Source organism: Xiphophorus maculatus, chromosome 21 (assembly GCF_002775205.1).
Source record: "Xiphophorus maculatus strain JP 163 A chromosome 21, X_maculatus-5.0-male, whole genome shotgun sequence".
NCBI lineage: Eukaryota > Metazoa > Chordata > Actinopteri > Cyprinodontiformes > Poeciliidae > Xiphophorus > Xiphophorus maculatus.
This window is the reverse complement of record NC_036463.1, coordinates 17699022-17771110: the sequence shown is the minus strand read 5'-3', so window position 1 is coordinate 17771110 and position 72089 is coordinate 17699022. Positions and strand designations below refer to the sequence as shown.

At 39.1% G+C, this 72089-nt stretch overlaps 1 protein-coding gene across 1 annotated transcript; it reads right to left on the bottom strand.

Annotated features, from left to right (window-relative positions):
• Positions 1 to 21510: 21510 nt before the first annotated feature.
• Positions 21511 to 58170, bottom strand: olfm3 (olfactomedin 3). Its single transcript, XM_005811474.2, has 6 exons — positions 57856 to 58170; positions 30223 to 30366; positions 28823 to 28978; positions 25650 to 25869; positions 23810 to 23916; positions 21511 to 22790 (listed from the first exon to the last, which is right to left on the bottom strand). Exons 1-6 carry the CDS (start codon positions 57922 to 57924, stop codon positions 22113 to 22115), a joined length of 1374 nt encoding a protein of 457 aa, XP_005811531.2. The 5' UTR covers positions 57925 to 58170; the 3' UTR covers positions 21511 to 22112.
• Positions 58171 to 72089: the final 13919 nt, after the last annotated feature.

Here is a 72089-nt window from a genome sequence, read left to right as displayed (position 1 = left end):
CTGTTGGTCGTAGTTCGCTGGCTTGTAGCACAAAGATGAGATTATTCGAGACGTAAGTTTAAGGCTAAGCAGATTCAGTCTACTGCACTGATCAACCTCATCAACTAATTTGCTGAATCAGCTGGTTGTGGGCGACAGCTTTTCTTTTTAAAAGATAGCTGGTAGATGTGGCAGCACCACGTCTACCAGCGGGAACGATGTTTTCCAGGAGGGCTACAGAGTTACATTTCACACATAGCATTTTTTTTATTTACACCAATGAGCTCAATTTGAATCTCATCTATTAAGGTCAAATAGAACCTCATATGACCCTCCTCCCAATAAAATACATTAAAGGGGCAGTATTATGTAAAATAGATTTTTTGTGATGTTATTTCTTCATGGAAAACATACCTGGAGTGTTGCCTTGATTCTTTTGATGTATGTTTGAGAAATCCTTTAATCTCCCGTGGCAACCGTTCAGCTGTGCAAACAGCCTGGGTGGACCTAGCCCCGCCTTCCAGACGAAGCTCCTCCTCAGTGCTGCAGTTTTCAAGCGTCCAGGCTTCTGCTCCCCCAACTTCTCCACTCGGCTCCTTCAGACTAGCCATTAGCAACTAGCAAACACCTGATGGAACCGGGCATCAGCTGAGCTCATCATACGAGCTGCTTCTCAGTAAAAACGTTGCTAAAGGGCTAATAGGGGAGCGATGTTGTGATGACTTCCTGAAGGCGGAGTTTCAGAATGAGCAGGAGTGTTTAAAGCAACAGAGGTTCAATTTCAAGGCCTTAAATTACAAAGTAAAATTTCTTTTAAGTCATATTTGTTATATATAGCAATTTTCTAGCAACTTTTTTTTTAACAACATAGTTACTTGATTGTGCTATAAAATGGCACTGTGTGCCTGGAAAACACGCAACACTTCCCACTTTCAATTGGTTGATTTGTTACAGAAACGTAAAAAAGGATTCAGGTGACTGTAAATCTAGAATCAGAACCATTTGAGATTATTAACATATATCTCTAAAGGCCTGTGCAGCCTGTTAAAATAAGACAAAGACGGGGGAAAAAAAGGGCCATTCTTAAATGTTTTAAAGCTCCATCTCCCCGCCCCTCCCCTGTCTCTCTATATCGGCGCATCCCTTTTAATTAAGATAGAAATGAGTAAGGGTACGGCTTTCTCCATGCAAATGGGGTTCTATTTGCATTGCAGCAACCCAAATTTGCATTTATAGTGTTTCAGTGAGCTTGTTTGGTTGCATGTGTTTAATCATCAGGGGTTTTTCTTGGAAAGAAGAGGCTCATTAAAGTCTTGTAAAGCCTTATATTGCTGTCAGCGTTAGTCAGTGCAAACTAGAAGAGAAAAGCATCTCGAGGCCGAAAGTTTTTGACGAGGGGGAATGCGTGCGCACGTGCGAGCGCGCGGGCCTCCCAGCCCCCCTTGTTCCGAGTGAAGAGGCTCCAGAATGAGTGAGATTTATGACAATAATTTGGCTGATACAACAGTGGACACAGAGAATGTAAATAACAGCTGGAATGATTAATTTACCCCCAAAAAGTGACACGCTGCGCGGGACGCGGGCGGCATGTCAAGTGGGGGCGGCGAGTCTGCGCAGTCAGATTTCATTATCGGTGGAATTACTCTCCCCTCTGTTATTATGATAGTGATAAAGACCAGCGATAAGGTTGCTGAACTTCTACCGCTCCTCTGCACTGCTATGCTTTTCGGTTTAATGTCCAAACTGAATCAAATCCGGAGGGGGGAAAAAGTCAAAATCAAGATTTTGGGGGAATTTTTTTAGCTGAATCTCAAAATGGTCATCTTCAGTCCTCTAATGAATTCCGTCTTCTGTTTTTATTGATATGTTTTCCAGCTAATTAGGTGCTTCGCATGAAATAGCCAGTGTTAATTAATGGGATTTCGCTACCACTGCGGCGCTTTGTGGCTGTCGAGCGCGAGCTAAGTGACTAAACGTGTTTACATGGCGTCGTTTCTCAAAGTAGCGCGTTGTTTATTGTAAGCAGTCGACTGTGTTCAGCGTGAATTATTGCAGCTGCTCAGTCCCCACAGTGGACGTTCTCTCTAAATTCATAATTCTGCCCCGGCAGCTGAAGACACTTATCGGCCCAGCGTTCAGTCCGCTGCTCGTCTTTATTGTCCCCATCGAGCTGCAGCGGAGCCTCCCTCGTGTCTCGGCTATTTCAAATACACTTCAAGCTGTTGTTTGAATCAGCTGTGCTGTTTAGGCCTTGTTATTTGTTTTCTGTGTTATCAGCCCCGGCCTCTGACCGTTTCCCATACATGGTTCTCAAACTTTGTCACAAAAACGAAGAGCTGCACACGGCAGGATTGGTTTTCAGCCTGACTCACCGAGTCGATATTTCCCCCCAAAAAACCACCGAAATTTCATTTAAACTGCGGCTGCGAGTCTTTTGGTATGCAGGTACATCTCAAAAAGTGGGAATCTCACTTTTAAAAGTTCTGTCTTTTTTTTGTTACTTACTTAAGAATATGAAAGTCATATACTTCTGTAGATACATTACACATAAAGTAAAATATTTTAATCCTTTATTACTTGTAATATTGATGATTATGGATTGCAGACAATGAAAACGACTTAGAAAATTAGAATATTAAACAAGATCAATGAAAAAAAACAACTATATTTAGCCAGAAATGTCAATATTCTCTATATGTATATAGGATATTTAAATATCATTTTGATACCAAGTGAATACAGGAGAAGTATCGCCAATACCGATACTTATTATTTAAGTATGATATGTCTTAAAGTTTTTTTTAAACTTTTTGTCATTTTTAGGTGTTTCCCCCTTAGAATTATTCTGTTAAAATATGGGGCAGAATTTAGATAAAGAATATAGATGTCTATTTGAACTTGACAAACAGAAACAACAGAAAAACAAAACAAAGTGCAAAAATGATCATTTGACAGCAAATCAAAGCCAAAACTTTTTTTTTCTTTTCTTTTTTACAGTAGAGTTGAAAAAACTGCAATAATAATAAAAAAAAAAAATTTCAAGTGGTAATCAGAAACTAAAGTATCACGCTAGTATCGACCCGATGCTAATGACGGCTTGGTAGCAATAATATGGTTATTTTGGATCGATCCGCTCACCTCTGATGTTCATTTCTGCACTTATTTGACTGGGGCTCCCGAGTTTCTCGACTATCACAGGCAGGTGAGACGTTGCAGCAGGCATTTTTGAAGAAATCGACACTCATGTATCATTTTTTTATTGCTGAGAATGTATAGCAATTGGTCTAAAAACGTCTAAAAGCATGATGAAATTAGTTTTTTCTTCCAGAATTGCCCAATGTTGAGTGTTTAGCACCACCTATGTTTTATTCTTTTTGCTTTTAGCCTATTAGCACTAGCTAAGTAATGATCTAGAGCAGGGGTCTCAAACTTGCGGCCCGTGGGCCAACTGTGGCCCTCGGGACGATAGTTTGTGGCCCCCGCCTTAATATGAAAGTTTAATGTTAGTGCGGCCCGCGAGTTTGATATAATTAGCACTTTTCAGTGTTGTGTGTGGAGCTGAACGAACTTACCAATCACGGTGGAGTATATTGCTCTTGGGGACGGGACATCGGCTGGGCCTATTTGCATTTTCTATTTGTCATTATTTGCATGCGCTACATGCGCAATTTCCGCGGCCGCTCCCGTGCTTCAGCATCCAGTCTAGACCCGGAAGTTGCTGATCAGTGTAACGTAATTAAGGTTAGGCACTGTAACGCTTGGGTTGTGTTTAAGGGAGGAGAGGAGGCAGCAGATTCGTCAGGACGGTCAAAAACTCACAACCACACTGGTACTGGTACTGTTGTCCTTTAATAAATACGCTCTTCACCAACCTTACAAAGCCCTGCTATATTATCAGACATGAAAATTGAGCAGCGTCCAAACAACCCGTAACATTACTAAAAAGTTAGGGAGCTAACATGTCCGTCTAGCACGTTTCTCCCACGCTCTCTACAGAGAAGCTTCTGACATCATTAGCAATACTAGAGTATCTTAAAGAGACACTACACAATTACGGCTGTTACAGCGCCTGACTACGACCAAATATGGTAATAGGCAATCAGAAAGGTTCGGCTGAGGAGACCGTGTGTGTGTGAATGCGGCCCAGCCTCACCCAGACTCTACCTCCAGCGGCCCCCGGGTAAATTGAGTTTGAGACCCCTGGACTAGAGGCATTTTTCACATACAGATTCACAAAATCTAATTTTACACAGAACTACATAATCAATTCACAGCCAAATTTGAAATCAGTTGTATGCATTCCAATTCCACTGCAGCTAAAAATAATGCAGTTCACTATTGAAATGAGACAAACCCTTTTTCTATTTTAGGAAACCCAGCTATCAACGCCATGTTTCAGTGTTTTGAACTGCAGTTTGTTGGGGGTTTTATCTGGATGATGAGAGTTTTAAACCACACATCGCTTTAGACTTTTCCAAAACTTCATCCCCGACCTGTCTGCTGCGTCCCTGGTCTATTTACATTGAGACTGAATTACGCACAGGTTAATTCAATTTGCTAATTGGGCGAGACCAGCAGGAAATTGATAGGCCTAATTTCACTCTGGGTCATTGGACTAAAACGACCTGAATGCCTCATGCCATTCTTCAATTTCTTTCTAGTTTCTGAGAAAAGTTAAATAGTTTTTCTACTTTCTTCCACTTTACAACTACGCTCTGGTTTCAAGACACATTTTGTATCTCCACTGATATCTGCTAGTTTTGCAGTTCTGTTTCTTACTTCTTGACTTATTTCGAAAGACAAGAAAAATGTGTAAAAAATACTTAACAAATTTTCTTTTATTTTTAGAGCGTTTTTGCCATTTCTCCTTATTTGTGTTTTTGCAAAACTCTGACTCTTTGTTGACCAGTTTTCTCTTGCCCTGTTTCAGGCGTTTTCCTTTAGTTCCACCCGTGTCTCTCAATTTCTATGAGTCTCATCATTCCTTTTGACGTTTCTCGGAGACTGTTCATATGTCAAGCAGCTTTTTGTTTACTTCTCCTGGTGGTCTTCTGTGTAGGACCACTGCTGTGTCTTTGAGCTACCCAGATCTACTGTGGTTACCTCAGCAAGGATGTCACCAGTTTGGTAGTCGCCTCCAGGCTTTCAGGGATTAGCTTGCATGTTCCTCATGTGGATCTGTGTTGTGTTTTTTTTTTTCTTCAAGGGACGAAATAATAATAATAACAAAAATACTACTAACCCTGAAATTGGACATGGATATAATGAACGACTTTAGTTATATGAGTTTCATATTTATGTCAAAGTAGATTTGGACATTTTTTTGGAGACTGTGTTCATATTTCAAGCAGCTTTTTGTTTACTTCTCTCCTCATAGATTTACTATATAGATTTATTAATGTTGACTACGATCATCGTTTTTCTGTTATGTTTTGGTCTGCAGAATCATGGCAAGGATTGAAAACCTTGCCATGATTCTGTTTAGTCTGCTTAGTACCTAGCTTAGTCTATTATTAAAGAAGCTGGCTGTTTACGGAGAGCTGGATGCAAGCAGAAGAGTTAGTGGAAGGAAAAAAAATCAGAGATTACTGCGATCTGATACGAGGCACATTTAAGAATTTGGGGGAAGATGGGATTCATGAGGCGTGGACCACAGCAGGAGTCAGGGCTGCATTCGCTGCTTTCTCCTGTAAGTCTGGACCTTTTTCTAGCAAACGTTTTCCTTCTTCTCTACTTTCCGATTAAACTCTTGAATACTAGACTTTGTAAACAGACAAGCTCTTTTTTGTGGAGTGACTGCCAAATCAATTGCCACATACTGCCTTTGGCCAGACAAAAGACACTGCAATAATAATTAAGAAAAAGATTTCAGCTAATTTACGTGCTTGGATAGGGCACTTTTTTGTCCAGCGAAAAAAGGACACACTCTCTAGCACCTCCTAGTGTATATCTGTGCACAATACAACATGACCATATCACATTTTCTTATTAAACACAATTTACTTTATTTGGTCTTGTGTAACATTCTAATTTTCTACAAAATTGCATTTTTAGATTTTGTTTTAAAATGTAAGAACTAGCCATTATAGTTACTAGGAAATTAATGACTGAAATATATCACCATGTGTCTAATATATGCGCATATGAGGTCCTTCTCTTTACATTTTTGAGATGCACCTATGCCTGTCTAAAATGTAACAGAATAAAGTTAAGTAAAATGAAGCGATGGGTCATAAAAGAGACCCCCCCAAAAAATACTGCAGTACACTTAGAAATTGGCCATGCCATGGGAGCAATGGCAATCTGTCAGTGGAGGAGCATTGTAGCTTTTAATAGCAGCTGGGAGCTGATGAAGACGGGATGCAGTGCGTAACAATTCCACCTGAGGAAAAGGAGACTCTGGAGAACTTGAAAATGGCAGCAAAGGTCAGGAAGTGAAGTTTCTAATGAGCAAAAAATAATTAAAATGAGCATAATAGTAATGATTACAGAGCAAAACCGCTGATTTCAGTTGATCTCTAAGGAAACATGTTGCATTTCCAGCAAACACTGGTAGTAATCGGAATCCCAATTGCTCTCGTTTCTAAAGACTTTCTTGAAGGGAGTCCAACAACTTGAGCTGAGTCCACAGCAGCTCCACTGGGTTTTTGCTTCATTTGCATGAGCAATTTGGCCGTCAATCATACCGCAAAGTTTCCTAGTCCTCAAGGACGATCTTGTCTATCAAAATGAAGACGTGCTGACTTTGACCCTCCCGAGGAGTCAATGTCTAATTTATGTGCTCGGGTAGAATATCCAGATGTGCCGTTAGGGAGGAGAGAATGAAGTTGAAGCTGAGATCCTGCAGGAAAGTACGATGCTGCAGGATGTTATGATCGCTGACTTCATGAAGTATACTGACTGTGGAGCTTACTGAGAAACATATTTTCTGATTTACAGACCTGAGTATCACTAATATCTTACATTAATGCAGTGGTTCCCAAAGATTTTCTTTCCCCAATGGATTACAATAAAATCCCCCACCAAAAGAGAAACAAAAATCAACACATCGTTCAACCAGACAAAAACCTATACACATATTTTGTTTTCAAACTCCACTGAAGTTTATTTCACACTTCAGGTTGCAACAAGACAAACTACAAACCATCTTTACAGTGAAACACTCTTGTGTTTGTTTTTTTTCGTTCATCCATACCGTTTCCCGCGCCCCCCCTACAATACCATTGTAGGGGGGGCGCGCCCCACACTTTGGGAACCACTGCATTAGATACATGGTCTTGCAAAAGCGCTCATACTGGTTAAACTTTTTCACATTTTGAAACGTTTCAGTTCCAAACTTTGGTGTATTTTGCAAGCGGTTCATATGATTAATTAATTGAGCAACAACGTTTTGCACAATGGAAATATCGTACTCAGTTTGAGCTGTTTTGCAAAGAGCAATGGACAACGTCGGCTCTAGATGTGCAAAGGTCCTGCAGCTACAAGTACAGCGAAAGGTGGTATTTACCCCAAGTAGAAGACGCACAACTTCATGACATATTTGCATATTTTTTAGATTTTGAATGATAAAAAATATGAAAACCACGTGTCATTTACCTTACACTTCACAACTGTCCACTACTTTGTGTTGGTCTATCATATTATACCCAATAAAACTCTTTTTGTTGTTGCAAAGTGAGTCTAGGAAGATAAAAGGCAACTGTGACATGGGTAAAAAAAATAAAATAAAATAACCATAACACTCAGAATTGTTGTGCAAGTTCCAAGAAGAAACCAAACAGAGAGAAAAAAAATCAAGAAGCACATAGAAGAAAGGGGGGAAAGGAAGACTAGAGAGGACACAGGTCAACACCTTAGAAATCTGTTTCTAAACCTGCAAAAGAGAGAAAAAACAAATCAAAACTGGTATAAACCCCAACAACAAACAACACGTGGATATATAACACCAATTATAACATTACTGAAACAGAGTCTTGTCAACTTACAACTAATAACTATTTGTGCAACCTCAGTCGACGAGAAAAAAAAAAAAAGAGATGACCTTCTTTTCTGCTTAACAGTCCTGCAGCCCCGTTTGGATCTCAGTCTGCAGATGAAGCTTCATCTCTTTGACAAGCCAAGCTCCAGTAAGTGACAGTGACATTGACTGAAGTCTCATCCCTCCACAAAGCCGAAAGAAATGAGCACAACAAAAGCCCGAGCCGCAGCTGAGACAGCAAAGTGAGAAGGAAATCCATTGCGGATGTCTCTGTATGAAGAATATTGATGCAGTTTAGTTCATCTCTGGCAGCACAACCAGCTCTGGAGCTGACGCGTAGAAATCAAATGTTTGTAACGACGGCCGCTCTTTTTTTTTTTTTAATGAAATGAAATTGTTCGAAAAAGACCCCAAAAACAAACAACAGCAACAAAAATAAAATAAATTTAAAAAAAAACAAGGGAGTGTTGAATCCCCAGCTACATCTCATTAACCGCCGTCTTCCTCCACCTTAATGACTCAGCAAACCTCTCAGCTCTCCTGGTTCAACACTTTTAATCCCGCTTTGTCTCATTAAAAGATTTACTAATGTTTTATTCCGTATTTTTTTTACCCCTCCAGGGGGTCTTTTTGTGGGCTCTAGTGTACCTTATGTGATAGTAGACTGACAGGAAACGGGGAAGACATGCGGCAAATGTCGTCGGGTCCGGGAGTCGAACCCGCGACGGCCGCGTCGAGGACTGAAGGCCTCCAAATACGACCTACGCCACCACGGCACGCCCTTTGGTCCGTATTTTTAGAGGGAGTCCGATAAAACTTGTTAGTTTTGCTGCCGTTTCTCTAATAAGACATGTTTTATATCCGGGTATGTGGGGAAATAAATCTCTGCAGCGGCGAGACGGCGCGAAAACAGCTCGCGCGCGGTGATTTGTGCGCTCGCTCGCTTGTTTTTTTTTTTTTTTTTGTTAATTAATTTCCCTTCTTTTGGCTCCACGACGCGTCCCGTCAGCCGCTTTATATCTCTGCTGTGCCACTAACCCGACACGAAGGCCATTCATCACCCGGAGCAGCCTGGCCTCTCAACAGGTGAGGTCGCATCAGCTAATAAAGCGTCGAAGTGACGGGGAAAGGCGTTCGCGCGCACCGGGGGTTGGGGGGAAGCCGCGCCACGTGAGAGCAGATGAGTTATTGCTTCACTTTATCGCTTCGGACGGTTAGATTATGATATCTGTAAATCTGTATTCCAGCGAGAAACATCAGAGGAGATAGAGAGGAGATCTGGAAAGTGATGCAACCGGGGTGAAATATCTCAAGTTGCCCACAGACGTTTGAGTCAGGAGGGAATAGGGTTATTTTCGGAGAAAGAAAGAGAAACTGATTCCCGTCATTGATAAGTGAATGGCTCTTTTCCAACCTCTCTCGCTTTCACCCAAAAGTGTTTGTACTTCTTTAACTTTTTTAAGAACTTGTCATGTTTAAACCTGATTAGTTTTTGCCAAACATCTCAAAAGAAATGGCTCACAATCAGATTTTATAGAGCGTGTCTGTGACAGATTTTCAACAGTCATCGTGCCACTGGTTCCCAGGTTGATTTAGGTCTGGACTTTGACTGGATCTTTCATGACACTTCACTGTGGAAATGGTGTGTTGACAGTGAGGTACAGTAACTTTTTGCTGCCAAGGACATTTTGAAAGTGGACCAAAAAGTTTACCATCGGTCTCATCTGACCAAAGTGCTTGCTTCTAAATGTTTGTTAATGCTAGCATTGAACATTTTTTTCAGATTTGAAGGATGATTGTTTCTCCAGCTGAAACACCAGTTTGGGTGGAGATGTGTCTTAGCAGCTTTGTAGTTGTGCCACAATCCGTTTACTTTCAGATGATTGGCAGAGCTAAGCTCCGTCTCCTCCCGGCTCTGATTGGTTGTTTCTAGCTTGACTAGAAGGCAGAGGAACTCGATGTTTTCACAGATTACCTGTCTCATATCATACTGTGTCATGACATAATGACAGTTTCAACAAATATGTAAAAATCTTTTCTTACAAAAGTTACATTCTGCGGTTTTAGGGGGAGGTGGGGGTCGTACAAGTAGAGTTCTGTAAAAATGTAAAGGACAGTAAGTTTATTTGGAAAAGGTGATAGGATCCAGTTTTTGGTGGATAAAAGGAGAATCCACCAAAAACTTTTGTTTTAAAGCAGTATAAACCATGATTCAACTACACTATAATAAAGACATATATCAACACTACAGCTCGCCTGACTGAGATAGACAGAAAAAACTTTATTACACTTTAGCTTTATGCAGCTTAAAACAGGTATGGGGTCAGACCAACCACAGAGGTGACTTCTATCTGAGTGAAGGTACCACTAATGAGCTTTGAGGCAAACATGTCAGTGAAATCAGCAAGATCCTTTCCTGGATCATCTGCCAGGAAAGGAAATGATTTCGGAATCGTTGTTTCAGCAGCGCGGTGCTTAGCAGCCCAGACCTGTCAGCCGTTGTCAGTGTACAACACATCATGTGGAGGAGAAACAGGAAAAGAATGACAATGGGCTGGTACATGCGACAATTTGCATACATTTTTCTAATAAATCTTCAGCTTCTGAGAACGTGGAATGAAAAGAAAAGAGTGATGCAAAATGATAGAGAGTAGAGTGAGAGCATGTCAAACACGCTGCCTTCAACCTAAATTAGAAGTGGTATCAAAAATGTTCTTCTTTCTACTTCTTTCTCTCAGAACGTTGACGTTTGTTTGCTCTTTGTTTTACTGCACACATATTACCTGCTGGGTCTCAACTCACCAGAACCTCTTGTTTCCTGGGAGGAGGCTTCACCTTCCTGTCGGGTTAAAACAGACACGTTCCTCATCTGACAAGGCCGGGGTGCTGATCTTTAGTTCCTCTGTTGGTGCAAAGTGCTCCAAAGGACCGATAACTTATTTATATCCTATGTAATGAGCAGCAGTATTCACTTGGACAGCCGATTAAAGACAATCGTGACTTTGGGAAGGTAGTTAGACGTCAACGTTGGCGGTAAAAGAGGATGGAGCTTGTTTGCCTACTTGGATCTCTTCAAGGTCAAAGTTCAAGGTTTCTTGAACAAAAATGTACCTACTGAAATACTTCTCTGTGTGTGTGCGTATGAAGCATATAAATTAGGACACTTCCTCTGATACACTTTAGTGGAAAATAAGATACAAGTGAGTCTGTGGAAATTCATAACAACGCTAGTGATGAACATAGCATTGCGAGTACAGCAAATAGTAAAACATTTTGGCATCTCTGGATGGGATTCGACCATCAATCCTTCAGCTAAAGCCCATTTTTCAATTCAATAAATATGAAAAGAAAGCAAAAAACCCCCAAATAAAACAAAACAAACATACAAAAAAAAAAACCCACAGACGTGACAAATTAAAGTGGAAAGAAAGAAACCACAGAAAAAACTTTAAAATGACTTCAAACGGTTCTGGACATTGTCTTTATACATACAGTACCTTAAAGTATTCCTACCCCTTGGAAAACCACCAAAACTTCAGATTATCTTATTGGGATTTAAGCAACAGACTAACATAACCTATATGCAATAGGTTATGCATATAACCTATATATATATGTCTGTCTTTACTCTGATACTCCTAAATAAAAATCCGGCACAAGACTACTGACTTCAGAAGTCATCTGTTTCAATCCCAGTTTAAGAAAAGTTGTTCTGTTCTTTTAGAGGCAATTTAGAGACTATAAGGGTTCAAAAACAGGATCATGCATTGTTGGAAAAAAACAACAACAAAACATTAAAAGTTGAATTTGCAGTTTGCCTCAAGCCATGTAGAAGAGACAGCAAATATGCGGACAAAGGCGCTCTGGTTAGATGAGGCCAAAACTGGACATATGGCATGTTGGTGGAGGAGTCATGCTGTGGGGATGCTTTTCCTCTGAACAGTGCAGGGTCATCTTTTCGTGCGAGAACATTCAACACACAGCAAGCGGTACAATGAAACAATTTAGGTCAATGCATATTTGAGTGTGAGAATGGCCTAGTCAAAGTCCAGATTTCAATCTGTTTGATCATCCGTGTACTGTAACATGGACTCAAAGGGACTAGAAAAAAATGTCCGCCACGATTTGGATAAAACGTAAAAAAAAACAAAAAAACGGAATCATTTGTCTTCCGTGTCGGTAGCTTTAAATCAGAATTAGTTTCGTGCTTGAGTGACAAAGTTTAAGCAGTATAAACACATTTTCTAAGGTTACTGTACAGCTTTATTTTATTTTATTTTTTTGAGAACCTTTTCAAAATCAGTGTACAGCAGTAACCCAGCTTCCTTCCTTTGTGGTGGAGCCGTTTTGGTTAGTTTCAGAGGCAGGTCCAACACCCATGGCTTTCCTAACAAAACCTCAATCATGAGGCGTCACGCTACACTACGCCGAGACACCAGAAACAGTCCAAATGTGTGCATAGCTCCTCTGCGCCTCATGTGGAAATAAGCAGCGCCTGTATGTCGCAACATGGAATGAAAACGGAACCTCGGCGCTGATAGGAGGCTGCAATTACTTTTGTTTTGGTTTATCTTTTCCCCCCCCCCTTTCTTCCTTGTAGTCGTGAGAAGCAAACGATGAAAGATGGGGAACGCGTTCCACCTTGTTGCTTCGCTTCTTCTGCTGTGTTGCGGCGAAAATGGAGCCGGAACACAATGCCTTCAAATAGATGCCGTTCCTTTCATTCGTCCTTTAAATGTTTTCAAAGGAGTCTGTTTCATAGCAGAAGACAGAAAAGTGGGGGGAAAAAAAGTAAAAAGTTCTTTTTTTTTTATGTATACATTTATATTAAGTGAGCATTTTAAATGACAGTTGGCATCCAGAGACAAATGTGGATTGAAGATTAACGACTTTCAGCACAAACTGTTGTGGCTGCAGAACAAGCACCATCTGAAGGGAAGTACTGAACTGTCCAGCTGGACCTCGTGATGGCACTTGTGACGTGTGAATAATTTTTGAGCGATGCCCTTTGGCGAGCAATCTTTGGCTCCCGAAGGACTCCGCACATTAAACCGCGAGGCGGAGCTTTCAACAAATCCTTTCAGAGAGCAAATTAAGAAGGCGTGATTAAAGTCCGTGTCACAGCTAAGGTCACATACATGTACGCGCACGCCTTTTCACAATTTCATCAGCAAAAGTGGAATAAATGCCTGACTTAAAAACCTTAAAATAGAATGAGAAATGAGCAAGATGCAGGGTATTGGAAACTCTCTTAATATATCTAAAATGATCATTAAATACATTTTAAATGACTCCATTTTCACATTTTAACTGCTGGCGATGGAGTTCTGCTTAAATGAAAAGTATATATAATTAACTAATAATGTTAACACTTGGAACTTCAATGTATCTTATTAAGATTTTATGTGACCAACACAAAGTAGTGCATGTCTGTAAGGTGGAAAGAAAATGATGGAGATTTATTTGTTTTGGCAAGGATGAAAAAAATCTAAGAAGTGTGGCGTACATTTGTAATCAGCGCCACCTGAGTGAAAGATTTGTACAACAGTCGACTGAAACTGTAGCGATTAAAATCCTTGTTTGCTTTATTTCATGTTTTGCACTCAAAGTTCACTAAGACAATCTTCTTTCCACTTCCAAAAGCCATTTATTTCCTTTACAACTTAAATCTAAGTTGACATTTCCATCTAGAGAAAAGAAAACCCGCTTAGAACTCAAGACTAAACGGAGTAGAAAACCGTCTGCCTCTTCTCACTAGCAACATCTGAACAGAATCACACTTCACCTTGATTAACCCCGTACCTGCCGCTGCCGTAATTAATACACAAAATGAAATACAGCTCCATGGCGGCGAAAAACGGTACAAAACAAGATGGCTTGCAATTTCAGCTGCAAGTCTTTTGGGTGTTTGTCTTACTAGCATTTCACATATAGAGAACAGATCCATACATGAGAATGTTTGGGTGTGGCTAATGAAATATGATACATAATAATGTATGGAGCTGTTCCTTTTTGAAATGTTCAAAACTTGGGATGTTTCATAACGCAAGAATTTGCAAGGATCCACATTTGTCTCAGCGGTCCACATGCCGTTTTTCCAAAGGTTTTAGAGGAATATCAAGATATTTTGTTTGGCTAATGTGTGAATGTCCTTTGCATTCTTGGTTTTGGCCTTGAGAGTTTCCATGGATACCATTTATTGCTCATGGTTTTGATTGAAGCTTTAACACTGACCTTAGCTGAGGTCGGCAGTGGTTTAGATGTAGCTCTGCATTATTTTCGGTCCTCCTGGATGAGTTGACTGTTCACTCTTTGATTAATTTTGGTAGGTTAGCCGCTCCTTGGAAGGTTTCCCACTTTCCCTTAGTTTTCTCCATTTGTGGATAATGGTTTTCCTGGAATCTTAAACATCAGAAATGGCTCTGCAACCCTTTCCAGTTTGATAGATATCAATGACGTTGTTTTTAATTTACTCTTAAATTTCTTTACATCAGGTGATACGTTAGTCTTTGAAAACTTGTTTTACTGATTGTGCAGTAATCAGGTCTTGTGTGATTAATGAAAGATGACTAAAAACATATGGGGTTTACCACAGTTAGATTATTATTTTAATTAAACTCACTTTAAGTTCATTGAATCAAGCCAGCTCAGTGAACAGTGTTACATGTAGAACCGTTGTTTTTGCACAAAGGTTTTCTAGCCATAAGCTCATTTGCAAACCCGGTCCTCAATTTTTATGAAAAACATCAAAATTTAAAACAGAGGCAGTTTTACTGTTACATGGCGGGTTTGGATAGATTGTTTTCTTTTTAATAAATAATTTTTTTAAAAAAAATCATCATTTAAGAACTGTAGAATATCTTAAAACCGCTTTCAAAGATTTTGTGAAAAGAAATTGTATCTATGCCAACAAACATAACCCAGCCAGCACTGTGTGGGAAACCCTTCCAGGCGTCGATTTCGTCCGCGTCTCGGTTCCGTAAATGTTGCTAAGTGGCAGCTTTACCTGCTTCTCGGTTTAACCTCTCGTCCCGCTTTTGGTGACAGTTAATATTCCGGTTTCACATCGAGGCATGTCACACCGTGTAATGTGAAGCCGCACAACTTGCACTCGGGCTGACACGATAATTATCTACCGCGGCGACCGACAATGTTGTGAGGTCATCACTCCCACGGTGTGGTAATTTTCCAGCCCCATTGGAGGAAATGAAACTCGCCGAATCGCGGGTGAGAGACGGAGCGAGGGACGCTGTGAAGAGGGAAAGAGTGAAGGCAACTGACGGGATAAAAATTTGCATTTGATTCCAGCCGCCCCATGCCAACAAAACTCCCACTTTTGCCGAAACGGCTGTGGATGTTTCTCATAAAATGCATATTGCATTGCAGAGTCTGAGTGGAGATAATGGCTGTGATTTCCCGATACAATTAGAGGCTATCAAAGAAAATGTTCAGGCAGATGTTTCCTTCCTTTGTCTTTTTTGACTTCAGCTGAAAACTGGTCTGATGCTGATTTATTTAAAGAAATTGGCATGTGTCAAGCGGTACTTTGCAAAAGTATTCACAAGTTTTCCTGTTCACATTTTGCCACATGGAATATCTGAACTAGCTTTCAAACTTAAATTGACGTTTCTGTCTTTTCGTTTTTGCAAAATAGCTCAAGGTCAATAAGATTGGAAGAGAGCGTCATTCAATTAAGTCTTGTCACAGATTTTTAATGGAGTTAACGTCTGGAATTTGAAAATACCTCCAACACCCTAGTATATATTTTGGTCTATGAAAAGAAGAATCTCTCCAAATCAGTAAACATCTTTTTACCCTACTGAATATTACATCGAAACTCTTCCTAGATGACTACGCTATAGCCATGCTGAAAATGATTGATATTTTTGAGAACTGCCTAAACCTAGGAATGCATGGATTGGGATTTTCTGGCCGATCATTAAAAAGATCTTGATACTTGATAGAAAAGCAGCAAGAAGAAAGCATCTGTTAAAAAAAAAAGCCATATCAAGTTATGTCAGAAGTTCGTAAGAAAAAAAAGAGTTAAACAGAAGACAAATGGAGCTAACGCATAGCAACGGTAGAGAACATTGACGTAAATACGTTTGTATTTTATGGGTGAGCAGTCAAATTTGGGCAGATGGCAAAAGAAGAAGAAGAAAGAAATAATCTTGTGCGCCGTTCACAGGCAAATCCACAAAGTCGGCTGGAGACACTTAGTTTCCTGGGCCTAATCCAGCATGGCATTAATTTGAAATTAATTATGAGCCCAATTAGATTATTGACAGGTACCACATAATCAATACTGCAGGTGGGCAAAACGACTTTTCACAGCAATGGTCATTAATTTAGCTGAAACAAAGCGGCTCCACATCGGGGGCCAATTCAATGGAACGACAGTAAAACGTCAATTTATCCCCTCAGCTATGATGAACTCTGTTGTTCTACATAATGAGGTGAGTTTTTTTATTTTATTTCAGGAGTCCTTTATGTAAGCCAGAGACTAACAGAGAAGGAATTGTGGAAAGACACACTATTCTGGGATTTATAGAAAAAGAAGCACTTGATTTAAAAAAAAAAAAGAAGCTGCACAAATAGAGCTATATATAAATGAGGCCATTTTAAATAATCTAAATGCGTAATTTCTTGGCAAATATATAATGTGACAACTGAAATCACTGTAGATAAGAACATTACTGAGGCTAAAGAAAATTGGTTACGTTCAGTTATGCGAAGCAGACATTATGGTGGAGATGGAGCAGCTTCAAAATTAAAATGTTAATCTCGTAATGAAAATAAACAAACAACAAAGCAGCAGATCAACACAAACAGAGCAAATCTGTGAAGTGGAAGGATTTAAAGTTTTTCTTTTAACCAATAAAAACAGTGAAAAGTGTAACGTGAATTAATATTTTACATTTAGTCTGACACAGTAAGTGCTTTATTGAACTACTTTTCAGTTAAAATCGGGCAAAAGTAGCTGAAATATGTAGTGTCCCTCTAAGACTGATAAAGTATTTTAACATTTTGAATACAATTTTAATTTGAAATATGCTTCAATTTAAACCAGTCCATTCACGTTTTCCACAGACCAACATCATCGAAAACATTCCCACAGCATGATACTCCCACTATTGTGTTGGACCAGTAGTGTGTTTAGAGTTACTTGTTTTTCTCAGTTTGAGAACCCAATATGGCTTTCATCTGACCAGAGCACTTTCTGACACATGCCCCATTTGTGGCTTGTGACAAACTGAAAACAGAAATTATGTTGGCTTTTTTGTCTTAACACTCCTCCACAGAGGAGAGATGTGTCTCCATATATACTAATATGTGTGATGTGAAAAAAATTCTTCCAAATTTAAACTTATGAAAGAATTTCTCAAAAGAACAGCTTTGTTTTAACGGTTTTATCGCCATTAAAGTTCACTTCTCCTACCTGCGGTCATTTAAATTCTCAGGTCTGTTCCCAAAATTACAAAATGACAGCTAGTCTTATTACTAAAATATACAAAGTAGCAGCTATTTACAATACACAAACCTAATAAGTACCAGTACTTTAGCTTACTCTGACAAATATAGCAAACAGATTTCAAATAAACTCTAAAAATGGAGCTAAAATCGATCAATTTACATTATGTATGTCATGAAATATAAAAATACTGCCACTGTTGCAAGTAAAAGGAGACAAAACGTTCAGTCGGGTAACAACTTTAACAAGTTTTGCTCTATGTAGATATTAAACACATTCCAGTTTAGGAATTAACCTCAGGAATATTTTTGCTAGCAAGCACTGAATTTGTCTTGGACGTTTATGCTGCGATGAGTGTCACCTCAACTGTTGTAGCTACAAGTTGGAAAGCTAAGTTTAGCTAATCGTTGTGTTGCTAACTACCATTAACAACAAAAGGGGATATTTCTCTTCATTTTATGTCTTCAAACACTTAACATGTTCACAATAGAGACTAGACGTTAGGGTTCAGAGTAAGGATGGTACTTGTGTAAAAGTAGTGCAGACTAACAGCTAGCCAAATGGCGGCAACTGTTTTAGCTAATTTTAGCTTTTCAGGACGCTCAGTCGTAGCATTTCTGGGATACAAAGCTGTATTAACAGATGTTAACTTGACTTTTTAGATTTGAATGGTGCTGCTTACCCTGGTTTAGCAATTAGCAATTGCTAAACCAATTACTAAAAACTATAACTTAAATATATAGTGTTGTATATTTAAGTTGTAGTCCACAGTAAATAACTCCCAGTAGGAAGTAACTTAGAGATATTTTGGTTTAATCAAGAAATATCATGATTAAACTGGCCCAAAAGGGAATTTTCAGATAATAATACAACTGAATTAATCTCAGCAGTGTTTTGACATTCACTTCCATTATTCATGAAAATAATAATTAATCACAATGAATAGCTTAAGTATTAAGGGAGCTTTATAATTTGGCAGGTGTGAAACAGAAGCAGGAAGGGATGAAATGGGACAACAGGGATATGAATTTGTAAGGGGGGAAAACGACCCAGAGCTGCTACTGGGGTCAGATAAACATGAGTGTTGTCAAACACACAGACTTGGATCAGCTGCTTTCAGCAGGCAGACATCCAAACCGCCACACGCTGTGCTCACAGAGGAGGAGTGGGAAAATCAATGCTAATGGGGTTCTCCGCAGGGCCATTTTGATTCAATTAGGTCGCACTGATGGGATTTTTTTTTTCTTTTTTTAAAGTATAAGAGTTGGAAAACAATGGTGATGCATGGGCTTTTACCGAGTGGCACTTGTAGCATTGATCCCTAGACGGCGAACTGATAAATGACCAAAAAAAAAAAAAGCCAAAAGGAAAGAGAACAAATGCTTGTCAGACTGACATCATCTGATTAAAAAATTTAAATAAAGGAGATTATTAAAATCACAGGTTTTTCTGTTTCAACTGCAGTGTAATTTGTGGTACACAATTTTACCTTCTATCTTTAACAACTGTCAAAATGTCTAAGAGAACATGCATATGCACAGATAAAAACAGAATGTGTTTATTCGCATTGAGACACATTCAACACTCCCCATCAAGCACTAGGAAGTAAACATCCTGCCCAAAGACACGTTGCCGAAGACAGAAAGTCAGCAGTGAGATGGAAGAAATGGCAGTTTTTCCTTAAATCCTTCCATCATGTTATCACCACCGCAGGCTGATGGAAATGCCAAACGATAAGTCTGGAGCCCTCAGAGAGAGCCTCATGCTGAGTGCACGAAAATCCCTCCTCCGCTCCCTGAAAAATGCTGTCATCACCGCGGCCATCATATCCATTCATCTTTACCCTTATTACGATAAAAAGAAGGGGCTGAGACATCTTCATAAATTACTCCGAGCCCCGCCATCGCCTGAGTTATGGGCACAACTGCCGTCCATTGTTTACCATAAACGGCGTCTGCAGGAAGGGCGAAGCGGCGCATTGTTAAATCACAGCAAAAGAAAAAAAAAGGTTAGTGATTTAAATCCAGGAGCTTTGGCTGTGGAGCTAGCACGGCGCCGCTGGGCATTTTCTCTGGATGCTTTGGATTCTAGAAGCATCCATGTTTTAGTGGCGGTCTGAATTGCTTTCAGGTTGATTTTGGTTTGCGACCCGTCCAGGCCTGAAAGATGAGGACCAAGGATTAAGAAGCGACAGAGGTATACTTGCTAGAGTGATCTGTTTTCGGAAAGCTAATTACGTCGTGGCGCTGATTACCAACATCAGCACTATTAATGTCAGAACAAGTTTGACCTTTTGATGACACATCGACTTCTTTCTTCAACTCCGCTGACCCCTGAAAACAAGAATTCAGTTCACAGCTTTTGAACTTATTGCAATTGTTCCCAAACTATATACAATTAAAAGTGTGCACATGGACTACAGTACAGAGATGACCTCTAATAATCACCTAAATGTTCCTGAGGAAAAGAAAAACAAACAAAAAAAACCAACAATTTTTGTTGTTAGAAAAATATCGATTCTTCTAAAAGTTACATATTGCAGCTTTAAGGTTTGAACTAAATGTCAGTGGAGGTGTACATCTATTTCTGCACTTATATATATTAAGGTATCAGGAAAAAAAAAATCCAACTTTCACCGGATCGCATATTATGCAAACAAAATAGGGCATTTTGGTCAGGGGTTGGTTGCATGCAGCTGCATATTTATTTCTCTCTTGGGAAAGTTGTCAGGTTGTGCTTTTGAGTCATTGATGTTCCAGAAGAAAAAAAAAAAAGTAATTTGTGCCATGCAAATTCATCATGGAGGAGACTCTGAAAGAGGTTGTGCTCAGTATTCATAGCTGAGCCCAATCCTCTGTGTATTATGAATACTGTATGTCCAGGCTGGCTCTGTATGCAATCTAGCAAGAGCACAGGCAACAGGTTTCATGATTGGAATAAACTAAAATAAAACCACATTTCCATGAAAGTCGGCATGCTGCGTAGAAGGTAAACACGAACAGAAAGAGGACATTTGCATACAGGTTTGACAAAAGAAAAAAAATGTCCTCATTTTTTTATGGGATGCAGGGAAGATTCTTCAAAAATGATGGAACAGGGACAAGAAAACAAACAAACATCCGGAAGCTGTGGAAACTAGATTTCGAAGCCAAATGTTTTCTAAGAGACTACAACAGTTTGATGATTGTTTTGCTTTTAGTTTGTTACAGACCAACAGACTTAATACAAAAAACAGGTACAATTTCCGCGTTATACACATTTGTAAAATGCGTGAAAATGTAAAAAAAAAAAAAAAAAAAGTACCACTATTTTTATGTGATACAAAAGAGCTTGTGTATCATCTTTTTTATTTTTTTTACAAATGTTTCCATTTTCGAGTAATTTTTGTTGAATATTTAATAACCTGGTGTTGAACGTTTTCTTGAGGTTGAATTTTATTTTTGGGGGGCAGGAATCGACCCACATCATGACACGGTAATAAATACTGATCTACGTTCCTCATTCATAAATGTCTTCAGGTATTATGACCGTTACAAAACTTTTATTTTTTTTTTGGTAAAGCCAATTCTTTTGAAAAAGTAGGAAAAACTTTTTCCTACTTTTTCAAAAATCAAACTCCATTTTGATTTTGATTACCAAAATCAAAATCTTGGTTTTGATGTAAAATCGGATTTAGTGAGAAGCCAAAGAAATTAAATTTCTTTTCTTCTTTAGCTTTCTAGCAGTAACCAACCTGACGAAGTTAAGTAAAAAGTAAATGGTTCGTGATTTTATTCACCCAAACCAAAAGTTTTGTTTTATATAATTACATATAACCATGATGCCGGCTCCAACATATTTCACTATGGTTGCGGTGCGTAGTATTTTATTTTATGCCAAACTTACCTCATGCTGTTAAGGAAATTCAAAAATATTTGACTCCCATAATTTAAGAAATATTGTTTCTTCTTCAATTTTGCTGTCATACTTTATATATAAAAAAACTGCAAACGTTATCAACTAGTTTCCCTTTTTTGATTTTATTATCACTTCATCAGATCAGATTTTCTTTTTAGCATTTAAAAATATTTTCATGAAATGTACAATATTCACTTTTAATGAAAATGCACAGACATTCTTCAGTGGTTTTGTTTATAAAAAAAAATACAAACATTCTTTCACAGAGACGTTGTGTCGTTCATAATTTACAGGGTCAATCCCTGACGAAAGCTCAACCGCGTTTTCTCATTTACATTGTGGCGAATAGCCGGCAGGTTGCTTTCAAATATTAAATACAACTTTAAATAGACTTTAAATATACAAACAAAGCAAACACTGGAATGCAACAAATTAAATAAATAAATAAAAATCTAATTTGCAACAAAAACAACTAGGTTTTTAGCAAAGTACAGTGGACAAGTTTATGACATTCGAGTTTATGACATTAAGATTCGAGTTTTTGGCTGGAAAACTCAACACTCTGCAAATAAGGCATACCAAACTAATCAGCAGCAATGAAAAGTGATATAAAAAAATGCTTTTTATATTTTATTGTAAAGTCACTGGTGTCCATGCTCAAGAATACAGAGCGAGAAATTCCAAAAGGTTCAAGTAGAGATAGCAAAGTTCAATTCTGATGAAGGGAAACAGTTCATTGGCTGGTCCTGGTATCACAAACAGCGGCTCTTCTTCGTTGGTTCACATTTAGGAGTCGTCTTCAGTTTTTATGACATGAAACAGGGTAACATTAAAGATCACTTGGTGTCCGTTGTTCCAGGCGTACAGCGCCCGCTCTCTGGCGTTATAGTCAAGCATGGAGATGTGAAAGTACTGATTGTGGAAAGGGATGTCTATGTATTCGTAGCTGGACGTCTTGGTGGAGTACGCGTAGTAAACCTTCGCTCCCGACAGGTGGGAGTTGGTGATATAAAGCGTCCCGCAGATCATGAACGATTCGCCCGCGTTCCTCTTGGAGTATTCCGTATTCCACGTCTTCAGCACCTGCAGGGTGTCGGGGTCTATCTGTGAGATGACAACGTTGCCGGCGTTCTGATTGGTGGCGTACACGGCCCACATTCCCAGTTCGTCGGCCATGACGTCAATGTCGGAGTACCCTCCCCAGGTGTACGGGTACATGTTGTGGAAGCCGGCGAACTCCAGGGCTCTTTGGGCGAGAACGGTGCCCGTCTCGAAGTTGTACTTGACGATTATGTTGCTCTGGTACTTGTTGTAGTAAAGCGAGCCGTTGTAGACGATGTGGTTGGTTCCCTCCCATTTAAACGGGAGGCTGTAGGTTTGAGAAACCACTCCCGACACAAAGTCGTCTGTCGTCTTGTACTCGCGCACAATCTTGCTGTTGGTATAACTGTCCATATACCAAACCTATGTCAGAGAGGACAGAGGAATTAGTTAGAGTCGCACCTGATTCTGCGGTGACTGGCTACATTATTCCACTCTCTCAAATTCTTTCACGGTAACACCGCAAAGTTTTTATTTTACGAGGTTTTATGTGATCGACCAACTTTAAGAAGTGGATAATAATAAATTGGAAGGAAAATAGTTTGTGGTTTTCAGCTCTCTTTATTGTAATACCTCAAAATAGACTCAGTGTCGCACATGTGATGGAAGACTCTACTTCTCTCATATCATCTACACAAGAAAAATGTATTGAAGTTTCTTTGCATATCCCAACATTCAGGGCATAAACTGCAGCATGCATTTGTATTCGGCCCAATTTACTCGCATGCCTCTAAATAAAATCCAGTGCAACCAAACGCTTCAGAATGTCACTTTAAATATAGTTTTTCTGTGAAGGCCTCTGAGAAAATTTCAAGGGTAAAAAAAAACTAACAAAATTGTCAGCATGTATCAATGTCTTAATGTTTACAAAACTTATTTGTTTCCTGGAGGGTTACTGAACAAACAGCATCATGAAAACCAAGCGACACACCAGAGGTGTTATTGGTAAATGTTCATTAGTTAGAAAAGTAGCTACCAGGACTACTATACATATGCATACCAATCTTTTGGGGATATTATTGTTATAAAAAATTTTCCATCAATATTCTTTTGTGTGTGTGTGTGTGTTGGACTAACACATAAAATTTGAAGGATATACATTAACGTTCATGGTGGTTCTGTGACAAAATGTGAAAAGTCTACGTCTACACATTTGCAGCCCACTGTATGACATCATCAGCTGTCATCATTGGTAACTCTCTATATGATTATATTAATAAATTACAGAATAAAATAGAAAATGGTCCAACCAGAATCACTGCTTTACTCTCTTACTGTTAAAAATCTAAATCTACTCCACAAGCGTTCTCCTCTCAGTACCTGCTCTGATCTTTGAAAAAAAACCCAAAAAAAACAACAAACCCAATCTTATCATGACTCACCCTGTTGTTTCGGGTTGTTGCAAGCGGATCCGTCATCCAAGCCCCAAACCGGGTTCCAGATGTCTTTATCGTAACAGGTCCAGTGATTTTCATTAATTTTCCGCATGCTGTTGATACAGAAAAGCAGCACTAAGATGTTCTGGGGTTGGTTTCGGTCTCTAACTAGATTCCTCAAGCCAATTTCATGCCTGCGTCGCCAGGGAGCGTGGCCCCTGTGCATACTAAGATAGCACCGACAGCCGCATACTTTATTTAACTCAAAGCTTAATTGTCCGACTGTTGTTTGAATCTAAAAGTTACTCTGAGTTCATGGGGTTTTCACAGTTTTTTATCGCAGCCGCGGCGAGCCTTAGTTCAAAACCAAAACCAAAACCAAAACTCTACGGTTGTACAAAAACAACTGTCTCTTAAATAAAACGGCGGTTTTCCCCCTTTTGCCTCCTCCTAAGCAGAAGAAAACAGAGCCTTAAAAGCTCAGGGTTAGTTAGTGATTCAGACCCCGAACTTCTGACTAATTCATAGCATCACAAACTTCTCTGGAAAAGCGGGGCTGCAGTCGAAGAAGATTAACACCACAAGCTGCTTCGTTTTCTGCTCATTAGAAGGCGATAAGGGAGGACATGTTACTCCTAATTGCCTCCTTCAAGAGATCGTGGAAGATTTTGCTGTTAAAAGCCATCAATCCAAACCAGCCGACACGAGGACGAACCGGATTGGCCTCGTTGTGTCGCACTGGAGTGAAAGTGACGGAGCTAACCATCAACCACTTGGGATTTCTTTGAAAGGAAGACAATGCTTCCCATGCTTCAATGCAGTGACTGACTGGACATAACCTGGCAACAAATGCAAAAATCTTATCAACTGTACCTGCAGAATGGAGGTGCAGAAAAAAATTTGATTCGCAAGTCAGAGTGCTTGGAATTCTGAATTGATTCAAAATGCCCCAAAAATTGATTTTAAAATGCATTTAAGCTGTATGTCTTTGATGCTCCTATTTGTGAGTGTAGCCACAATTATTCAAATGTATTTTGAATAATTCTTTGATCTATTTTTGTATTTAAGAAAAAGCCAGGCGGCTAAGCTAACGTAATACTGGTAACTTAAGTTGCAGAGTTTGACGCAGAAACATATTTCATAAATATAAACGAATGCAATGTGATTCAGGGCGCCACCTTACAGAACTGGTTTAAATAAATGTTCTGTATATTTACAATGTCTTTTCCTCTCAGTTGCAATTTAAACAGAATCTCCACACCGTTTGACTGGAAAAATAGGTTTCTGAATCAAAAATTGTTTCAGGATTGAATCGTGACCCTAAAAATCGGAATTGCTGACAGATTTGCATCTCTGTCGCTGTAGAATGGCACTTCAGTGCAGTCAGCGCGCAAGACTCCACTGTTGTAGAGAAATCACACTGAAACTTGTTTAAACTTTGCTACAGAAGACTTGCATTAGTCAGTGAAGTACTGGGGAGTACGTAAGGAATATTTTCATCCCAAAAATCCTATGCCAAGGTGAAGTTTCTAGGTGGGTATGAAGCTGTAGACAATACTTTTTACTCATGTATCCCCTATGGTTATTTTTCTATATGCTACCCGGCAGCATAAAAAACAAGGAAGGAGAAAGTATGGATCTGACAACTTCTGGCTGCGTGTAATACTTCTTCTGCTGGTGTTATTCATTTTCCTGAGCAACGCCAGGACAGTTTTCTTTCATTTTTTAATAAGACTTCAGAATAACGCTGAGCTCATGCACGTTTCACAATATATCAGCTTCCTTGAGACATGATTAAAATTCTGACTTAATCCAGTGGGGAGCGGCGTACACAAACAGCACTCACTTAGCTTGCCCATGCAGCTGCGCAGCCTGGTGTCCAGCCGCAGGACCCGCTGGTACAGTTCGTCGTAGTCGTAGGCCCCGATCTCTTCCTGGATGCCCGTCAGCACCACCGACAGGTTCCTGATCTCCTCCTTGAACTGGGAGATGAGCGCGGCGTCCATCTTATACTGCTCCAGCACGGGGATCAACGGCTTCAGCTCGTCCATCTTGTCCTTAAGCTCCTGAAGTGGGGGATGGAAAGGGGACAGTGGCGGCGGCGGCGAAATGATGGGAGACGGCATGATGATGAGAGAGGCGGGAGAGGCAGTCAGGAGGGAGACAAGGTGCTGTTTGACGGGATCAAAAACTACTACAAGACGTGATGAATGTGTGAAGCCAGAACAACGTGGCTATTTGCTGGGAGGAGGGGAAAAAAAAAAAAAACGTCTGCTGCTACAGTGACTCGAACGTTTACAGCCAACATCTTCCACAAATGCAAAGTTACAAAGTTTCACAGTTTCGAAGTCGGCCTTCTATCACCTGAAGAGCGTTTCCAGGTTTAAAGGACTGAAGTCACAGCTAGCTCTAGAAAAACTCATCCATGTGTTTATCTTTAGTCGCATTGATTTCTGCAACAGCGTCTTCACGGGCCCGCCTAAAAACAACAACCAAAAAAATTCAGGCAGCTGATTAGGCCAACTGATCAAAAACGCTGCTGCTCGCGTTCTGACTAAAACCAGGAAGATAGAGCACGTCCCCCCAGTTCTACAGTCCTTCCACTGGCTCCCTGTAGCTCAGAGAATAGACTTCAAAATACTTAATGAGTTTATAAATCACTGAACAGCTTAGCACCACAATACATTAAAGATCTACTGTTGTCATAGCAACCTTCCAGACCCCTCAGGTCCTCTGGTTCTGGTTCTGCTCTGCATCCCTAGAACCAGAACCAAACATGGAGAAGCAGCATTCAGCTTCTATGCACCACAAATCTGGAACAAATTTCCAGGAAACAGCAAAACTGCTGAAACACTGAGGTCCTTTAAATCTAGACTGAAAACCCACAGAGCTGCCTTTATATTCCTAATAAATGAAACGTTGAGCAGCATATTTGATGTGTACTGCTAATTTTAATGATGGCACTTGACAAATGCAATGTCTGTTACTGGATTTAACAATTGTTGATTGTATGAAATTTATGGTGTTTTCATGATGTAAAGCCCATTGAACTGCATCTCCATACTGGTAAATACCAGAGGACTAAGTTGGAGAACCAACACTGAGGTCATAGATGATTTGCAAAAGATGTATTTTTAAAACCTATTGAAGAGAACCACTAAAACTCAAAGGACTGCGGGAAATAAAAAAAAGAAGAAAAACTCAGCACAGAACAATGGTAGAAAAGGACTGCGGCAGAGCTGGGAGAACAATGACCGGGAGACCGAGGCAGAAATGGGCAGTGACATCAGCACTAATAAAACAATGGCATGGCGAGTCCGGCATTGATAAAGCAAAGCAGTAAACGGAACAAAACAAAAACCGGGGGTCTGCAACCTGCGGCGTCAGAGTTTCGTTTGATTCTTTAGACTCTCCACGGTGCCTCTTAACAACTTTGAGCAGTAATGTTGTAAAACTGTTCCGATATCTAAGGTGAAGGATAATTTTTCCCCCCCCCAAGGCTAGTGTAGATTCTGGAGCTCAAGGCAAAATCTATTTGGGAGTAGTAAGAAAGATGTCTTTCTGCATTGTAAATGTTGCAAACGTCTGATGTTGAACAAGAGATATTTCCCAGACATTACCTAGAAACAAACTCCAAACTATTTTTTACTTTTTTTTCTGTTCCTTCCAATGAATAAAAAAAGGAAAGCCTAAATACCACAAGGGTCAAGAATGGTTCTGAAATCCAACATTTTGTGACAAAAATATGACACCTGACATTACCTTTCGTTGATTGTGTCATAACAACTCGTTTTCACAAAATTACAAGGAAAGAAAACCATTAACAACAAAAACGTCTATTGATGTCTTCAGCAATTTCTTCTGGCTTTTACATCAGGGTTTAACATCGAAGCATCTCCTTCAACAGAAGAGTTGAATGTTTGCTCAATGTGACTTTTCACACATTGAGCAAAAAAAATGTTTTGTTTTTATTTTCCCCAAATAACATGACACAAAAGCAATTTTTTACTATTTCATACATCAGCATTTGTTGTCCAGGGTAATCTACAGACCAGAGCTACAGCATTACATCATACTGTATATTATAAGTATTGCAACTTATATATACTGATGTCTTATCTTCTTTCATGGGTTTTACCGCCATCACTTTTGGAGGCCCCAGAATAAGTTCGACCTTTAAAAGCTAACTGGTCGTTAGCCAGTTAGCTCAATGGAAGGGTAGTAAGTTGCTACATTTACTCAGCTATATTTTCTTCTGTAAAATTTAGAGAAAAATAAACTTATAGAAGTAGTTTTATAGCACCACGCTTTTTACTTCGACATAAACAATGTCATTATGAAGTAACTTTTACTTTAGTACACTTTCTGCCCATTCTAGTGCAAGCAAGTTTAACCAAAGATGCACCAGGCACAGAAATACTAAGTACTTTTTTTATGTCATATATGATATATACAGTAATTTTATAACAACTGAAGTTAACATAGTCACTTGATTATGCTATAAAACTGCACTATACGCCTAAAAAACAGACGATGCTGCCTCTTTAATATGGTTCAACATTGGCGCTTTGTATTGGCAATGGCTCATCTTGACTGATTTTGGGTCAAAATTGGACACAAAAAATTCTAAGCAGGAAATCCTGAGGCCAAGGACTCCAAAGTGCTTTAAATTCAATGTAAAAAGTGGGTAGAGTCTCTCTTCTGGAGTGCGGCGGTGGAACAGGCCTGCAGCACAACTGAAGTCGGGAGAGGCCTTAGTCCTTCATGTGGTCGCGACAGGTTCGCGTCCCAGGTCTGATGACCTTTGCCGCATGTCTTTCTTTCTCTCACAACACACTTTCCTGTCTGACAACTGTCAAATGAAGGCCACTAGAGCCAACAAAACCTGTCTCTCCTACTTAAAGTGGAAAAAAGGGTCTAAAACGAGATCTGAATGAAATACAATCAACCCAGGCAACTAAATGAAGTAAACCCAGGGGTTTAAACGAACCTCTGTGATAACAGAGTGCTTTGGAGTACCTGAAAATTCTTGGCCATGATGGATTTCCTGTCATCTTCAACCTGCCTGAACTTGGTCCTCAGGCCTTTCATTTGGTTCTCCATCTTTATGACATATTGGAAATCCCTCTGTGTGCGCAGGTTCAGCACTTCAATGGACTGAGACATGTTCTGCACCTTAAACGAAAAAGGTCAAGGTTAGCAAAGACCCGAGGCGGTCTCTGTTCGCAGACTGAGCTAATGGCATGTAATCAATACATTGTACAAATGACAGCAAAATGACAGCAAACTACTGTCATTACACTGTAAAAAAGTTTCTAATTTATGGTAAAATTCTGGCAACCACAGCTGCCAGTATTTTCCCATAATTAAGAGACTTTTCTTTTTTACAGTATAGTTAGTATATATTTTCTTAATATATATATATATATTCCTGCAAGATCAATTTTAATATTTACACTCAATCAGTGCTATTCTCCACAACATAACTGTCATTATATTGTGATGTCAGGCCTGTGGAAAATGACCGCCACAGTCAGTATGCAGCCAAAATAAAGCTATATGGATAGTGTGCTTACATAATACACGGATATTATATTTCAAATAATTTTTAATTGAGGCATTCATGAGAATGTATTTAGTTGTTTGTAGGATTTTTCATAATGCTAGGGATTATTATAGGGTTCTAAAATGTTCTAAAAGTATTGGAACTAGCCAGTTTTCCATTACCTTTTTCTATTTCCTTATGTGTAGGTGTGCAGGTTTTCCACGCGTTGGCTTGTTGTGTGTGGGAGGTGGTGATTAATGGACATGGGGTCATGGCGGGTCTAGCTTTTGGACGTTTGTCACTACACACGGAACAGTAGAGAGGGCTGTGTTTACTCTATGAATCACATTTCAGGTACAGGGGAAAGGATCAAAGACAGCAACCTGAGAAATGATGCACAGTCTCCACAAGCTGTTTTATTCAGTTCTACTATTTGTGCCCGATTACCACGTTTATTAGCGTAGATGTAAGCGAGATTACATTGTTATATTTTATAATGGTGCTGAAAAAGATTTTTTGTTTCTGCTAAAGCAACTCAAGAGTGCTTTTCTTTAATTGTTCTTCTAAATCACAAATAGCCCTAAATGTTTTTAATGCACGTAACATTTGGTAGTAAAGAACAACTTCTTTTTTTTTAAATTTCCATGTGTTTGACATCATTGGAAAGCCTAGACTAAATAACTCAAAATCTCCGAGTAGACATCTTCATGGTTTTGTCGTGGCCATGGAAATGGAAAAAAGTTGTTCTAAATGTGCGCAATATACTGCAACAAATAAGGCCGCTAACAAACAAAAGGTGGCAGGGATTTCAGGTATGTGTGCTTGTGCGGGGCGCACTGGGGGAGGTAAACATCCCTTTTGTCACCGTGCTTACCTTTTCCAGCAGCTGTCGAAGCTGTCTGCTTTTGGCATCTCTGGAGCACAGGCTCTGTTCCGGCGCCACCACGGTGCAGATGCAGCGGCCGTCAGCATCCTGGGCTGAGCTGTACACCTGCCAGCCCTCCTTAGGGCCGATAGTCTGCAGGTGAAAACAAACACAGCAACACTCAGAAACCATTTTAGGAGTAGCTGAAATTATACAATGCGCTCCATTCAAATCCACAAAAAGTAAAAATGAATTCTATCACTCAAATTCAATAATTGAATAATTTTATTGAAAGGTTTGTCTTTTTCAGTGAAACACAAACACGCAATTATTATTTCTGTTAATTAAGATGATCTCCTTCCAGCCAATGGAAAAAAAAATAATACATTTGACATAAGGATACTCCATCAGACCAATTAAAAAATAATTCTAATACGGTAATTTGGGTTTGGATTTAAAGAAAACTTTGTAAAATACCTGCTTCAAAGTTGTGATTTTTCAAAAGGTATTTTTAATCCAAGAGCCGAGCCTCGTCAAAACTCATTTGGTTGAGTAACACACTGAATGAAAGGACTCTACAAATTAATTCAATCAATCAATCAATCAAATTTTATTTGTAAAGCACATTTCAGCAGCAAGGCATTTCAAAGTGCTTTACATCATAACAAACACAGAATCACAATGCAATATAGAATCAATCATTAAGTCAAGTTACATCAATAAATTTGTAATTGATTACATTTCAAATACAATTCTAAACAGGTGGGTTTTTAGTTGAGATTTAAAAGAACTCAGTGTTTCAGCTGTTTTACAGTTTTCTGGAAGTTTGTTCCACATTCGTGGTGCATAGATGCTGAAAGCTGCTTCTCCTCGTTTGGTTCTGGTTCTGGGGATGCAGAGCAGACCAGAACCAGAAGACCTGAGAGGTCTGGAAGGTTGATACAATAAAAGCAGATCTTTAATGTATTGTGGTGCTAAACCGTTCAGTGATTTATAAACTAACAACAGTATTTTAAAGTCTATTCTTTGAGCTACAGGGAGCCAGTGGAGGGACTTTAAAACTGGTGTTATGTGCTCTATCTTCCTGGTTTTAGTGAGAACGCGAGCAGCAGCATTCTGGATCAGCTGCAGCTGTTTGATTGATTTGTTGGACAGACCTGTGAAGACGCTGTTGCAATAATCAATACGACTGAAGATGAACGCATGGATGAGTTTCATCCATGCGTTCATAAAATTATGACATTTTAGATGGGTTGATCTGATTCAGCCTATAAAATGTATTTAATTAGATCATCACAGATCATACTTCAAAAAGGCCAAATGAAAATGGGAAAAAAAACTATCTGTTTTTCTATTTTCAATTTTCATTTGGAGTTTTTTTTTTTTAAAGAGTCAGAGGCCCAATTTTAAGCTCAACACAGACAAAGCCACTGCCTTCCACAATAATTAACTCTCGCTACAGTCCTCGGAAAATGCCAATCTGATGAAGATACGGCCCTAAAGACTCAGAGGGTCTACGATGCAGTGACTCAATAAACACATCTCCTGTTTTCCGAATTGTATTCATAAAATCGATTATTTTCTCTCCATTTCTACCAAATACATTCCTCATACAACACATATAGGTTACAGCATGACATAATGTTAAAGAATATGCACAGGCACTCGACTTCTCAGATCAGCATTCTTTTTTTTAAATATGATGTTTCGAAATAAGTGTCTCTGTTTTTAAAAGCTACGTAACGGTCATTGACCCTACCATCCAAACTGTGTCATTGCTGTTACTGAATCCTGCAGTATGATTTTTAAAGAAGAAGCTACCCAAGGTCGGATCTACGCTGAGATGTTAAAGTTTTCTGGCTGAGCGTCCTGCTGCGGGGAGCAGATGTGGACACTAATGCTGGAATTAAACAGCAGGACTTTAATTACATCGTTCCAGCACAATTTAAATTCAAGCAGTAAATTCTTCCAGTTTCCTGGACCGACGAAGAAGCTGCAACAGCCTCTTTCCAGCAGAGGAACTAAGCGGCAGGATCAAGCCAATCATGCAAATATGATTGTATTCCCTTTAAAGACACGTCACGCTGTTACCGTTGAGTTTTAATTGTGTCGGGCCAACTGTGGTATGTCAAGAGTAGCTGTTTAGAAATGTCATTTTTAGACATTCATCTAATAACCCATATTTAACCCTGTTGCAATTTTTTTTGTCTCTAAAGCTATAATGTAGCAAACAGAGCAAGCTTAAAGGGGAAGCGTTATGTAAAGTTGCCTTTTCTGCACTTTAAATTACATTATAATATTATTTGCTCATCAAAAACATACCTGGACTGTTGCTATGATACTTTCATGCATGTTTGAGAAATCCCTTAATCTCCCATGGTAACCATTCAACTGGGACCTGCTCTGTGAGCTTCCGCCTCCCAGAGCACCCCTCCACCACTCTGCTCCTTCAGACTAGCCAGCAGCAATTAGCAAACACCTAGTAGAACTGTGAGGTACTTCTCAGTGCATCGCTGGTAAAAATGTTGTCAAAGTGTTAACAGAGGAGCGATGCTGTGATGACTTTCTGAAGGTGGATTTACAGAAGGAGCATAAGCTTCTTAAAGAGACAGAGGCCCAAATTCAAGGTGTTAAATTCCAAAGACAAATTTCTTTTAAGTCATATTTGATATGTATTAGATTTTTATAACAACTAAAGATTACATAGTTACTTTGATTGTGATATAAAACGGCACTATGTAGTAGTGGCAGTATTATGTATCAAGTAAATTATGCTGCCCTTCTAAAATTAAGCTAAAGTTAAAAAGTGCACAAATGTTCACGTTTGCAAGTTCCTACAAGTCTGATCAAGTAGTATTAGATTCTTTATAAGAAGACATCTCATGCCTGATCAGGACCTCATGCTTAATTTGAGTTGCTAAGCTAGTGAATGGTTAGACTATTACTACAAGACCTATGGCAGACTTTTGCTGCTCTTGATGTGAAAGTTCACGCTTGCAGAATCAGAAAGACTGTATAAGTTTAACTCTTATGTGAGGTATACCAAGAGAAAATTCAATCTATAAAACAAAGATGAATGCCAGACGGAAATTTGCTAAAGAGAACATGGACAAAGACCAGGATGTATGGAATGTTGCTATTTAGATAGACGATTCTCAAATTTAATTGTTAGGAAATCAATTCTCTGATGATGTGTTTATCTGTAGCTAAATACAGAATACAGGAAGCATGGAGGTGGAAGGGTCATGATTTGGGGATTCTTTGTTGTAGCAGAACTTAGCTAGTTCACCATCATAAAATTCTCTATGATTTTCACTGTTTTTCAGAAACAAATATGGCATTATCTGAACCAAATTAAAACCTGCAGCAGAGCTGGGCCTAGCAACATAACAAGAACCCAAAAAACCCAGTAAATCCACCGAGGATGGAAATAATGGACAGTCAAATCAAAAACCCAAATCCTGATCTCACTGAAACACTTTGTGGTGACATCAAACTTATACATGCATGATTCCAATTAAACAAGCTGTTCAGAGTAAGTTGAGACATTGATGTTAGCATTACTTTTTAAAAGTTCTGAACATCTACTTGGGCGTTCAAATTTTTAATTATTTTTTTTTCTAGGAATCCTGTACTTTATTAGCTCCCCTCAGGGAAAATTTGTTTTGGACTCCTTCCTGCTTCAGCTGATGCCAGTTTACTAATTTCACATCACAGTTGAGCTGTCACAACACAAGCTTCTGGGCTGGTTTTATGACAGGAAGAGGAGGTTTCTAAATGCTTAAAAATCTTAATCTGTCCGCTCTCTAAAGAGAGAAACAGTGTTTTCTCAGACGTGTACAACACGTATCGACTCGGTAAATAGATGAGCTTTTCTAATACCAAAATAATGGCAAGCTTTTTCGAACAATCATTGGATTCAAGTCCAAACTTTGACAGGGCCAGTTCCGAGTCTTTCACTTTGAACCTACAGTGGCTGCATAACATCAAATTCAATTGAGTTTAAGATAAACCGGTGACTGGTCATTCTCCTTCAGGATTTTCTAGAGAGCAACATTGATGGTTGCCATTACAACAAGTCCTCAATATCCTAAAGAATTTTACCCTCAGATTACAGCACTAACCCCCCTGTTTGACAATATTGGGATATCTTGGGGGACGCCGCGATGTTTTTAAGATGGAGATTTGTGTCCTATTTGGTCAGCAGTGTCAAGGCAAGAAAAACACCAATGTGCTTTACCTTGAATCTCTCCTACGGATTCTATTTTTCTTAAACATTGACCTCGGCTGAGGTAAGCCAAGCCTTTAATCATTGTGTTGTTTTTTTTTACTCTACTTCCTGTTCTTAGACACACTCTATCCAAGTGTTTACTTCATTCAACAGCTCTGACAGGAATCGAGCCTGGATCTGCCAGGTACATTTGAACTCAAAATTGGTTAATGAAAGTTCATCCAGGATTTAACAGGGATACGGTTACATACATATATAGCTAATCTTAAAATGTATTTTTTGATTACCATGAAACATTTAAGTGAGATCTTTTTCATATTATTATTATTTGACCTTTTTTATATACAAGTTGTCTCATTGAAATCCAATATCTCATTCAAAAGAGACAAACACGGCAACAATACAATTAAAAAAATTCAATTAAATAAGCTAATAAAATATGTTTTCTAAGGAGACTTCTCATTTGGTCTCTAAGTGCAACTGTTCTTAGAGAAGGTGATTTTTTTTCCCTAAAAAAAATAAGTTATGTTTGTGAGACAGAGGTAATTTATATAGTAATTTCCTAATAGAAAGAGACGCAGTCGAAAGAGATAATGGGTAAATTATTGAATGAACGATTATGTAGGTAAACAGCTGCTGAAATAAACAAAGAAAGTAGGACAATGCTGACAAAGAGTTGCAGAGAAGCACACAGTCAGCAAGCATTAGTGAGCTGCAGAATGAATTGGATGGGATCCGGCAAGTGCTGAAAAGAAAAAGTAGGCCAGGAAAACCTCTCCTTGACTTTTTACCTAAGCCACTTTAAATATTCACGAAGCAAAGAAATGAGACGCTGCTATCACAAAAAACAAACCACATGCTGTCTATCTGATGTGTTTCTGACTGAGCCAAGCTTCCTCGTTTTTCACAGTGTGGCACGTCGTCGGCCAACTTACAGTACGCAACGGAGGAGGCAGCACCTAGTTTGTCAGCATTTTCGATCTCGGCATGTTAAATGGAAGAGGATCAGGCTTTCAGGGCTACAACAGCTTCACAGAGCTCCAAGCCAAAGACTTGGTCATTAATCATCCTTACAAAACAGCATCGAGCAGCTCAAAAACCCCCCTAAACCCAACCCAGCCCAACACCCCATCATCTGCCCAGCAGAGTCGTGCTCTCTGCAAAGCCGTCACACACGCACGCCGACCTGCTTGAGCGGTCAAACACGATGCCCAGACCCAGATATAAACAGTTGCCTAGATGGATTCGCATTTCCTCTGTTTTTGCCTGCTGTTCTTCACCAGCTTCTCCTCCTCTTCTTCTTCCCTCCCTTTGTTAGCCGTAGTCTGACTGACAGAGCTTGTTTTGCAGGCGGGTGTACAGCAGAGAATATCTTTTGCTGTGGCACCACATTCTGACAGTGATCAATACATCTAGTGTCAAAAGTGGGGGGAAAAACACTACATATTTCCAGATTTATGCTACTAAAGATTTAGTAGCATTTTCTGGGTTCATTTTGCTTAAAGAAAGTAAGCTGTCTAAAAATTATGCACACTGCTTAAGCCACACCTTCCCTCATTTTACAGATATACCTACTGTGCTTAAATACATTAGGTATTCAAGATTACCCAGCTTGGAGTTAGAAAATACACCTACAAATGAGAATATGGTGAAATATTTAGAGCCCAATAATACACAATTACAGTACAGCAAAAAAAAGGTCAATTGTCTACACTGCAAAAACACAATCTTACCAAGTATTTGTGTCTAGTTTCTAATGGAAATATCTTAGTAAACTTGAAATAAGACATAACTAACTCATAAGTAATTCTTCCGCTAGATGTAGGAGCTTGTTTTAAGTCAATAATTTCTTAATATTGATCTAAAAGTACTTGTTCCATTAGCAGGTTACTTCACTTATCACAAGATAAATTTCCTATGTTTTGAGTGAAATAATCTGTCAGTGGAACTACAACTTTTTCATCAATATTAAGGAATTATTGACTTAAAACAAGCTCCTTCATCTTGCTGAAAATATACTTGCAAGCTAGTTTTGTCTTATTTCAAGTGTACTAAGATATTTCCACTAGATACTAGACAAAAATATCAGGTAGGATTTTGTGTTTTTGTAGCGTAAACATGTAGAAAAAAAAATGCTTGCATGAATTCTGCAGCTCTCATATGCTGCATGTGTGCGCCACAGTTGAAAACATTGAAGTAGCTTTGACTGGAATATCACCGCTACTACCCAATTCTGTGCTTACACTGTCTGCACTCATAAAAATTCACTGCCTCAGGATTCCTGATGCTCGAAACTGCAACAGACACCAACGGCTTAATCTGCATTTTGATCCACACAGCAAGTACTTAGAAATAAACAAAGACATTAAATCAAAAACAACATATTTTATGCCCATGCAGTACAACACTCTGAATTCAACACTATTGATCCCAGTATACATGTACTATTAAGAATTGGAGGATATTAAATGCGACAAAAATACTTCAAAAACGTAGCAAGAATTTCAGCAATGTGTGTCATAAGACACACTTTTCACTATGCATATTTATTTCTATGTAAATATTTGTTATATTCTGGCTTAACTTAGCTAACAAATGTCGTCCTCTTCAGGATAAAATTCAACATTTTTATGTTTTAACTTTTTATATTAATTGTTCAGTTGTTGGAAACTGAAAGGCCAGACGTGCAGTTCCTTGAAAAATTCAGAAAACAATCATTTTTCTCAAATCTTTTTCTACATTTCCTCAGTGACTTTGCCCATTTGGCATGGCTACAGACTGAAGACTGCTCCCATCTGACTCTGAGCAGAATAAAGCGGCTATAGAAAATGAGTGGCTGGATAGATGTCAGGGAGATGAATAAATACCGAAGCAACACAAATACCAGTCAAAAAAGCACAGACATATTTTTATTAATTCTTTTTAGCATAATCTTTTTTTTCCCTTTTTATTTATGCATTTGACTTTTACCAGTCAAGCATGTAACAAGTAGTTTTAGCCAAACATACAGTAATACAACAGTGAACAAAACAGTTATAAGGAAATGATATATTTACATTATTTGAGGGACTAGGAAAAGCACAATATAATCTAATTCCATCCCTTTTCTATATTAAAAACATAATAATTGTTCTCATTTCTGTTTAGCCTAACCTATCAGAGGCTTTTATTCTGATCCAATAAAATATTTAAGTAAAATAAAGGATTATGTCTACATATTAAACATACATACACATATGGAATCGTCAAAACGTCCTATTATACACATAAGCAGCACAAATTATGTATGCATTCTCATGTACATGTGTAAATCCAATGAAAAACTTCTACAGACCTAATAGGCATTGTTTTTTCTAATATAGCATCCATGCATTTTATGAGTCTCTCATAAAAATTATCTGACTATAATTACAAATGTCCAATGCCTCGTTTCTTTTATTGTTACACACATGACCGGTTTTTATTCCTTCCCTCAATAATGTTGAACTCTGTTAATTTCCTCTTAAATCCCTTATGCTTCACTGACATGCAGAGGGACATTCCCATTACGGAAAACTACGACTGTCTCTCAACTGGCTAAAAAGTGGGAATAAAATGATTGGCTGTGGCAATTAACACTTCAATTGGCTATGGTTTTGTGTTTACGATAATTTACTCAAACAGGACTGAGAGAAAGCTAAAAAAAAAAAAAAAAAGACAGCAACACAATGAAGGAAACATCATTAAAACCGCTGGAGAGCATAGAAAAGAAAAATAAGCTGTATATAGAATTTGATCCTATTTCCAACATGTTGTTATAAGGAAATAACAGAAACGTGTGGGGGGAGTAATTATCGAGACGGGATTAAAAATCTAAATTTTGCAGATGATTGAGACTTTCACCGTTACTGCATGTAGGAGATGGAGAGAGCTGCAGGTCACTATGCAACCTAAAACCAAACTGATTGGAGGAGCAAATGAGGTCCAAAGTCAGCTTAGTCAGCCCATAATACATCAGTTCTGTCAACACAGCAGTGAAACTCAAGAACAACTTCCTTTTCCCTTCAGTTTTGACTTTTTGAACGTGACGTCACGCACTCCAGGAAGCGGCCCACTTTGTCATGATTGTCGTCAAAACAGCCTGCGTGTGCATCAAAGTGTAAATTCTGCAGGTGCTAACTAGTGACTAAATTCAGTGTTCAAGCCACAAAACCTCTGGAACCTGCTGGACATGGACCCATGGGGACTGGTCCACACTGCATGTTATTAAACTATATAAACACCAGCAAGGCTGTTCCAAAAGAAAATCAGGCCTATCATGCCAAAACACAATAATCAGCGCATTAGCCACCAGCAGAAATGGAACAATGCCAGACTAATTAGTAAATCTGGAAACCTAAAAAATGACTTGTCTTGTTTTTGGATTACTCTCGAGTCAACCGTAGCCCATTATTATGAAAAACTGACATAATTACCTCACAGTGGGGAAAAAAAAAAACTTTGTGAAATGATAAATAGTTTAAACCAGTATCCTCAAAGTGTGATGGCCAGGGACAGAAAATCCTTCACTCTGCAGGCACCTCCACAATGACGGAGATGAGAAAAATTTGTCCTCGCATGGCCTTGTATCCAGACAGGTACCTATCCTCATACAAGTAAAGGATAGATACCTCACAGGTGTTGCATATTCTCATTTTGAAGCATTCTTTCCATTTGGCACTAGGTTAATAAAGTGCGACTGAGGAAGAGAAAGAAAGAAAGAAAGAAAGAAAGAAAGAAAGAAAGAAAGAAAGAAAGAAAGAAAGAAAGAAAGAAAGAAAGAAAGAAAGAAAGAAAGAAAGAAAGAAAGAAAGAAAGAAAGAAAGAAAGAAAGAAAGAAAGAAAAAAAGAAAGAAAGAAAGAAAGAAAGAAAAAAAGAAAGAAAGGCATTACAAGTTATTAGGTCAATGAAGCTGGAGGTGACGAGCGTTCTTCTTTTGAGGAGTGACTGGTGAAAGCAATACCTTCCAGACCCTCTTGGACACAGGAACAGGCAGATTTTAATGGACTACCTCAAAAGAGTAATTGGACCAGAACTTTAGACCATCGATAACCAAAACAGAAGCTGCAAAGGTATGCCATCTGAAGGTAGATAAGGAGCATCAACAAGAGCTTCATAGATTGGTAAAACTACTAAGAACTAGTGAGACGCCTGCTGAGTTCTTGACCACTGGAGGAGGCGTATTGCCTGTACAACTCACCATGACGGGAACAAGAGCTGAAACTGAATTGAAATGTTTGCGCTATGATGGCAGCAGTAGTGACCAGGACTGTACAACTGGAGAAAATAGGTCCAAAACTGTGGTGTTGTTTACCACAGTGGTTGCGACTGAGGTGAGGTTTGTCTACTTGTAGGCTGAGTAATCTCTAAACGGGTCCAGAGATCCATCTTCAAGAATAATCTGGTAGAGGGAGCGCTTTCTCCGCTAAAAAGCAAGTCATGAAGCAGAGAATGACTGCCCCTACTTCTCCTTCCCTTTCTCCTCGCATCATTACGTATATTTTTCTCTATACCAGCAAAAGCATAAAAGAAAAAAAAAAAGTAGTGACCTTACCACTATGTCTATTGTCTGGCTAGGTAGAAAAGAAAAAGAACCAGGGGACAGAAAGTCCAACCTGACAAAGGGCAACAGAGCAAAAATCCTCACAAGGGAAACCCAGAAAACTGGACAACAGGTGAGAACAACGTGAGCTACAGGTAAGCAAAATGCATTTTTAAGGAGGACATGCCGATGAATGGAAAGTAGCAGGGAGGATAACCACTTAAAGCTTGATGACCCCAAGGTGTTTTGGGGCAAAGGAAATCCCTGTTAAAATTCTAGTTTTGGTAATTACATTCAAATTCAATAAATGTGTTATGAAAGGCAATGAAAGAAAAGAAGAATCAAATTGCAGAACTCGGGAATCAAAAACACAAGATCAGAACATAAATTCAAGCAGAACTCCTTGGTTGAATAAATCCTTGTCGTTTACTTACAAAACCAAACCTATGCAAGCTTTTTTTTTTTTTTTTAAGTGTTATGCTGTCAGATGTGGCAGCCACCATGTTTACTTGTGTTATTTTCATTGGTACAACTTCAAAATCAGGCTCAACTTCCCTTATCATGGATAATTAAATAAAAACATGCAAATCAGCAGCGTGCGTCGGAGGCGTGAAAAGTGATGATAATGAATGCCTCCCTGTGGACGACATGATTTGTTCTCCTCATGCAACATAAGTATTCTGCCAATTATACACGTCGCTTAATCTCTTTTCCGTTTGTCACCGCAGCGTCTATCTGTATGTCCCCCTGACTTCCCGTTTAATGTGTTTGTATGAACCTTTTAGTCTGACAGAACTGAAGATGTAGGAGACTGACGAGGGATTGAAATTGAATGTACTGTATGGGATAAACTGAGGGATTTACTGATTACTGAGTCAAATATGTGTAGAATATTTGGCCACAACCATTACGTCCAAACTAAATCTCTTGTCTGTGGTGGATGTGAGCAGGTCAACTTTGCAATTTAAAATAAATGTTAATATCACAGCAGCTTGAAAAGGTATCTAGAGCTTTTCAACATTTTCACATTTTTATCACGTCATAAACAGAAACCTTGTCGTAAAATGTGTATATTATTAAAATTTTATGTCAAATCAAAAAAGGCAGGGAATGACGATGGAAGAAAATGGTTAATTTATGTATTTAGAGCCCTTTAGTAAAAAAACAAAAAAACAGTGCAGCCAATTGGCTTTCGAAGTTACTTAATTGGTCATAGTCACATTATATGCAAAATTTGACAACATTGTTTCATATGTTTTCTAGATATTGTGGAGCCTTTCTAAGCATTGCATTAGGTGTGAATACAAATGAACACCACACTTTTGTTTGTAAATTTTGAATGTATCCTTTTTTTCCCACTTCACAGTTACTTCACTTTTTATTGCTCTGTAAAACTGATTCCACTGTCTATCTATGCACATTTTGACGTATGACATTAGAAAAAGTTAATGGAAACGGAAAAATTCTAAATAACTTCCTCAATTTCGCAAAAAAAAAAAAATTCTCCTTTTATATTGTTTCTGGCTTTTCTGAAGAAACGTTAATGCGCTAAAGGGGAGATGGAGTTCTGACGCAGTGGACATTAACCTCACCTAAGCTGTTTTTCTGCTGCTGGGATAGTTAGGATAAATTTCTTTATCAATGTCTCTGGACAGCGTGGAACATTGCCTGAACACATTCCTGAAAAGCGAAATTTTTCTGAGATGTGTGGCCCGTATTAGTTTGCAACCTGTACTTCCTGTTTACTTACTGTTTGCGTAACGCCTACATCTGGTGAAATTTGCGTAGCGTGGCTGATTCGCTCCAAACTAGTAGACGGGAACACACCCAATACACATTTTATTTTGTATGATATTTTAAAATATGCTGGAAATTCACAACAGTTCAATGGAAGCAATTACAAACAATACCTGTTTGCATGCCAAAGGACTACTTGAATGCAATATTTGACAGGATATCAAAGTTCAAGTGTTACGAACAAAAATTCTGCATGAATCACGTTTAGACTGTTGGCTGGACTTTTTCTGCTCCTTATACTTACACTGAAAATATACTTAATGTATGTTTTTATTTAATGAGATGCTAAATCTTGCACAGAAGAAAAATCGGATTTATCATAGTCAAAATCGTCATTGCAATACTTAGCAATCGTATCACGATTCCATATGTTACTGACATGGGTTGTCAGGTATAATCCCACAAAATACATTAAAGTTTGTATATAAAAGTTGTGGTAAATGTATTTCCCTACTATATTATTTCTACCAAGTTCTGTAGTGACTCAGTGTTTGATTCGTTACAGCAGCACTTGAAGCTATATTTTTAAAAATGCTGTTCCCCATTCCCCCCGTTTTTCACTTGAGAAACTGGCAAAGAAATGATCCTGTTTATGTTTTTTATAGCTGCAATCATGATTCTCAGTGTGACTGTACCGCTGCTCTAAACAAATCTCTGCTCTGGCATAGACAGCCTCGGCCCTTTAATATAATTTCTTTAGGTATTTTCACACGGCCAATTCGATCTGGGGTTCTGCCACGGGATCATTCTGGCAATTTGTGAAAATTCTCAGAGGATTACCTGAGATGAGATTCCAAGGATAGGATAGGAGAAGAAGATGATGAAGAAGACAAAGGATGAATGCCAGTGGCCTTGGCAAAAATCTGTCTCTTATAAATACACCTTTGATAAACAGTGACAGGTAAAGGACTCCCTCTGCAGTAATAGCGTGACCCACAGGCAACAAATCGTCTAATTTTGATAAGCCGTTGTCACTGTTTTGTTATGGTGGTGTAAAAGATGAAGTGTCACACCTTCCTTGCCGCTGAGCCAGGTCATTAAAGAAGAATGAAGGTAGCTTGGCAAATAATTCACACAGCAGCAGCAGCCACAACGTTACAAGCCTTATTGCTGCTGTCACAATGTTTGACATCTTGCCATGTAGGTTGGGGTATTAAAAAATGTGAGGTACATGGAGCTCAACTTGATGAAATGAGGCATTTTGTGGGACATCAATTCCTGTTGCGTCTTTGTGTGCATAGCAGATCTTGACACACTACTGTTTTACATAGTGCATGTGCATTGGGATGGCAGGTGCAGAGGTCACAGGGTTGCACCGCATCAGGGCACACCAGAGTGCAAACTGTTTGCCGTGTCGTCACCACTCCCTCTTGTTGTACTGTGGTGATTCTTGACGATGAAAGAAAGAGTTCAATAATGAGAGTTCAATGCTCTATAAAAACGTTTGTACACAATATCCAACTTTTCAGACTGAAAGCTCTGAATGAATGGATGTCAATGAGGTTTCTGAATACAAATATGTGCCCATATTCTTTATTCCCCCTCTATCTTATCTAAACCTTGAAAATACTCAATTAAATTCCATGAATGGCTTTCAGCAAAAGTCTAAATTTACAGAGAAAGTGGCTCGCATTGTCGAAAGATCAGGAAGAAGAGAGTTTTAACTGTTAATGCTTTTGATAGTTATGTTTTTTATGAGCCATTTTTAATATTTCATGTATTTCTCTGCTTAAATGTGAATGTTGATATCTGTAAAAGGTGCTGTTATCTTGCCAGATCCTTCTTGGAAAAGCAATTGTAGATCTCAACAAGGGAGATCTTTGTTGAGATCTCCTTTGTTGAGATCTCAATTATAATAATTGTATAATTCTGATAAAATTATTATATATTTTATCAGAATGCATAAGAACCTTATCTCTAGAGGTTGAATAATTATAGCAGAACTAATCGCACAATAGGTCCAGCTGCCATTGATTGGAGACACTCCAAGCATTCTGCATGAAGAGCTGAGTGATTCTTCACCAGTGCAGACAGAGCATCTGCATATAGTAGCGTAACATTAAATAGTATTTAGTTGCATAAATTCCATAGCAGTGGTGGACAGCAATTACATAAGTTGGTGACAGATGTGTAAGAAGGTATCATTTACCAAAAGGCATGATGACTTTCTATGCAAAAAGTCTTCAAATCCAGGCCTCAAGGGCCCGTGTCCTCCAACATTTCACCGTGTCTCTGCTTGAACACACCTTAGTCAAATAATGAATTTGTTAGCAGGACTCTGGAGAACTTGACTGCATACTTTGGAAGCAGTTAAGCCATTTGATTTAGCCGTGTTGGACCAAGAGCACATCTAAACGTCGCAGGATAGTAGCCCTTTAAAACCTGGATTTGTGGATTCCTGCTGTACGCGGATGAAATGTAAGACAATTATGTAAAAATCTGATGAAGGTAGGCTCAACCCAGTTCCAGCTGAAATGTTGACATCAATTCCCTTCAACATCATCTCAAGTCATCCGTCAAGTCAATTTCTTACACATGTCTCCCTGTATCCCAGCAAAACATAGCAGTGCTCTGACAGGCGAAGTAAATTAGTTGGATTTTTGTACTTTTCATTTAGCCTTTTTCTGAATCTGGGTTTGAATTAGCCAGTCAATGTTTGAAATTGTGCGATACAGATGTTTTAATTACACTCAAAGACAAAATCAGGGTGGCAGCGACTTCCACAAAGCTAAGTCTTGATCACAACAATGCTGCCACGCTGCCTGGCATAAGACAGAGGCCCTAAACAGATGCTATCGCTCCAGTCATTTATCAAGCTGTCCAAGCAAGAAGCCACCAGGGGACAGGAGGCCAGTGAAGTAGTACGTGCACGTCGCTACTGTAACTGATGATCATACCACTTAAACGAGTTAACATTTTAGCTCTAATGGCAGGGGGAAGATGAACTTGCATGTGCAGCCAGCTCTGTAACCACAATGATGCAGACATCTAGGACAGCAGTGACAAATGGTTACGCCCATGAGCAGAGGAGCAACAGCAATAATCCCAAGGCTGGGAAAAAAAAGCCACAAGAAGACACTGACAAAGAAAGAGCGAACACTGTTGAGAGGTGGGGAGGGTGGGACAAGAAGGCAAAAAGAAAAAGCCATCTTCTCTGTCAGATTTGACTCTTGTGAAAGGCATGCGGGGAGATTAATTTCCTACAGGCGTGCCACCTTCCTGCCTTTTCTGACCTCGGCAAAGAGGAGATTGAATAGATAATTCTGCTGCACCTCGGCTCATTCCGGCCCAGACAGTCTCCGAATGAGCTGCCGTATTATCTTGTTCACACTCTCGCGCGTCTTCTCTAGGGTGCGCTTCAATGAATTCCTGGGGCCTGAACAAGACGACGCGTCAGTCAAGAGCACCACGACGGATGATAATGAAACAGTCATCAAACATTATCGGTGAGGTAAAGTCGGTGGGCAGCTCCGGGCCGTGCTGAGTGGCACACTGCAAGACTCGAGCAGAATACTAAGCAGCTGTCAACACAAACTTATTAAGGTGTAAGCAAAGATAAACAAGGAAGAGCTTCTTTGTACCTCAACTTCTTGCCACTAATTGTTGGTGTTGGTCTGGGTTAAATGTCTGCTTCACAGTGTTTTGCTGCAGTACATAAGCTGAAAGGAATAAATAAATAGCCTTGCAAGAGTTATTGTAATTAAATCTTATGCACGGACGCGTAGGCGGTACTTTAAACTAGAGATGCAGCAATGGGGATTTTGTGCCCGATTTCCAATCTCTGCTTTATGTAAAGCTTTGACTTGCCGATACAAATTTTAAATAATTCAGATTTCTCTTTAGCAGCTACAGGTAATATTCACAATAATTTTCCTAGCCCACCTAGCATGAGAAGATACAGTATATGCCATGTGTAAGAGAGCAGAAGCTTTAATTGAGGGTTTTAATAACTACTTCAAAACCCCCCAAAATGAATAGTTTTTAAACCGAGTATGGCATTTTATATTAGCATTCAGAACATTAAACATAGTTAGCATTAGTTGCATAGCAAATAACAACTGCAGTGTTACTTATCAACAATGTAGATGTTTAGGCTAACTCTGAAAATGTCTAGAAAGCCAACATAACAACCTATGTTATGTTGAACGTTCACAATAAAAAAAGCAAATTTGCTGTAATACTTCCAGACTTCCTGTTGTCTGCTGAAAATCCTGTTTTCTCTTTTGTGTTAATTGATTTCAACACATTGTACTTTATTGCAGCAAAAACTGCTGACATGTCACAGTATTTTATGGCATAAACACATTTTCATTTTAAAATTAATTCCTACATATTTGTCGTCCTTCTGACTTCATTTGAACTAAAAACAGCCAACTGTGAGTTTTCTTAACTCAGTGACAGCCCCCACACAGAATAGTGTTGGTGGTGCACAATCTGGTAGAGTTACATATAGTGCATTGATTAACAAAAAAAAGATCAGATTTTTGAGTTTCAAAGTGTCTTGTAAAGTGTAAATCAAACAACTCCAGTCAGAGGCTGATTTTTTTAAAGTCTCCTGTCCAGCAACATGCCACTCAGAATTGTTGTCTGGTTGTCAAGGTGAGACCCAACATACAAGGAGTAAATATACAGTTCATTAAGGTTTTTGCTATGATGCTGCACTTAATACATAAACTAGATTAGAAAATGTTTATTTCAAATAGTAATGGAATCTGAGACAGAAAAGAAAGGGGAAAGAAAGGAAGGCAGGGCAGAGAAATAGTTTAAAGGTAATGGAGAAGATAAGAGTAGAGGAGAGAAAAAAGGACAGAGAGAATACAAGTCAGCATCTTAAAAGTGTGCTGCTACTCCTGCAGAAAGAGAAAAAACTGAAACCACAGCAACAAACAACTGCATATACAATAACATCACTGAAAAGTACATGCTACAAGTTAATACATCATGAATTTAGTGACAACTGCAGTGCAAATGAAAACACGCTAATATCAACACCTGTGTGGTTGTGTATGTAAGGTTTCTCCATTCAAATGTTCAATGGAGAACACAACAGCTGATTTCTGTTTGCATCTCTACATAATACCAGATCATTTCTGTAATTACGACTCCATCTCATGGCGTAACGCTACGCTGGACAAAATCTCTATAAGTCGCTTGCATGTGTTATTGCAGGTTATCTCAGTTTAACAGAGATATTCCAACATGTGTTGGAATATCTCCAACATGTGTTGGAGATACATGTTGGAGATGTGTATCTCCAACATACATGCCACGTGGCATGTAGACGTGGCATGTACGTCTACATGCCACGTCAATGCAGACGTACAGATTCAGGAATGACCAGATTTTATAAAATGTTGTGTCAAAGGTTGTTCACCTGATCATCTTTTTTTTTTTTCTTGGCTCTCAAAGAACCCTTTGAAATTCTCTCTTTCTAATTACATTCTGCAGTGGTGTCAGTGGGATGGAAAGCTAAAGCTGCCTCAGAGCCTTTTAACTACACCTCCGTCTCGATCTGGAAGCAAGACGACGTCTGTTCCTTTAAATACAGCTTTTAGCTAGTAAATACCACCGCATTAATATGATCAGCACATTCCAGCAGGCTCTTTGAAGTTATAGAGCAATTTATTTGCTTCAACCGCTTTCCTTTGCTTCACAGCAGTTCGAGAGAACCGAATAGTTCTTGGTAAGACGTTCATCAAAGTGCCCAGACTTGTTGCTTCAAATAAAAGAAAAAACAATCGGCAAGCACAAACATCCTTTTAAATGCCCAGCAAAGCTTGCTAACTAGTTCATGTGTTCTGTGAGGATAGCAGAGACCACGCTTTGCTCGCTGGTCGACGAAATGTTGAAAATTCATCTTCGGCGTCGATTTCACTTGCAGTGATTATAGAGTTTGCAAAACAATAACTTAAGAAACAGGAAATTTATTAAAGCTACGGCTTTAATGGAATAGTAATTAGCTTCCCAGAAATACAAACCGAATTTGAAATTTACAGCTGTTACCTTTGGTATGGCAGTTTTTAAGTCTGAGACTTAAAGGTATGTTTAAGGCTGGGATTTTAATGTGTCATTGTGATTGTTTTAATTGATTTCATAGATTTCAATACATTGAAAATTTTGGCACAATTAATTGTATTTGTCAGAGGGCAGAGGGGAGAAGGGGGTTTCCATACAAAAGTCCCCGAGCCGGAACCTTTGCAGCATGTTTCCAGTACCACCCATTAATCTGACACACAAACAACATCTGCAAACTAAACGATGCTGGCTCTTGGTCCACCGGGGGTTACTTGGACAAGGCTGTTGTTGTGTGCCAGTTGTGCTCAAAGGAGCTAGTCTGCTATTGAAGCTATTCAACTCTAAAATATGTTCTTTTAATTGGAAAAGAAAATGTCAGCGTCCATATTTCCCACTTCTAAAGAAGTATTTTTTAAAGGGAATGATCAGGGATTCCTAAAATGCTTGAAAACTGATTGGGCATAAAAAATAGCACTTAGCACCAATCTAATGGTTGAAAAACCTAAATAAATTAAAAACTAAGAATATTTTTGTTGCTGAGCTCATATGTCCATTCAATAGCTTATAAATTGTAAGTGTTCTTTTTATCGATATATGGTTTTAGATTAAACAATAAATAATTAATAATCCAGTCCCACCGCTAGTCTCAAATTCTGAAGATATATAGCAATTCTTCTATCAAAGAGAGGGAAAGAGAAAGAGCAAGAGATCTGGATAATTGTGGATATTTAAGGTGTATAATTGTAAAACTACAACCAAACAACAAATTATTCAAATAATCACCACCAAAACATTTTCTGCTTTCAGTTGAGACTGTCAAAAACCTTTAAATTTTATACAAAGTTGAAATAAACTCGTCTTCTTGTGCTCCTGTATAAACTCCTGCATTTACAGCTACTAAGTAGGTTATTTTACATTTTGTCCTCATTACAGTAACGAATTAAAAAGTCTCCTGCGGCTGAAGTACAGAATAAATACATGGAGGTCACAAATGGCTTTGCCTCACATTCCAGCCTTTTAGCTCCCTTGAAGTGATATCTATCTGATACGGAGACTTCTTGGGCCGTAATTACAGTCATCATGGAGAAGGAGAGAGCTCTAACTGTGCCCCTGGTAGTTTCAACATCACGTCACAACTCCTGTAATTATGGCTAGACGTGTTATTATCGGAGCCGCATTCGCTCAGCGGAGTACAAGGGAGTTAAGAAAAATAAATAAATAAATAATGTTTAAAGCATCATATTCGTCATTTAAATCAAAGCCGCATTTTGTAATTACAGATATTCATACTGCCGATGTTGATGGATCAGTTCTCAGATGAGTACTTTCAGGTAATCATTTTCCTGTCGGTTTTGCGGCCTAACTGTGTTGACAAATGGTTCAAAAGTGACATCTTCAGTTTACCTCCCGGGTGAAAAATAGTGGCGGGAGAAATGAGACCTTCGGCATCTTTTAATTTGTTGCAAACCCAGATAAATTACCCCGGGCACGTTATCAAGATAAATGCTAATGCGAGAATGAAAAGAACATCAAATATGCAAGAAATGGTGGCAGCTCGAGGTAGGCGATGCCCCCTACGAAAATTACTTCAAAAGCACCCTGTATGTTTGAAATGAATAACAAGCAACGGGACGCTGTACTAATGACAGGGCGTCACATTTTCTCTGTGATCTTTCCTGTCATGGCCACACTTCATTTCATGTTTTGTTATGTTTTTTGTTTACGTGATCGGAGTCTCATTATGTGACCTAAAACCTTTCAGTGGACGCGGAGGCTTAATGCCGCTGCCTTTTGTGTTTAGATGTGAGCCTTTTCTGAGAGTAGCGCGTTGCGTGTGCCTGCCACCTACTTACAATGGCTAACAAGAGGGCAAGTGCCTACACAAATCACCCCGTCCTACAGGTGCCGAAGCCCAATCTGTGAGTGAAACTATGTGGAAAGACTCAAATCATCCACGCAGTGCTCATGTTCAGTGCTGACGTAAAGTGGCTTTACTTGCATGCCCACCAGGCTAAGCTTTGTTTGTTTATTTAATTATAAGGCATTAGTAACTGTGGCAGCAAAGAAGGGTTAAAGAGTCTCTTTGGTAAAACAGTTGGAAGTGCAATAGCAGCAAAGTACAGGTGTCTATTCACTAAAACTCTTGAAAAACTTCCTGTCTTTACCGCTTTAAATGCTAACAACTTAATATAGTGACAAGTCATGCCAAAAAAAAAAAGTAGATTTAAAATGTATTTTGTTATGTTTGCCTTTTTAAGACTTTATAGCCGGTGTTGAAATATTGTTAATTGTCTTCCAATAGCATAATTACATGGTGATACTTTGAAATTTTCTGTCAACTTTAAACATTTTTTAACTCAAAAACACATTGGCTGACTTGCCCTAGCATCCCTACCAATGGACTTGGCAGGTTTTTTGGGAGAAGCCTTGAATATGTTTTGCTTTGAAGCTCTGGCTGTGTGTTTAGGACTAAAGATGAATCTCTGCCCAGACTCAAGTCCAACAGGGCTTCACCATATGTAGCCCCGCCCATCTTCCCGTCCATTTGAAGCGGCTTTCCTTTCGAATTCAAATGGAAAAATACTTAACTGATCCCAAAAGAAAATGTAATTGTTAAAGAAAAGACTCTCCATCATGTTATGCTGCCATCACCATTTTTGACAGTGGCAATGGTATATTCAGGGACTTGTTTGTTGCTGGTTATCTGTCACACATAGTGCTTTGCAAGTTAGCAAAACAAACTTCGTTTTCATGTACACTTGCTGTGGCAAACTGCAAATGGGAGTTTTTATGGTCAGATGTGTGGAAAACACGACTAATACATGTGGATTTTGGTATCAGCTCCAGAGTTACTATGGACCATTCAGCTGTTTCTCTGACTATTGCTCTCCTTCCCCTGGCCTGTTAGTTTAGGCATATTTTTTCTGTTTTCAGATAATGGATTGACCAGAAATCTGGGCGATATTTAGTATTTTGGGTATTATTTGATTATCGAACTGTGCTCTAAACTTCTCTACGACTTCTTTGACCTATCTGATGTGTTTCTTGGTCTTCATTGTGCTGCTTGTTAACTAATGCTCCCTAACAAACCTCAGAGGTCTTCACAGAACAGCTGGAGTTTATTAAACACAGCTGGACTCAGAGATATCAGATGAAACACGAATGCAACTCATAACTTCAAAAATGAGAAAAGCAGGAAGCCTTTGCCTTTCACTTCACGTTAATGCGTTTCGTTGTGTTGGTCTGTCATATCAAATGCCAAATATGCTACAGAGGATGGATTTGTTTTTACTGTACTTGACACTTTACCTGATGTAAGAGAGTTCAGCTCAACTACAGCATGAAAGTCATTTGAATAATAAAGTAACATTAGTCAAATGGGCAAAGTACGTCAAATATATGTAGGTCTATAAACATTGCAGGTTCAGAATGCATGAAAAATGATTACAGTCTTATTACACAGTAAAACTTCTGTCTTTAAAAGTTATGTTTTGACCTTCATTATTCTTTTACTAGTGCTTTGCTTGCTTTGGAAGAAAAATGTGAAAGACTGGACAGAGATTCCATCAATTTCTAAAGAATCAACATCTCATACCAGTGAAAACAGACATATTCAGTAAATTGGAATCTTATTGAAAATGTCATATTATTCTCAAGCCTTTACTTCTGGCCAAATAAATATTTCACTTACTCCTGCTAAATAAACATTTACATCAGATAAATACAAAAAAAAAACAACACATTTTTGATACAGAAATGTGGGCTTAATGAAAGGTTAATACCTTCTTAAAGGGTTTTATATTCAAACTGTACTTTATTATGACAAATGTGCCTCATTGAGTCACATATTCTATTTGATAAAATATGACTGTAAAGTACAAATAAACATGCAGCATTGTTGTTACATGGGATTTAATCTTAATCTTGTGTATCCAAATCAACACAAACTTAAAGCGCAGATTTAAGTCTTTAAAGTATGATATTAGCGTCACGTCACCAATTATGTTTGATTTAAACAACAAACTGTAAAGCGCATTTACTCCTTGAACACTTTACAGTACAAGAAGAAGAAGAAGAAGAAAAAGAAGAATTACTTTATTCATCCCAGCAGGGAAATTATTTCGCAGTTACAGCAAGAATTTTTTTTTTTTATACACAGATTAACACACACACGACAGGAGCTGCGTCTGCAGGCAGCCAGCTGAGCCGGCGCCATTTTTTGAAGGAGAACATGCGGCAAAGTAAACATCAATAAACATCAATAAACAATAAACATCAGACTTACACACCACTGTGCAATAAAGAGCCAGCATTGTGCTAATTAGCTGCTAATCTACAAAATAACCCATGAAACGCTGGCATTTCCATTAGCTCAAAACTAACTTGCCAAAACCCACATGCAGAACGAAAAACATATCTCTCAATACTTTACAACATTCAACATCAACTCACCACGTTGGGCAATACTCTAACGTAAGTAAGAAGTAGTTTTAGGGTTGATTTAGCTTGCTTGCTTCAGAAGATGGCCACAAAGCCCCCCCACTTCCAGTTCACTGTTAAGTCACTTTAAACCCTGTGAAATAAACTGTAGCGACCCCTAGTGGATGAATAGAGCAGTAGGGTACCCTACCCTACATCTGACCTTATTTAGCTAAATGTAAAGTAGAGTGTGGCAGAAAACTAACCCTGCAGAACACACCACCACCCCCTGGTGGCAGAACCCTAATAAGGGGGGAAGGCTGTTCAGAGTTGACAGGAAGATGAGTAGCGGTAAATAGAAAGGAATCTTGACAACAACCTTAAACATACAGCCAGAGGTAAAACAGAATTTACATCAAAGCTTTTCTGTGTATTCCAATGTACAATACCGAAATAAAAATCTTTGGATGGAATAATGTACCTTCCTGCACTATTGAGACCCGAGGCAGAAATGTGAAAATGTTGTATAACAAAACTAATCAAGAAATATCCAACACATTTTCCATAATGTATTAGAATTGTTGTGATTTTGCTTTGCCACACCAAGGTCATGTTAGCCTTGACCATTTAAAATTGGGCATTGCATTGTCATATTTCTTTTTAGAAGTTAAAGATCGACAGAAAGAACTTTTTAGTCTGTTAAAAATCTGTCAAAGGGAGCATATCCAACTCAACAGAAGAATGTTTCATATTTTAAAATTCATATTTAACATTTTGCTGGAGAAATAACTTTCTTTGTCAGTGTGTTATGGGCATACGATGTTTCACAGGATGCCTGGAGTATGTGCTTGGAAAATAGACCAAGGCAAGGACTTTTTTAAACCCAACTTTCTAAAGCAAGTTAAGCTTCACGATGAAAAACATTAGATGCATTTTAGCTTCAGCCCTTCTGCATACAAAACTTTAAGTCATCGGGGTGTAAGTAGTCTTTAGAGTCGCTATTATGTGGTGTATTTTCCCCTGACAAATTTACACAGAAATAAAAACACAACTGCATATGAATGTTCACTGCAAAATTTGACAAAATGCTTCACAAACGTTTGCATTGTCTGATGACATCACAACAGGCATCAGGATAGAACTGATCAGATGGCAGCGGAAACCTACTTTTTGAGAATATTTTTCAGCAGGCATTCTATCTAAATGGTGTATTTCATTTGAGTCGGAAGAGGTTTGACCGTACACATTTGGCTTCGACGATCCCCAAGCCCTGACAGATCTGATCCTGCTGCGGATGGTGGAGCTGAAGCAAATGTGGTTGATTATCATAATTGTCTTCTGAACTTTAATCCATACAAATCTGTTTATGTTTCCAGTTTGAATCTTTCCATCTGATTGGCCTCCTGGCATCAACATAGTTATGTGATTTGCCAACAAGGGACACTGCATGCAGTCTGAACTCTCATTTGAACAGCTTCTCTCTTCCTAGCTGCTAAGCGGTGGCATTTTTACCCATCTGTTTTAGATTTGAGTGATGGTGGCCTTTTGGTCTGTATAGGAACTTTGACTGATGACAGTCTTTTCTTTTTTAACATAATACATGACATAAGTCCCATAGAAGTTGGCCGATATTAACATAGCAGTAATATTATGGTTTGCTGTCGATATGGAGCCACATTTTCATAAAGGTGCACCAGTTTTCAAAATGACCACTATAAATGTTTGATAATAAATGGTCAATTTCATAATGCTCTGATCCACCTCATAAATCACTTTATTGCTGCTAAATTTTCTAGGATTGTATGAAGTGTTTTCAAATCAAGCACTACACTAATATTGCAATATTTGTGATATATTGTGCAGCCCTAAGGTATACAGTTCTTAACTGTAATACAATCAGTAGCCAAATTGTGTAGCATGTTAGGGTTTTGTCATTACCAGGAACATAGTGCCATTTTGTAGCCCAATCAAGTAACTATGTTACCTTCAGTTGTAATCAAAATGCTCTCTGTATAAAACATGACATAAAAGAAATTTAACACCTTGAAATTGGGCCTACGTCTCTTTAAGAAGCTCCTGCTCTGTCCGTCACTCAATTTTCAGCACGCCATCCTAACAATTTAAAAGTAACAGACATGAAGAAGGAATCCAAAAGACACATATTTTTTGTACTACAATAATCTTAACATGCGCAAAAAAGAGTAGGAAGAAGTAAGAAGTAGGGGTGCACCGATTGCAGTTTTCTGGGCGATAACCGATTACTGATCTTCTAAAAGGCTTAAGATACTGATTTTGGCCGATATCAATTTTTTTTTTGTCTGAAATGTTGCTCAATATAGCAAGAAAGTTGTTGAGTTCGCAACAGTGGGGTCACTATTGCTTATTATAAATGTGCAAATATAACTTGGAGGGCCAGTCTGTCAGTCAAACCTTTCTCACCGGAGAGCAAAAGAGGACAGTGGTTGATTCTTACACATTTGCCAAGCTAGATAAGATCGGTGGATAAGATCGGCTTCATGTGTAAAAAGCGGCTGATCACCGATCTCCCACAATTAAGAAAATCGGCACCAATAAATCGGTGCACCCCTAGTAAGAAGCTTATGAACTCCTACCCCATAAAATCATACTATGTTTTCAGATGGACCCTCATTATTAAATAAAAGAACAACAACATATGCTTCTCATGGTGGCATAAACAACCGTTCTTAGGAGCATTGGACTAAGAAGTAGTTTGTGTGTCCCACAGAACACCCCGCCCTTGCAACTTCCGCCCTTGCAGTTTCGCCAGGTATTCGCTCTTTGCTGCTGCTAGTCTGAAGGAGCTGAGCGAGGAAGTTGCATGGGCAAGATGCTCTGTGGGACTGCAACTCCACGGCAGAGTTTTGGGGGTAAACATTTGGGCTTTCATGAGTGAATAACATTATGAAATGACAAAGTTTACAAAACTTGTTCGTACACAACACCGCTCCCTTTAAGATTATCTGTCTCCTTTAACCACATGTCTTCCAGTCACAGGAGTAAAACCTTAACTGTAGTTATGATGAGAATAGTAACTGGGTCCCATTAGCAGCCACTGTGCAACTATCCAGCAGGCCCAGATGATAGGGGGGAAACATCTCCATGCAAATATTCCATTATATCCCAAAAGCTCTTAAGGGATCTTTTATGAACAGCGCAGCAGCAATAGATGCCAAACCGAATCACCACAACAAAGAAAGATCCATACCATTAGCTCAACATATACTCCCCTTTATTTCAGAAAGCGGCTAGTTAAAATGCTCTCCTAAAATTGCAAAGCTAAAGCTTGTGTGAACGGCTGCAGGGGTCGTTCTGGGTCATCCGCAAACACATACAGCTAAATGCCGAGAAGTAATGACTGCCACCCCTGAACAAAGCCTCCTGTACAAGGCCTGACAGCCCGAGACTGACAGCTTAATCATTTCCAGCTCTGTATAATACCATGAAAGGTTCGTCTTCCCAGACAAATCAAAAACACCGAGGCTGAAAGGCTGAAGCAATTTGCATGCAGCTCTAGATAAAATAATGTATCCTTTTTTTTTTTTTTGCCTTAATGGCAGCTTGGCAATTATTATCAAAAGCCGATGAAAGATAAAAACTGTCTTCATAGAGCCAACAATATGCACAAAGATAATTGCATAGCGATAGTTCACCGAAAGTAATTTCACGACTTTCTTATGAACTGAGAACTTTAGAAATCCATCTAAAATATCAAGACCAAATGCATTAGACAAGCAACAAGCAGTAACGGATAGAGACGCACCAATCTGTTTGGCCGGCGGAACTGATTAGCCGATTTTGTCTAGATAGCGTCTGATTTGGGAACAATGGGTCAAATACTAAAAATATAAAACATTCTTCCTTGTATTTGTTTAGGCAGTCAAAACTGAGAAATCCTACCATTTCCAGACAGTAAATGCATCAACCAACGTTGTATTTTGATAATGTTTTAGAAAACAGATTGTAATCGAAGGGGAAAAAAAGGTTTGGAATATATATCTTATAGTACATATTGTACAATTAATATATATTTTAGTTCCTTTTCTGCACTTTTCCCCACTGTTCTGTGTTCTTAATCATTAGAATCGAGAAAAATCTGAATCAGCCAAACGTCAAATCATTTTAATACCAAAAGAAAAAATAAAAACAGTCCTGAACTGCATTTCCTCCTGGCAAATGACATAAGGCATGAGCTGACTAACAAACTAGTGACTACTGACTAGTGATTAGTGCTCTAATTGATTAGTCACCAATCTCTTAGCCAAAGAATCTGATTTTAGAGAGCGAATGAGCAATTACATCTTCACAGAACCGTAAAAAAAAAAAAAATAAAGGTTTAGAAAACTGGTTTTAATTCTGTTTTTCTACAAAGGCAGAGAAGCAGAGCGACGATATCTCGGATTCACCGAGTGGACAGCAGCTCCCCCACTAATCACTATCTCACAGAGACCCTGATCCCCAAGCAGCACAGTGTCCCTCCCATTTATCATATGCGACTTTTTGTTATTGCACTTTAGTCTTACCATGATCTGAGCATGGATCTCCATTGCCAACAAAACCGCTCAAGGTTAGGTTCAAGCAATAAGCCAGCATCTTGACAGGGACAGGCAGACATAAAGATGAATGTGGGTTTTTTTTTGTGCAGGGTACTGAGACTGTGACACAAAAGCATGACAGTGCAGAGCATACACACAAGCCACATAAGGTATTAATGCATTGTAAAAAAAAAAAAAAAAAGGAATTAATGGTAAAATCTTGCAAAATGCTGCTGCCAGAAATTTACTACAAACTACGAACCCCCTGTATGTCACAGTAGAATATAGTTCATTTCATTTCAGTGTGATAGTTAATACCTTATTTTTGTCTAAAGCTAATTAAGCTTCAAATCTGACAGATTGAAATGAGATGATGATGTACAGTAGAAAACCATCACATCATTTTCTGTTTCTTTAAATCTACAGAAATTTGATACAGAAGTGTAATCCTGATTATATGTAATTTTGCTTAGTTTCAGGAATTCTTCCAACTCCTTTTGCCTAACTGTAATATTTAATGTCTTTTAACATAAATTAGAGTTTAGGGAGTGGGGGGGGGGGGTGAAAGTGTAGCTTGATCACTATCAGTTATTATCAATTTTGCCTTCTCACGGTTTTTTACAGTTATTTTTACAGACATTTTTTAACAGTGCACAGGTTATGTTGGAAGATGGAGAATCACCATTGATGAAGACAGTCACTATTACTAATGTTGACGTGCTTGTTGCTTATTCCTATTCACCTATTTTATTTTTGACATATTTCATTCTCACAGAAATACATTCAGTCTGTCTTTTCCAGAACAAATTAGGAACCGTGCCACAAAGCCAATATCCCAACTTTAGATCTACTAGTCCAATTAAATCAGGGTAAGCCAGTAATGGTAACATTATCTAGGAGTTCTCAGTTGAGTTTGGATCGTCAGTATAAAGAAACGAGCAACGGCGCATCGCTCCGAATATCAAACTCCAACATAAATGGCAGTAAGTGCAGAATTTCATTGTCATTCAGGAGGAACAAGTGTGGGGCAGCAGACGAGGCAAAATCTAGGAAGAAGCAAACTCACCATGGACGGATAGAGTCCGAACACGGTGAGGGAAAGGAGCGGGTACAGGACGCTCAGAAGGACCCTCATGCTGGCAGGCTGCGGGCGGCCACTTTCCTCCCTGGGTCCTCGGTCCTTTCTTTTTTTTTTTTTTTTTTCCACGCGGAGCTGCTGCCTCGCGGCGTCTTTGTTGTTGTTGGGGTTTTTTCTTTTTCTATGACCGAGGAACCGCAGAGAGCGCGCGCTGACAGCGGTACGGAAGCCACGCGTTCAGCGGCATCACACCCACCGGTCCCCGGTGCTCTGTCTGGAGGCGGCGCCGAGGAGGGGGGAGGAAAAGGAGGAAAAGTTTGAAGTGGGGGAGAAATATTTAAATATTTTAGTCCTTATGTGGACTGCAGGGGAGGCGCACCAAGTGACATCACTAGCTAGATAGATAGATAGATAGATAGATAGATAGATAGATAGATAGATAGATAGATAGATAGATAGATAGATAGATAGATAGATAGATAGATAGATAGATAGATAGATAGATAGATAGATAGATAGATAGATAGATAGATAGATAGATAGATAGAACACAAATAATCACATAATTATAAAATGGAAGGAGAACTATAGAAAACCATAAAAAATAGACAAGTGTGGCATGGATTTGTATTCAGCTTATTTTAATGTGACACCCCTAAATAAAATTCGGAGCAACCCCGTGTTTTCAGAAGACCCCTGATTAGCAAATGTAAATAACGAAAGCGTAATTTAATCTCAGCTGTACTGTGGTGCCCTTGAGAACAGCCTCGTGAAGGTAAAAGTATGTACAGCAGACAGGTCGAGCCATTTTGTCTTAAGAGAATGGAACAGTATGGGACAACTGCAAGCATAGCAAGACTCGGTCTTCTGCCTTAACCCGCCTCTCGGGTGGGGAAAGCATGAGTAAGACAGTCAAGAGGACTTTGGAGGAACTGCAATTTAGTTCAGGTGCAACAATCTACTGGCAGGATAATAACTACTTACCTACCTGCCTACCTAGCCACCAACCTACCTACTTGTCCTCCTACCTGCCTGCCTAACTAGCTATCTCACTACCTATATCTATGTTTCCACTTACTTACTTGCCAGCCTGCCTACCTACCTCCATAACTACTTAATATAATATATATATTTCCAGAAATGTTCCACAGCTTTAAAATACAGGCACTGTCTGTTTAGAATATTTAGGAAATCTTCAGTTTTCAAATATCTAAGTGAGCTAAATGAATCCTATTTGGGTCCAGCTGAGAAACCAGCAGAAATATTTTTCATTGAGTGCTCTCTGGCATGATAAGAGGCAGAATCATCCCAGTAATTGTCTATAACTAGGTAACTAATCTCTGGGTATACGTACATTCAAGTTTCCATGTGCAGTTGTATATTTCAATGTCAACTAACATCACATAGAAGTTGGCGTTCTCTCAAAAAGTTAGGTAAAAGGGTGAATATTAAATTTTGATACTCATTCACTGAACACGCCAGCATTCTCTCTCCTGATTTTTATCAGCATAGAATATTTGCCTGCTCTTTCAATTTGTCAATATTGAGATAATTTACTATGTACTCATTATTGAAATATTTGAATTGTGTATAGACACATTCAAACATGCAAGAAATTGATTTTTTTTTCTTCTTTTGACGCAATTAATTTACACATATTTTTAATAGCGTTTGACTCTGGTTCAGTATTTTATTGCTTTGATGTTATGTTGTGTTTTTGTTTTCAAAGTCTGTTTTTTTGCTTGAGTCAATGTTCCTTTCCCTGTTTTTTTGCTCTCCAAATCCTTATTATTGAATCATCCCCCCTGCGTACAGTCAACAGTTTAGCTCCCTCAATGTAATCGACACACAGGCCAATCAAACATGCTCACACACACACACACACCCCCACACATGCATTGCTAAGGAGAAAAAACAACAACAATCAAGCAAACATACAACAGTGAAGGAAGATGGAGTAGCCAGAGAGAATTCACTCACTCACAAGGAAAACATTCTGATTCCATGTTTAGACCCTCTATCGTCTACGGGTGCATTCACACCCGCCCGGTTTGACCCTCTTTAATTGAACTCTGGTCAGTTTGTCTTGAAAGTCCGGCTCGTTTGGGGAGGTGTGAATACGCAGTCCAACTCTGGTCCTCCTAAAAAGCTGAGTCTGTTTTCGGTTTAAATGAACTCTGGTGCAGTTCAGATGCATATGTGAACACATAGCCACTCCAAAAGCAGGGCGCTTACTATTGCCCAGGGCATTCTGGGTAAATTCTACCAACACCATCTTGTGACTCTAGCTTTATCGCGAGAAATGGGCTATGGTTAAAAAGAAATTCTATAACCAATAAAATCTGATGCTACTTCATTTTTGTTTACATTTTGTGAAGAAGGAAGTTGCGTTCATGTCTTCTTCTTCTGTGGTTCTTGGCGTACAATGCATCGTTTCAGATGCTCCTATGTGGTAAAACTATGTCTATTTATTTACAACAACCTTTCAAATATGATTTTTGTTTTTACTTTTGATGCATGTGCGCATGGTTTTTATCATATTTGGATACACACAAGTAACAGGGATGCTCATGTTTTAGCTTTAAAGCATTTGGTTTTCTGTCTAAAGGTGGCCAACACAAACTACAAGATGTGTTTAAACCACCGCGCATCGCTGGGCAAATTGCCGCAGAGATTGAGAGTCTCATGCCCTGAGAAAGTGAACTCAATCGTAAAACCACAAGGATGTGAAACAGGCTTGGTGACAATAAAAACCATTTGGAGATAGAAAGAAAACGCCACCTTCCATTTCTCCCTACTCTGTGGGAGGGGAAGGCAGCGAAGAACCCCTGCTTCCTCACGACGCTCGATCTGCACCGTTGCTGAGGGGGCTTTTTATTTGGAAGACTCACGCTTGGTTTCCCTGCTGCTCTGTGGTTGCATTCATGACGTTTTTGTGAATATCGCAGGTATGTCGTATTCATGAAACCAGTCGTCAGTGGAGCAGCAGAAGAGGGGGGCATAAGATGCTGGTTTAGGCTTCCATGAAACGCAGCCTGGGGATTGCCGTGAGATTCTGTAGCAAATAGAGGACACTCTAATCTGGTCATCTACAGTATAGTCTGAAGCAACAGTTGTACATGTTACCTTGTATTGTTGATCTGAATCTGTTAAAGCTGAGCTGTGTAACATTTATGGAAAACATGATTTGTACATATTTGTTGACGGTGTTACTTTGTGTTGACATTATAACATGACACAAATAATCTGCAAAAGTTTTGTGGGCCATCTGTAGAAATACACCACTTAATCTGAAGCAACCAATCAGAGCCAGGAGGAGGATCTTAGCGCTGTCAAATACCCTCATGTGCTTTACGCCCTGCCCCTTTCTCTCCATTAGCTTTGCTGGTTTCTCACACCAGAGCCGAGGTAGCTAGCATAGCCACAGATGACAGCCGGTAAACAGTTTTCCTGGAACGGTAACTGGCTTATCTGCCATAACACATTGAACAGCACGTACACAAGCATGACTGACAGCTCTAAGATCCTCCTCCGGGCTCTGATTGGTTGCTTCTGATGGGGGGGCGCTGCTTTTCTGCAGATGGTAGCACGACAACAGGGAAAAGGCAGAAGAGCTAGATTTTTTTTTCTTGCAGATTATCTGTTATTCTGTGACAACATAGTGACAGTTGAAACAAATTTGTCAAAAAACATGTTTATAAAAGTTACATACTGCAGCTTTAATCTATAATTACTTTTCGGTCTCCTCTTTTTGTTTGGTTGTGAACCAAGCACGTTTTTTTTTTTAACAGAGAGATTGCTCCTTTCTTGAGTTTGCAGGCATATTTGTTTAACGGGATGTGACGTTTTGCTTCATGAGATTCCTGAAATGTTTTCTTTTGATTTGATCGTTTTAAAATTCGGAGGTGGGGAATCTCCACGCTCATATTTGTCTAACTTGCATCATTAAGTACAGGCAGGAACTTCTGAGCTAAAACAAACGATCTTTCAGACTCTTTTTTTTTTTCCGTTAATACAACGAAAAGCAACAAAGACATCATAAAACTGTATTAATGATGCATATCATCCCGTGGTGAGTCACCTGACAAAGAGCAACAAAAACAAAAACCAAATGTTGGGAAAGAAATCTGAAAAGACACTCTAAAACGCTCCATCTTGTCGAAACAAAATCCAGAACACGTCCTGTACGCACTCACAGATCCTCACGGCTCTCAGTAGCAGAAGAGTATAATAATACTCTCGTGCTCCAGAAAGACTGGACCAGGTCCTATCGTATTTCTTCACTGAATCTTGTGGTCTGCATCGCAGCTTTTCCTTCTGTAAACACATCATTGCATCTCTCACCCACCAGACAAAAGATGGAGGTCGAGCATCCTTCCAGTTCAAGAGTATCACCGTGCAGACAGGCAAGAGCAGTTATATTACACTGAAGAGAAGCACGTCTGTTTGATATAGCACTCAAAAGAAAAAAAAAAAAATGCTACAAACGGGCCACGATCCAAATCTTTTTTACAGACATGAGAAAACGCCTTAAAGATAGCAACCTGGTTAATCACGTAAGACGCTACAAGACCAGAACATGTGACGAGTGGCGGCTGCTGACTGACTGCGCTCGGTATGATATGTCTTCCTTTGGTTAAAGGAGCATGGTGAACCATTTTAAATGAAATAAGGCATATATAAATAAGAGCATGAATGAATACGGCTGTTGCTAAGCTATTAAGCCTCGTCCATAACCTGTGCTCCCACATCCTACTCCTAGGCTGATTTAGCTTGTTTACGTGTAAGCTGAAACGTCAACAACCTTCTAAAATCAGGGTTTTGATTTTCTGAATAATCTTTTCCTTAAACAGTAATGTGTAACGTCTTCCAGACATCACTGAACGCGAGGAAGTATTTTTTTAATCGATTCTGAACCGTCTTTAGTTTTTTTTTTTTTCCCCTCCCCACAGCCTTCTCAGCAAACAGTCTTTCACAGAAGCTGCTGATATGCAAAATGCAAACGTTTCGGTTGAAATGAAATGCTTGTTGCAGCTTCTGTGTAATTTTGTGTTCAGAATGTGAACGTATTGAAAGCTTTCATACTGGGGGGTTTTTTCTGCCTAAAAGCTGCTGGTTAGTCTGTTTTATCCGCAAATATCTCAGATCAGAATGGCAGCCTGGTTTGCTCCTCACATATTTTTTTTTTGCTTTTTTTCCTCCTCCATACTGTGTGAAACTATATCCACATCTCCAGGTATAAATCTACACAACCCACACTTGGAGTGGAAGTGTAAACCCTCGCTCCTGAGCGACCCAGACTAGATTACATCGCGCTTCTGCCGACTCTCTTTTTCATACACCAGGCTCGGATGCGATGCCACGCGTCTCGTTTCTTATGTTTTGTTCGCAATGTGACGCGACGTTCCCGCCGTATCGGATATGTTCTGCCAGGGAACAAAGTTTTCTTAGAGTACGTCATATTTAGGGTTCTGTTTGGCCATAAGCTTTTTCAGTTTTGTACAAAAAAAGAAAAAGAAGATCTTTTTCTTGTCCTGGCAAGAAAAAGATCCATGTCAGTATCTTAATTAGGCAAGAATAAACTCTAGTCCTTGTGGGGGAAATGATTAAAACAATGAAATCCTATCTGCAAAGTGGATTACTGAAAGAGAAAAGCAATCCGAGAGTGATGCAAGGCCTATTCGCGGCGGTATTATAGACTTTGATAGAGCCGGTTTAGATGGTGAAGTTTGGGGTAATTAAAATTAAACAGACCACTACTGCTGGGAGACCGTTTCTATATTCTTCCAGAAAATTGTGTTTTTGATCTCCAGGCTCAGGCTGATCTTCTGTCTGTCATGTGTGAAGACGTTACCACAGCTCTGTGTACAGTAGATGCCTCTGCATTCATGAGATCCCGTTGACCCAACGGCTCAGTTCGCTAATATCCGAAGGATCTCGTCTTCTCTGTGATGTAAAAAAAAAACAACACTTTTTAACATTATTTTATTTGTCTGAGAAAATCTTACGTTAACTAAAAAGAAAGAAAAAAGAAACAACAAACAAACAAAGAACATTAGTCTGTGTCACCTGCCGGTCAGATTTTCACTGTTTTACAGCCGTTGTCAAGGGCTGAAAAAATAAAATCCTTCATTTAGAATAAAGCATACATTTATGTACTTTGTGAAGATCTACCTTCATAAAACACAATAAAGTTTGTCATTAAAACAATTGCAAAATGCAGAAGAATTTCAGGAATTTACATTTTTGATACTTGAAAGTAGAGCTGTAGCAACTTAAACTGGACAGATGTTCATAGACCCATGTAACCCAGGAGACTGTGGGTACATGCTGTTGGTCGGATGCTGCTATTCCGATTTGAATATGAAAAAGGATGCAAATGCAAAAATAAGCAAAAAAGAAAAAAGGACTCTGTAAGCAAGGGAGGAGGCGAGGGAACAACAAAAATCCACAAAGATACAAAACCTGGAAAAAAAAAAGATGAGCCAAAATGCAGCCGAACACTGAAAACTTTTCTGAACAGGCAGGAAAAAATATATATTTACCTCGACTCCAACTAAAATTGTCGAAGCGCTGGGACTCGTGGGATTTATTCATGCCTTAAGAAAAAAAGAGAGAGACAGATTCACCAGGAAATATCTCCAAAAGAAGCAAAAGAAAAACTATTCCAGCAGCATATTTTAAAAAAGGAAAAAAAAAAGCCAAGTGAGCAGTGGTTCCGACGGGAGTCTGAAAGGATATGAACAGAAACAGGTAAACACCAGGAAATATAAACTATGACAAACAGGAGTGCAGCGTCAAAGGTGCACACTGATACAGGCGTATGTATTAAAAAACCCCGAGGTCTGGTCGGTCAAGGGAAAAGTTATCAGAGCAAAAATAAAAATATGGATGATCCCTCAGGAAGCCCCATGATGAGAAACTAAAAGCTGGAATGCCAGAAAAGTGTCTGCAGCAGCGAGAGGCCAGGAGACGCAGGGGCGACCGGACAAACACCCGCAGGGGCGACCGGACAAACCCCCTCAGGGGCGACCGGACATTGAGGAAGGCTTAGAATGAGGTTTGCACTCGAGAACCCTCACAGTGCCCCTCTGTGACATGAAGCACAGCAATAACTCAAGACATACACACACGTAGAAAAAAATTAATTGGAACCCGGAGCACGTCTTCAAAACGCAAGGCAACAATTTTCCATCCAGCGAGAAACGATTTCTTGCTAAATGCAGAGGCGGCGCAGGTGTGCGAGAAACGATCCTCCACCTGTTGAACTTTTGGTCACGACCTCTGACGTTGCGACCGTGAAATTTTACGTCTTTAAGATTTTCTAAGACAAGTTAAAAAGAAAGTGGTGCATAAATGAGTGGAAGGAAGATAATATGCGACTGCTTTAAAAAAAAAAAAGATCTGAAAAGTTTTATCTGGTTCACCACATGTAATCCTAAAATCTCTCCTTTGTGCTCTACTATAGGAAAGTCAGAGCACGGGACATTATTTAGTCATAAGATAATACATCTGTTCTTTTTTTAGCATCTTTTCTTAAGATTTTTTTTTTGTCACTCTCTGCTTTTCTCCATGTCGTCAGAACTGCATTTCTGCGCTCGCCGCGTTGTCCTTCCACTGTCTTTCCTTCCTTTGTGTTGTTCCGCTTTTATTTTCCGACTTGCTCTTTCCCAGCATCAGTTGCTCGGCAACATCATGTGGCATTTGCTGCAAACGGGGGAAAGAAGAAGAAAACAGAAACAAGAAAAGAAAAGGTGTCAAGAAAGAAACAGTACTTTGAGTGTGCGGGGCCTTTTGTCATGTCGTGGAGCTGGTGGGTTTTGAGAAGCTTGAACCGACCACTCCGCTTCTGTTCCTCTTGTTGTGCGGCTCGTCTACTTTGTGCTCCTAATAACCTAAAATTGCGGGCAGAAATGAGGGGGTCCATCGGAGCTTATCGTTTAACTGGCACTACCCGTCTTTCCGTCCGGTTCTGTAGGAACTGTGCGAAAAAGCGCAGCGGTGGCTTTGTGCTTGTGCTAACTTCAGTAGCAGCTACGTGTCGGAAGTCTCCGCGGCGTCTTTGGCGGCAACTAGCCAAACGCTGGTTGATACTGGATAGCTTTTAAGAGACATTTCAAGAAAACGCATTCGCTGAATTGGAAGGATACGAGGGCTCATTTCGAACTGTGGACATACTGTACATTCGCACCTTGAGATAATTAGCCTGCAGAGAGTTCCAAGTGTTGGATCTGTTTCTGCAATTTTCTAAACGGCAAATGATGTTGAAAAAGTTGAAAAATAAAAAATTGGCCTTCACCTTCATGGTAAAAAGATTTATTAAAGGGGCAGTATCATCGAAAATGTACTTTTTGAGCTTTACCTTATGTTACAGTGTTATCTAAGACATGATTCTTTTAAGCTTGTTTGAGAAATCTTTTTAATGTCCCATGGCAACCGATCCTATTAGCAAAACGCTCGGTGTGACCCAGCACCGCCTTCGAGGACAGAGCTCTTCCTTCCTTCCTTCCTTCCTTCCTTCCTTCCTTCCTTCCTTCCTTCCTTCCTTCCTTCCTTCCTTCCTTCCTTCCGCCTCACAGATCACCCTTCCCCCCCCCCGCAACTTTCCCACTGAGCTCCTTCAAACAGCCAGCAGCACTTAGCAAACACCTGGTGGAGCTGAGCATCAGCTGGGCTCGTTATAGGACCTACTTCTCAATATAGCGCTGGTAAAATCGTTGTTAAAGGGTTAATAGAGGAGCCATGTTGTGATGACTTCCTGAAGGCAGAGTTTTCAAAAAGAGCAGAAGTTTCTTAAAGTGACAGAGGCCCAATTCCAAAGCGTTAAATTGCGAAGTCAAAGAGAAAGAGTCAAACATCAAATGTTAATCTTGTCCATTCATGGCGACAAAGTAAGTAGATTAGACTTTGACTGGGCCACTGCAACTTCTTGGTTCTTTTCTTCTTTCTCTTTCTGTTGCAGAGACGCTGCTGTGTTTGGCGTCGTGTTTCGGTTGATGAACAAATCTCAGCCAAATCTCAAGCTGTCAGGAAGGTGCTTCAGATTTGGATCCAGCGTCACTTGCTAGCCCTCTGTCATCTTGCTGTACAGTTTAGAATGAGCTATTTGTTTCCAGTCAAGCTCTTAAAATTATGAATAACTCCTTGGCATCACAATCAGATACCAAGCTTTATGAGTTTTCAACGCTTCAGCGATCCTTGGTTTTCTTTTTATTAACGTTCAGAAATTGTAGCTCGGGTCATCATGAACTCTTTTAATAACAGCTGCAAAATAGCCGACATCTTTATCTGGAAAGGCATTCTCCATAAAATACGACGACAGGTTTCAAAACATTCTCTTTCGCTGAGATCGAGAACTGTCTGGAAACAAAACAAGGTTGCGCTCGCTTTTAATATCTTGGCTTCTTAAACACACTTGGGTTGTGTGTGTGCCGTTATGGTGATTGTATTAGCTGCACGTGATATAGATCTTTAATTGTTTGGTGCTGTGTTATGTGGCATATTATTATTTAGTATCTCAGAAAACCTCAGCCAGGGAGTTGTGTATCAGTAAATTGCTACATACGCTTTGGGCAACACATCAGAAACTCTCTCTTATCACTGGAAAGAGGGACAGAAAGAGAATTTCCCCCAAAATTGTCTGTGGATTAAGTCCTCTTTAGTCTCATCTGACCCAATTTCACTACCATTTTGGAGATGCTGCGGTCCTCCTTAAGGTGGCGTCCACTTCAAGAAATTTGTTGCCGCAGAAAGACAAAAAAGGCGAAAAGCAAATGTTAGCATGATGTCTGAGAAATCCAAGCTAATGACATTTTATAGCTTAGCTTTGTTCACTGCCTAAGCAAAAGCTGGAACAAATTTACATGATATCTAATGTCTAGCATGACGTTTCTGTTACCTACAATATACAGATCAGGATAAAGTTGACTGATCTGTATATTGCAGGTGTCGCTGCTGTTGAAATTAAGCGAGGACCCGACTGCAGAGAGGCAAGTAGAAGCAGGTGCGGCTAACCAGTGGAATGCAGAACAGCTGCGACAGAACCTGAGCAGGAAACCTAGACGAGGTGACTAATGAACACAGTGGGAAATAAACAAGAAGCAAAATGGTCTGACAAACACTAGCCACTGACACCAACATGAGAAGTTCAGAAGGAGAAGGTGGACTCAAAATAATAATAATAATAATAAAGTCTTGTTTATCCAAAATACATTTTTCCAGAAGTCTGATGGTTCATTCAGAGGACTTTTTCTGGTCTCTTTTATATGAAATAAATAAATGTTGGTCTATTTTCAAACACTACCGTCACAAATATTTTATTTTCAATAGATTTGTGAACCATCTTTCTCACTGGCAGGTTAACGAGCCTCATCATTAAGGTCATTGAGGATGTTCTTCCTCACTTAGCATTGTGCTGACACACCCTCAATGACATCATAATGACATTACTACTGCTTTTATAGAGATGGCCGCAGTTGCTGATATTATTTTCACGAATTAGAAACTTGAATGGCTTGTAACATCATTGACGTCAATATTCCTCATTAGTGCGTTGCATTTTTTAAAAATATTTCTTTTAAATTCACCTTTATTTGTCCAGGTAAACGTCACGGAGACAGGAAGTACCATTTTCTAGAGCGTCCTGGTTTAAATATGAATGAGTAATTACATGTTAAAACTCACCATACTCAACTATAGCAGCACTGACAGTCTACATTATATTGCTAAATCATTGGCTACTTTACAAGATCTCTCACCGAGGATATTAAGTTCAAAACATAAATCTATTATTTATTACGATCCCTTCCCTCTTTGTTATGGTAAGACTTTCTGAGAAGAAGCCTGGGAACTTTTAACAACAACAACACAAGGACCCCAGCATGCACAGCTAATTGGATTGTACAGTGAACCAATTAGCTTCAGCCTAAATAATTGCTTCTCGAGAGCTGAATAGCCTCTTGAGTATGAGTCCTCTTTACACTGAGCCAAATATGGATTCCTTTATTAGCCTGCACAATAAAATGTGCCTTTGCTTATTAGTTCTGTGTGATATTAAGGGAGGTAAAGATCGGATGAGAAGTGTAAACCCCGCTGTTGCCTTTGCAAGTTGCATTTACAGGGCTACGCTAACCAGGCGAAGGATTAGCTCAATTAACTCGGAACACGCTTGAAGAGGAAATATGTTTTGGCTCACCAACTTTAAATAACAGTGATGAACTTCTGCAGATGAGGCCAGATCCACATGAAACATAAACCGGCAGCTCACATCAATCCAACTAGCAGTTGAGGAAGATATTTAGAGATAGAATGTTTTTTTCTGTTCTCACATTAAATCTGGTTTCAGCTCAGTAAGGGTGGTCAAACATATTTCTGTTTGCTTAATAGAAGAAGGACAATCACAATCAACGAACGATGTCTTGCTTGACTTTCTTTGAATTCAGACGTTTTATTTATTTATGCTACAATTACTGTACCTTTAAAAAAAATTGAGTGACGCCCCGACGATAAATACATGTCTTTACAATTCTGGTTGGTTTATAACATTTTGATCAACAGGTATATCTGTGGCTGTGGGGGGGGGGGGGGGGGGGGGGGGGGGGGGGGTTAAAGGCAACATCTCCCAAAGCAGGAAGTGGCCTACAGAGCAGGGCATTCTGGGTAAACACAATCAAACATCTGAGCCAAGTCGTACAGCCAAAAGGCAGTTCTTCAAAAAACTAAGGACTTTTCTTCAAACGTCTGTATTAGAAGAAAGTGTTTCTAATTATTCTAACAGTAAACAAGTGGGAAAACAAAATTGTGTTAAACTTAACTGGTCCAAAATGTAAGAAATGTAATGTCTGACTCTAAAAATAAACCCTGCTTATGTCCCTTTTTAAACATGTGTAGGCCTCTGTTTTCAGCTGGAAAATTGCTAACATATTTATGTGTCTAAATAAACATCTGGCTATGTTTAATTGTCCATTTTCAATATCTTTTTAACATTATTGCTCTTTAAAATAGCAAGTACTGACACAAACTGGTTTTTGCAGTGACATAGCTATTATACATTTAGAATCTTGCAAAACTAACACAAGAGTTTAAGTAAATATATTCACTTGTGTGAGTTACAGTTCAGATTTGCTACCTCAGAAGGCTGAAGCACAGAGTCTTAAAGATTTACAGGTTATACATGCAGAGCTAATATAACGCCAATGGGGAATATGAAAGTGACAGGGTCGGTGGATGTAGGAATAATAAAAGAAGAAGGTTTGTGGAACTTGCAGAGTTTTTCCACACAACATAAAATATTAGCGCTGCTCTGTAACACCGAGTTTAATTAATTCCATTTAATGAGCCTTGCTCTGTCTCATTATTCAGAGCTGTAGACTCATTATTTAAGGATTCAAAAGTCAAACAATAGTCAAAGTACTTTGCTTTGAGGAATAAAAAAATATATATTTTTTTAACACGTTTTACAAGATGCCAGAGCTTTTCTGCCTTGTGTATTCATGATGGGCCGCTGTCTACAATTGCTGGAGATAAGAGATAGAGTGTTTTTACGCCAATTTTCCCAACGAGTGGCCAAGCTTTGAGTCTGTGTGATTCACAAAAGCTTCCAACTCCTCTCAACCATTTAGAGGCTCGTCTTTCCTCCCAGCTTCTTTTCCCCTCAACAGGCTTCCACTCGTCTCACAGAGACAGAAAGTTTCCCCCTCAATGTTAGAAGAAACGGCGTGGGTAGGATATTTCGCTCGATTATTATTTTTTTGTTCTTCTCGGATCACTGAGAAGACATTTTGGAAATGCCAGCTTACACCAGCTGCGCTGCATTCTGATTTCTTTTTTTAAAAAAGCGGGGGGAAATTTAAACCGTCGTCTCATGAATCTCACGGTGAGAGAAACCTCAGCATTTGAGTGTTTCGAGCGCTCCGTTTCTGGCGTGCGTGTAAGGACGAGGGCTTTGATTAGAACCTCAGTCTGAATAAGACGAAGCGTCCAACAACTTGGCATCCATTTGAAGGAGGTTCCTACAAGTGGACAGAGAGAAAGAGAGAAAGGACGCTCCGAAGAATAAGCCTAAACACCTGCCTGACTGGGACTGCTTGGCTAAATCCAGGCTAATTACAATATGAAGCTGAGCACTGTTTAGGTTTAAACAGTTCAACAGAAGCTTAAACTAATTTTAAGGGATTATACTGGTATTTGTCGACTCTTGAATGGAGATTAGAGCCCTTACTGTTACAAGTAAACAGCATAAGTGTTATTCAAAGCTCCCTATTATATTATAAAGCCTTGGCTTAACGTGCTATTTCTGAAATTCGTGAGTGATTTTGTTCGTTTCTTCAACTTAAAATGTGTCTAGATGACCAACAAAAACGCAGACCACTCTAAAAGGTACAGCTTTAAAGGTTTATCAAACTACACAGTCTGAAAATGTTTGATTAAAGGAAATGTGCGCAACAAAAAAACACAATTTCGCAATTGCCGTGTTTATGTTTAAATCACGCGTGAATAAGGAATAAGGTCGTTCGCGTTTGTAAATTATTAGAAATATGACGCGCCGTCATCCTTAACACCACTTCCTGTCGTCTCCTTCGTGTTTGCCGCCATTAGCGGCATCCAGGTGTTGATCACGTGACTCGTTTGATGCGGAAAAAGGGTTTCCGCTGCAGCTTTTGGGAAATACACTAGTTTCGACATCGTCGAAAACCGCCCACCTCATTGTACGGTGAAAGCTTTCTATCTAAAAATGTGAGTTGTTTCAAAATTGTCTTGCTTCCATTAAGCAAGTTTAGTTTCATAATTAATTCGCGCTATTATGTGGTCAGCGGAAACGCAGGTAAAAAAAAAAAAAAACAAAAAAAAAAAAAACAACTTTTCACCAGCTGGAATAATAAACTTAACTGAACGGGTAGCTATTTATGTAACTGACTGAATTCTCTGTATTACTGCATTATGTGCATGAATATTCAACTCAGTTGTTTGTGTGGTGCTTTGAGATGACATTTGTTGCGAACTGCTGATATATGAATAAACTGAATTGAATTGCCTGGAAGTGTAGGCGTCACTTAAAGTGTAAGCTGCTAGTTTATTTTGCTAGATAACGGCATTATGTTGTTTCTGGTGAAAGTAGGTAAGGGAACTTAAATAGTTCAGATGTGTCTAGAGCTGGGAGAAAGCGTACTCTTTTCAGCCTGTCCTGGCGTTGTATACAATACAACTTGATTCTGGAGAAAATT

Bases quoted from the DNA above. Each gene is read 5' to 3' on its own strand.
- olfm3 (XM_005811474.2), bottom strand. From the start codon at position 57,924: ATGAGGGTCCTTCTGAGCGTCCTGTACCCGCTCCTTTCCCTCACCGTG. The intron at 30,367-57,855 runs GTGAGTTTGCTT...TTTCACCTGCAG, and splicing joins TCGGACTCTATCCGTCCATG to ACTATCGGCCCTAAGGAGGG. The intron at 28,979-30,222 runs GTAAGCACGGTG...TTTTCGTTTAAG, and splicing joins TTCGACAGCTGCTGGAAAAG to GTGCAGAACATGTCTCAGTC.